Source organism: Pteropus medius, unplaced genomic scaffold (assembly GCF_902729225.1).
Source record: "Pteropus medius unplaced genomic scaffold, Ma_sr-lr_union100, whole genome shotgun sequence".
In the NCBI taxonomy this organism is placed as follows: domain Eukaryota; kingdom Metazoa; phylum Chordata; class Mammalia; order Chiroptera; family Pteropodidae; genus Pteropus; species Pteropus medius.
Window position 1 is genome coordinate 4,817,255 of NW_024349225.1, and position 72,089 is coordinate 4,889,343.

The 72,089-nt window shown below is 36.0% G+C and overlaps 1 protein-coding gene and 1 pseudogene across 2 annotated transcripts; one reads left to right on the forward strand and one right to left on the reverse strand.

Moving 5' to 3' along the window:
* Window positions 1–6,775: 6,775 nt before the first annotated feature.
* EDEM3 (ER degradation enhancing alpha-mannosidase like protein 3) lies at window positions 6,776–57,538 on the forward strand. Of its 2 annotated transcripts, none has more exons than XM_039881248.1 (20): window positions 6,776–7,160; window positions 10,477–10,522; window positions 18,387–18,487; window positions 18,996–19,035; window positions 21,867–21,979; window positions 22,823–22,976; window positions 25,561–25,695; window positions 27,979–28,084; window positions 31,150–31,247; window positions 32,767–32,892; window positions 33,113–33,196; window positions 34,509–34,592; window positions 35,129–35,253; window positions 39,230–39,395; window positions 39,649–39,803; window positions 40,690–40,846; window positions 42,804–42,995; window positions 44,302–44,467; window positions 46,898–47,083; window positions 53,645–57,538. In XM_039881248.1, exons 1-20 carry the CDS (start codon window positions 7,000–7,002, stop codon window positions 54,049–54,051), a joined length of 2,802 nt encoding a protein of 933 aa, XP_039737182.1. In that variant the 5' UTR covers window positions 6,776–6,999; the 3' UTR covers window positions 54,052–57,538. The 2 variants fall into 2 exon arrangements, with proteins under 2 accessions (XP_039737182.1, XP_039737183.1); XM_039881249.1 differs by having other exon boundaries at window positions 6,777–7,160; window positions 40,693–40,846.
* On the reverse strand, window positions 11,792–11,910 carry LOC120617858 (uncharacterized; annotated as a pseudogene).
* Window positions 57,539–72,089: the final 14,551 nt, after the last annotated feature.

A 72,089-nucleotide genomic window follows, 5' to 3' on the forward strand; every position in this document is an offset into this window, starting at 1 on the left:
TAAATCCTGGGTACGGTGGCTTAGACCATCATTGATAAATGCGACTTGTACCTGGCGATGACGTCCACACTGTGAACACGTAGAGAAGGCGAATGCCAACATCCCCAGCAAGAAACTCTAAAACAAGGTGCAGCTTATGTAACTCATCTAAGAAAGTGGATTCAGAGTCTTCATTTAAATGTGGGGAGAGAGGAGGAAGAACTCTGCTCCGCCTGCAGGTCGCCAGACTCATCGCTGCACTCCACTTCCAAGCGAGAAAAGCCATTTCAAGCTTTCTACAGAGCTATTTTATTTTCAACAAATCTGAGTGTACCAACCTGGAAAAGAATTGTTTACAAACAGTTGGCAATCATGTGGGAAGGGCTTAGCCATGGTTTTGAGTTTTTAAAAAATCATAAGATTCAATATAAGTGCATAAGCAAACAATCTGGAAGAAAATTTTGCCGAAGTGGAAACAGTGGTAATTATCGCTTTTGTGTCCTCCCCCCTGCCCCGCCCCCCATGTTCCATAACGAAGATATATTACTGTCAAAATTAGAAAAACATGAACGTTTAAAAATGTTTTAAATTTGAATTTAAGTTTGGCAAAAGGATCCTCTGTCTTTCTAGAATCCCATAAGCCAAAGGACTCTGGGTACACTTACTCCCGTCCTTAGGCCCATTAACAACTATTATTGGGAGTGATTCATAAGCATAAGCGAAAGAGAAAAAGGCCACTAGAAACCTTTGTCAAGGGAAAATTTGTTCCCTAAATAACCACTTGACGAGTAACATTCTGAAGGGGCTCTGCTGCTCTTTTGCAGTTCTGATCTTGACTCAAATCTTCTGCCCCACAATTCCTGTGGTGATGCCCAGACATGTGCCAGGCCACCACGCTGGCACTGTCTTCCTGCCACAGAAAGCCAGACACCTGGGCACAGTAAGGTCTAACAGCCTGCCCAGGGCCGAGTTAGGATCTCCGAGGTTCTATCTGCAGCCATGTATTATGAAAAATCCCCCAAGAGCTCTAATGAAAGACAATTTATTTAAGGCCATTACCACTTGCTTGATATGCCTCAAGAAATTACAAATATGAGAGATCACACTCATTAAAGCACGACATAGCATGCTGTGAAAAACACAACATATGTTTATTTGAAGTCTGAAAAGCCTACTGAGTTTTAAATTTTTCTTCTGAATATCCTCTGATGTATAAGCCTTTTAATTTTTGATTCTTTGAAAAATAGTGGTTTCTAGATCAAAAACAGCGGAAACTTTCTCTGGGTGAGTAAAAGAATCACCTAAAGATAAAGTTGCTAGACTCCATTAAGTGGATAAGATCAAACATATGGACACAAAGCATTTTAAATCTCCATGAACAAGACAATCTCATAATCACTTTAAAATTTAGTAAACCCATAAAAATTGGAGACACTCCTTTACATGAAATATTTTTTCACTCCTAGTTATATAAGTTATCATGGAAGCAGTAACTTTGTTCCACTTAATTAAAACTGGTGACCCTCTATAAATTATACAAAGCTACCATCATCAAGAATCTATTTTGAAAAATATTAGTTTAGAATCAGCAATATTATAGTAAAATCCTCGAGAATAGAGATTATGCATTAAATTTTATGCTAAGACCTCTTGCTAACTAAACTAATGGTAAAATGTAAGTGATGAAGTTAATTGTGAAGTATATGTTTCTTTCTTCTCCTTTATTTGCCTGGACCTTTAGCTCCCACTTCTAGGCCTTTAGCTAGGATTTGTTTCCCGGTACTCTATTCTCTGTAGTATTTTTGATGCACCAATAAAATGTTAGCCACCAAGTTCTAATCTTCCTCTTAGTCAATGTTATTTTGGATACAAGTGACACAACTCACTTAGACAAGAAGAGTTTATTTTATGGTTATCGAAGTATCTCATGGAAACTAAAGAACCCCACATCCATCAGGAGATAAATTCTCCTTTTTTCTCTATATCTTAGGCTACCTGGTCTCGCATTTTTTTCCTTTTCTCTGCACATCTGCTCCATTCTCATCTATCTGCAGTGTAGCTTTCACTGCTTTTCTATTCATAGGGAGAACTGTGACTAACTCATAGCCCCTGAGTTTACTTATCCCTATTTCTAGCAACCAGCAAAGACTGTAATTTCTGAGTCATGATCCCAAATTCCTGAGAGAGAGTTTGGGCCCGGTGTCTATCCCTGGTCCAAATCAGTTATAGCCGGAGTGTGAAGGGACATCAAAAAAGTGCAAAGAAACAGGTGAAATTAGTTCATAACGAATTTTATTTAACCTAATATATCTAAAACATTATCATTAAGCATGTAATCCATTTAAAAAATCATCAGTCTACTTTTTTATAACAAGTTTTTGAAATCCAGTATACATTGACAAACTAACCACATTTCAAGTGCTCAGTAGCCAGATGTGGCTCGTGACTATCACACTGAACAGCACAGTTCTGGAATATACCAATAATGAAACCATGAATCAGATTTCTGGCAGTAAAAAAAAAGCTTCATAAATTCACAAAGATGGTTTCTAAAATCCAGCTTCCCTGGCATACTGGAGGAATGGAAGTGGGGGGTGGGGAAACACTTCTGCTTAACCCATGTGCATCACACGTCCTTGGGTTTCCTCTCATACTTTCTCTGCTTTCTCACCAAACCTAATATTAACTAAAGTAAATAACTTTAAAAACCACTAAGTTTTCTTATCAACTTCTAAAAGACTCCACTTGTCAGAACATGGAATAGTAAATAACAACTCTCTAGTACTTTTATGTTAAGCCTATTACATTTAATCCTTTTATTTTATTTTATTTTTTTATCCCAGGAGCAACTGTAATTACTGAGACTACAGCTTTTACTGTTTACTAGCTGTGTCTCTTATCAACAAGAGATTTAAGTACTGTCAAGGGAAGCTGCCTTGCAGTATCTCCAGTAATGCATTATCTCCATGCATCTCATACAGAAGAAAAAGGAAAAAGGAAAGCTTTAAAGATAAGCTGGGCTACCTCTACAATTATAAAATTTACCCAAGGCTCAGACAAAATAATGATGTTTTTTAACACTTCTCCGAGGAGATCCTATTATTTGTTTATAGTATTTAGGGAGTTGATAGATAAAATACAGTAAGCAAAATTAAAAAATATAATGGGACAGATTTTTCACAGTTAACCTATTTTAGGAATCCAAGAACATAACAAAAACTCATATTTACATCTTTACTCTAAGTAATGTCTTTTTTAATGTTTGCAATATTGGGTTCTCAAGAAGAAAAGTGTTCCGTAAATTCCACACACTGTCAAAGTATAGGAAAAGTGATTTGAAGAATGACAAAATCACCACTCCCAAATTCTGCACCAGAGTTTTAAGAATAATCAGATGTCATGTTAAAGAATTCATATCATTTAGGGGCAACTGCTGCTGTACAGTCAGTGTCACATGGCTGGTTGCAGCCTCCTGGACTTTCTGAATCATATTATTAAAGTGGAGATTCTCCCTTGTGTTTGTGAGTCCGTATGATTCTAACTAGGACGCCTACTCTTCCCTAACTACTGATCCACCCAGGCAAGTAAGTAAAGAGAGAACACTAGGTAAGCAGACATATTTTACATAAGCCACAGGCTGGGCAAACAAACCCTTAACTGGTTAAAGGGCACTTTATAAATGGCTCTTCTTATCGTTTTAATGGGCTTTACATATCTAAAATTTCTTCCGTATTCTTTAAAAGTCTTTACCCTTATTCTCCTTAATGCTTTCCGCCAGTGTTTCTCCCCCACCCTGCACAACACACCAAGGTCTCTCTTGTTTAACATATATATATATATATATATATATATATATATATATATATATATATATATATATATATATGTTTTGGTTTTAAAATAATGTGTATAGATTTTAAAGCAATGAATGTACATTTTCCCCAGTGTCCATAAATTGCCAATTAACTAACGATTTCTAGTATTCCATTAAGGGGTTAAAATGGTCCTCTTTTGAAATGCACTTTGTGAATATATTTTTCTTTCACTGCCAGGGACTCACCTTAGATATGATAAGTTGCAATGTTTTTTAGGCCACACAAGCTTTTTCTACTTATGGTTTTGCAGAGATTAGTGAAACATGGACTCAATCATTGACTAGAAATTGAATTTCAGTAAGGGAGAAAAAGATGCTTCTTATTTTGCACATCAACAAAGAACATATTCTAGGTTCTCATTATACCCTTTTAAAATGCAGTGTTAGCTTGAAAACGAATAAGCCAAGGAAGAAGAAAAAAATGCTAAACATTAAAAGCCAGTACTTCTCTTTCTTGAGAATATTGTTTCTTTATAATAGTTACTCTTCAATTTTGACTTCTCATAAAGGCACGGACAATCAGGAAGATAAAGAAAACAGTTATTGCCAATAATCCACTACAAATAATTGACTTGACTACATTTCAGTATAACCGAAGGTCACTGACTTATTTTTCTATTTTCTTTGTTCTTAGTTTTCAAAAACTAGATGGTTGGCTTTGACCTTTAGCTTGTTATGTTATCTATGCCAGAGCCAAGAACAATTCACGGGTATTATTTATTTAGGTAACTTTATCATCAAAGCTGCCAAAGAGGATCCAGGATGGAACCAATAAAGGGATGCAGGTCCATGAAAAGGATAAAATTCAATATTGTACAGAAATGACCTCATGTGTTTTCATAGCCTCTATGTAAGTAAATAAATTATATTCGTCTCACTTTATAGATAAGGAAACTGAAGGAATAAGGAAACAAGTATATTCCACATTTACTGAGGCTCTGTAACAGGAAAGGCACAGTGCTGAGTTTTTGAACATACATATAAATAAGCTAATGTCAATACCTTCCAACTGGTCACAGTCTAGTGAACACGGCTGACTGTGAAAAATACAATAATAAGACAATATAATACAAAAACAAGGGAAAGGATGACTTCTAATGACTGGAAGGTTCTGGAAGGGTTTTTTAGAGATAGAATCTGAGACTTACTGGGTAGTGAGTGTTCTACAAAGATGGTGGGATAGATGAGAAGATAAGATGGTAAAGGCATGGAAAGGCTATAACATGAGAATCTATTACCTACCGCATAGGATTTGAGGGCAGGGCAGGAGTAGAAGGGGGATGACATGTTCAGAGGGTTTGCAGATGTCCTTGAATGTCAACTCTGATAGCAACGTAGAGAAAAGTACGGTGGCAGGGAAATAATGTAAGAGGCAATTGCAATGGTTCAGGAAAGAAGTAATGGAGGCTGGAACTGAGCAGAAGTACGAGTGGAAGGAAAGGTAATGATCGAAGTACAATCTATATAATTTGGAAACTAACTGGGCATGGACCATGGAGGATGAGTTGATGATGATTCTGATGCATTAATATGAACCAGTGAACATGTAACATTTGAGCTACCCTTGGGCCAGATAGAAGGAAATTTCTACAAGGGAGGTGGAAATGTTTATCTAGAGATGAGGACAGATATCAATTTAGACATCAACCACAGGGATATTGGTTGAATCCATATGAGTGGAAGAAATCACGAAGGAATAGAGTAACGAGAGGAAAAAGGACAAAAAGGAAACCTTAAAATGCAGGGAAGAGAAGGAATAAAGGAAGAGTCACTGGGGTCACCTGAATGGTCTGAGAGAGAAGTGAGTGATGCAAGGTGATAGAAATCAAGGAAGAAAAGTTTCCAGAAAGAGAGCTGAATGCTGCCGAGGGGATGAGTAAGTGATTTCCTGCGGTCATAAGGTCACATCCAAGCTCCTAAACTCCTCACCTACCTACTGAAATATCAAACGAGAAAAACAATGTACTTTTTCAAGAGGAACCTATGCCTCACTTTATCAGTGGCTAACCTGGGACTCAGTCATCAAAATAAACTGAAAGTTGCAATCCCCTTCATTAAACTTTCTCGGCATCTCACAGCACTTACTTCACAGTGAGCATCTTAGATAACTATTTTTAATCAAATAGGAGGCCTCACGTGCTTTCCTTCATCCTCGTGGTACTGTGCAGTGGTTACATGCAAGGGCTTTCCAGTCACAGAGGTTGGCTGGACTCTAATCCAGTAGTGTGACCAGAGCTTTTGTTTCCTAACTTCTCTAGCTTCGGTTTCCTCGTTTGCAAAATGGGGATGGAAATACTTACCTACAAGGGTTACCTACAATACTTACCTACACGAGAGAATGCAAGTAAAACTCTCAGCGCACTGCCGACAAAGGCTCCATTCATTTTTGCAGTTGCTTTGTAATCTCCCTGAGGGCAGAGGATTACTCCAACACTATTCCCTAAGGCGTACGGATCCGACCCGGGGACGTGTCCGCTTCATCCTGCCTGCCTTCAGGGAAACGTCATTCGCGGCAGGAGGGATAAACAGCTGACCCACGGAGGAAGGGCTGGGCGCAGAGAGCCGGGGACAGCTGGATCCCCCAATCACGTGACCCTCGGAGGACTACACGTCCCACGGTGCAGCGCGCCCACCCAGCGTGGAAATTTCGCCCGGCGGACTCGTACCGAGGGACCGCGGGGCAGGAAGCAGTGCACGCTGGGACCGGTAGTCTCCGGGTCGCAAGTTCACGGGTCGGAGGAGGGCCCAAGCAAAAGGCCCCTCCCCAGTCCCGCCTTTTGTCCACGTCTCCCTTCTCCCGGCCAGTGTTCTCTTCCGTCTTCGGAGCCAGCCCCTCTCCGTCCCGGTCCCCATTGGTTTTGAGGCCCGACGTCTCGGGCCCTACCCGGAAGTAGCGTTGGGGGAGGCGGTTTCCTAGACTACGACACCGGAAAGCTGGGGGAGGCGCTCCGGGCAGCTCAGGGCGGCGGCAGCACTGGCGCTGGAAACAGGCTTGGTGGCTTCGGGAAATAGTTCGGCGACGGCGGCCGCTCGCGTTGCTCCGCATCCCGCCCTCGGCACGGCTCGCAGCCCCCTTGCCACCGGCGTCCGGCGATGTGTCCCGTCGGCCGGGCGTAGCAGCTGCGCGTGCGCGGAACCGCGGGGCCATGAGCGAAGCCGGCGGCGGCCGGGGCTCTGGGTCTTCGGTCCCCCAGCGAACGCCATGGAGCCTGGTGGCGGCGACGGCCGCGCTCTGCCTGGTGTCGGCCACGTCCGTGTGGACGGCGGGGGCCGCGCCCATGAGTAGGGAGGAGAAGCAGAAGCTTGGGTAAGGTGCTTGGCATCTTGGGGTGGGTTTCCTCCTGAGGCTGACCGCAGGGGAGATGCCTGTCATTGCGACCCAGGCGTGCAGTCAGTAGTCTCTCTTGTCGCGATGGGACAGCTGTGGCCTCGCGAGGACCCCCTGGCAGAGTGGACGGGGTCCGGGAAGGTGGGAGCCTCCGCCCGCTTTGCGACCTCGGGGACTGTCGGGGTGTCGCCAGGGCGGTCTGTGACATGTGCAGGCTGCCCGAGGCCAGCCGGGGTGTGTCAACGCAGCTACCGTGTCAGTGGCCCGTGACGGAGGCTACAGTCCATGTCGTTGCGCGGGAGAGTCCTGCGGTTGTCTTTCCTCATTGGTATGATTAGATTTCTCACACAAGTCAGCTCCCCACTGGGAAAGTGTGGCTGACCTTAGAGTAGTTAAGGAAGTAATGTTTACACCTGTTACGGAAAAGGGGGGCGTTCATGTGTAAACTTGAACTTTACACATATTACCATTTCCTTGCAGTGTTTTTTTTTTTTTTTGCACTGCGTTTGCATAATAGGACAATATTTGATGGTGTTTTCGAAAGCCCTAATTAAGTATAGCAGGTATTCACTTTTTAGTCAGAGTAGTTTATCAGTCTTGAAAGTGTCGTAAAATTATCAATTATATTTAATTCAGAGTCAGTATTCCTAGTATATGTTAGGTCCCACAAACGATTAAGAAAAAAGCCAATTTACCAGTAGCGAATGGGCAAAGGGCATAAAGAGTTAACTCACACAAGAGGAAATACAAATGGTCAATAAACATGAAAAGTAACTGAACCTTGTAAATGTGAGAGATGCAGATTAAAGCAATGAGATTTTTTTTTTTTTTTTTTTAAACATCAGGTTAGTAAATACAAAACATACGGATAGAGCACTGGCTAGTTGAGATGTGAGAAAAAACCTTGGTGAGCGTTACACTTGCTGCAACTCCTAAAGTTTAAATTGTATTTACCCTTTGATTCATCAGCCTCATCTCCAGGAATCTATCCTGCAGAAATAAAAGTACTGTCATTGTAGAGATAGGTGTACAAGGATGTGCATTTTGAAGGAATGAAACACTTCCTTGGAGCATCCATGTTAAGGAACGATATTCCGACATTAAAGGAGAGATAGATCATTGGAATGCTGTCCAGGATAGATTATTCCCAAGACAAAAATCAAAATTGCAAGTTGTAAAATAATACGTATAGTACCATCCCATTTTTTTTTTTTAATAGAAAAACATGGAAAGACGATTACTTCCTGGGGTTAGGATAGAGGTGATGTGGAACCATCAGATTTTATTTTATGTACTTCCTTATTTAAATGGTCGCAAGAGCCTTGTGTTGGTTTTTAAATAAAATAGTAATAAAAGGTGCTTGAAAGAAGACGACAGAATTACCAATAAATCCTAATAAGTATCTTAAATTTTCTGTTTATGAATTTCATGTGTCATTGATAACTGTTTTACTGAATATTCTGTGCTAGGCACTTTACATATGTCATCTCTGTAATCCTCCCTGTTTCTTAATGAGGTGAGTGTGATCCCCATTTTGCAGATGAGGAAATTGAGACTAATGATTGACTTGTTCAAAGTCACAGAGCTGGTAAATAGTGGAGCCAGTATTCAAACTCAGGTCTGTGTGACCTCAGAGCCCATTCTCTCTCCACTATCCTGCACTTCCATTAAGACCTGAAAAGAGGAGCCTCAAATCAGCTAAGGATAGCAAGTATCTTATTTGACCACCACTCCCCCCTCTTTCTTTTTTATTAAAAAATTTTATTTGAAGAAAAGTCATTGGATAACTCATTTTTGACCAGTTAATTTTTAACTGGAGAAGTCCAACCAGTTCTGATCAGATTTTGAGATCATTTATGAAAGCTAAATTACAATAATTTAGGTTTGTTAATTGCCTTACTCTAGTGTAAGTGTAGAATAAGGGTCTAGAGCTATAAACCACAAATACACAATTACTTGACTGCTTTTGCCTTTGGAAATTTTCAGGAAACTGAACTCTTGATTCATTAGGTTTACCTGTGTGATTTAAAAAAAAAAAAACAACTGATTTATGATAAAAAAGAAAATGCCTCACCGCTTTTCCTAACCCTCCAAACCAAACAATGGTAAAGGCTGGAGTTGTCACAAATAGTAATTGCTTAGTTGCTTGCAATTTATAGTTTATGGAATTATTTACCTGGTCAAATGTTATCTTTCTTGGAATATGTTGTTTTTATTTTTGTGTTTTAAATGTTACAGCAGTCGTTAATGTTATCTTTTCAATTAAAAAAAATGAAGTGTAAAACATTCGAATTTCCATAGCACATTGGCAGGCTATGTAACTTTAGAAAATCCGACTTATAGAAATTATTTTAAAAATGAAGAAAGACACATAATAGTAAGAGTTAACAAAAGATTATTAAACTATTTTTTTCCCTTGCTAGTTACTGAGAGATTTGGCATTTCTAGCCATAGCTTTAATTTTGTAGCTTTTCCTATAGCCCTCAAGCCCCCAACTTGAGAATGTTTAATTGAAAGACTGATTCCTTGCTCCCAACCTTACAGATTTTGACTTAGTAAATATGATTTGGGGATCAGAAAGCTTCATTTTAAACAGTCATCTTGGAGATTTTGAGAAACAAAGTTAGCCAAAACATCAAAACATACAAATCTCATTTTGAGGATTAGTTTTCCTCATTATAGAGATGAATATTATTGATTTGACTTTTGACAGTTTTCTTTAAAGGAGTTGAGTACATCATAAAATCATCAACTGCATCTTTCGAAAATATGACAAGTGTATTAAACTAGACTTTAGTAATTTTATTCAGTTTAAGGGGAAAGGCAGAGGCTTTATAGTGTACTGTTATTTCATATCAATATACATACCCACCCCTCTTTTGATGGACTATGTAGTATAAACAATAAATGGTAACAGTTATTTCTTTGGGCTCTCTAGCAGTAGTCCCCCTTTCAGGACAGATATGTTAAATAATTTTGTTAAGAGGTTATTGTTTTTCAGCATCAGATTTCCTTCTTTCTGCATGGCATGCATCAATCATTCGTTTGGCTTTTTTTTAGGAAAAATTATGAATTTTACATGAGTTGCTAGGTGTAGTAAAAGTGTGGCTCAGTTCTTCGTGGTTCATGAAAGCTTCTCTGCAAACACTGGTGTGTTTCCTGAATCTGTTTATGTCCCTTTGTAACTAAAGTTTTCTTTTGTTTTTTATTGGCATATATTTATGAAGGAGTATTAACTTTTTGAAAGACAAATAGAATATATTTAACTTTTTCCATTTCTGCTCTTTTAAATTAGGAATCAAGTACTGGAAATGTTCGATCATGCCTATGGTAACTATATGGTAAGTAGAAAGCTTATCTTTATATACCACTTATGTCAACTGAGTATTATGTGAGCATGGTCAACTGATTATTTTGAAACCTGAATTAATAGCACATTTTATTTAAAAGAAGTTTTTAAAAAATAATACAAATATGGGCTAACAGAATATTCCTGATAAGGGTTCTTGGAGGACCAATTTATTGAATAGGTAAGAAGAAATTGAATTAGATTATGAATTTTTGTATTTATACAGTTTCCTTTGATGCTACCAATGATGTTTATTGAGTGCTTTACATAGCTAGATATTGTGGATGTCAACATGAATAAGATGTGATCTCTGGCCTTAAGAGAAATGATTTTCTTAAGTAAAAAACCCAACAAAACTATTTACAATAATACTTTGTTAGTGTCTTAGTGCTCACTTGAGATGAAATAGCAGTTTCAGTTTTTCAAGATGAAAAAGTTCTGGAGAATTGTTACAGAACAGTGAATATAACTAATGCTGCTAAACCAAAAAATGGTCAATTTTATGTTACATATTTTTTTTTTTTTTACACCACAATTAATAAGTGAATCCCCTCGTGGGCCAAGGGGAGCCTCTTGGAAGGTGGGGAGAAGAATCTGCTTCCCATAGTGGAGCTCAGGGGCCATGGCTGCCCTCCATCTCTCCCTGCTTCTTAGCTTTCAGTAAAATGATCTTAAACCGCAAAAAGAATTTTTAAAAAAATTTTTAAAAAGATGAACTAGCAAGCAACTTTTAGCATTCAAAGAAAATTTTATGTATAATTTTATAGAATTTGATCAAATTATTCTGATAATCACTTCTCATGACCTTGTTCTTACATTTTTAAAATGTCACCCAGATTTTCTTTTATTATTAAGACCTGTAAAATGTAGTTGGGAAAAGTTGGACAGATAACTAACTTAAGTTGATTCTGCTTTAAATATTTTTTCAGCTGATTCTGTGAATCCATTTTTCATTATACGTTACCCCAACATCATGTATTAACGTTATCTTTTTAACATATAAGTACACATACTTTATGCATCTTTATATTTGATAATCCTTGTTCCCATTTGTATTGTACATTTTTTAAGAGTATGTATTGATTCCTTAATAAATATTTTTAGAATATGATGTGATGCAGTTAGGAGTATTTTTAACCATACTGAAAGCACAGTTTTAAATTCATTCTTTTTTTTTAGGCGAGGCAACCCTTGGTTGACCTTGCAGATTGCAAGGACCTTGTCAGCTTACAATCCCTTATTTTTTATTTTTATTTTTTTATGCCTACAGCACCTGGTCTTCCTAGGTGGTCTCCCATCCAAGTATTAACCAGGCCTGACCCTGCTTAGCTTCCGAGATCAGACGAGATTGGGCTTGTTCAGGGTGGCATGGCCATAGACTTAAATTCATTCTGAAGATCTCAGGCATTATCTTAATATTTCTTTCAAAATCATTTATTCCTGGTTAATTCAGTTTGGGCAAAGTATAATTTAACAAACATAGGCTAATGGTTTTGAGGTGGCCAAGTACATCCATGCTACACCCTCGAACCTTAGCCATCTCATAAATGCATACTTTTGGATCCAAAGTTGAATAAAATGGTGTATAGCTGTATCAATCCAGTGCATCTCACTCTTTGTAAACCACGGTATCTTTAATATCTTGTCCCTTATTAAACAGTAGAAAGTTTTATTGATACACTTTTCCTGTTATAGAGCACACTTAATAAATGGGTTTGCGACAGAGCAGGTATTGAGGGCAGCCCTCAGAGGACTTCCTAGTTCAGTTCCTATTTATTGGATCCTATCTAGGTAACCTTCTATAACAACTGCCTACCTACACAATCTAAAGGAGAGGCATTTCAACTCCAAAGACTGGGACCCCTGGAATAAACACTCCCCTCCATTTTTCTGGTGGAGCCACACCCACCTGCAGTCTGTGCAATGCATATTTTAAAATGTTCAACTGTTTTACAGTATGAGTGACTCTTAAAAGTACTTGTGCTGTGCTCATTTTTTTTTTGAGGTTTGTAATGCAAGATTTAGTCTAGAATTTACACTTCCCCTTTACAAGTTCTCAACTAACATGAAACAGTTCTAAAATATTAAATAGAGACCAGGTGCCCTGTGTTTGTTGTTTTAAGGCAGTTGAAATTTTTTTCTAGTTCTATACTCAGAAGCACTATTAGCTTGCTGTAGAGTCAGAGTTTATGGGTTTGGGGATTTGATGGGTTTGAGTTCAAATCCCATCTCAGCTCTTTAATAGCTTGGCCCCTACACAGGTCATTTAACCCCTCTGAGCACTGTCTTCATGTGTAAAATGGGGATAATGGCAGAGCGTTTTTACGGTATACGATTTTTGAGAACAGGGACGATTTTCTTTAATTTTTAATAAGTTCATCTTTTATATGTCTTGTGCCTGATATATAAACTATTATTAAATTTTTTTTGAAAGAATTGAATTCTCACGAAAGGTATAATCAAGTAGTGCTTACTTTTTTGTATTTGATTATTGTGATGCATCTTTGCCTTTTAAATTCAAAGAAATCATTTAATAAACTTTATTTAAAATATAAGTTTATTGTGAATTTTGGAATATATAACTCTTTATATTTAATTTGCTTTGTTGTAATCAGTAACTTAGTGTGCTAAAATGTGAAATGCCTGGCACATGGTGGGCTTTTAATAAATGTCGAAAGCTTTTCATTTTTTACTAATTCTTTTTAATACTACTCTCTAGTCTAGTCTGCAATTAGATCAGTTCCTTTTAACCTTCTTGGCTTTCTGGAAAACAGTGGTATTTTCCACAGATAGGCAGTAAGTAGAAATGGAGCAGGACACCCTGAAGTGGCTTTGCCACCTGCTAGCTGGGTTACAATGGGCAAGTTACCTAATCTTCCTGAGGCTCTTTCCTCATCTCACTGAAATGGTTTGCTTGCCTCACCATGTTGTCATAAGGATTAAACAAGTTAATATTCATATGTAGAACTAATGTCTGGCAAATAGGAAGCACTGTAAGAGTTTACTACTACTGCTACTAACTGCTACTATCACTCATTATTCATTCTCTTCCTGAGATTGAAATTGCCCTTCTAAAATTCATTTAGGCTTTAACTCACAACTCATAGATAGAAGTTCCTTAAAACATACACATTCTTTCCTATTCTAGGCATATACCTTTTGAGGGTATCTTTTTCCTTTCCTTTTTTGAGTCCTCAGGTTCTGTTAATACTGTTTTGCAGTAACAGTGCTCAGCCAGCTTTAGATAGATTACTGCATCTTTGCCATTCCTTGGTTACATCCAGGAATTTTCTGATTTTATCAGTTATGGTAATAAATATTAACATTATAACAACTCTGACAAATCTCAAGCCCCTGTCAGACTGAAGTTTATTCATAGTGAGTTGCACAGATGACTTTCTCTTTTCCCTAAATAACATGAAATTTAATGGTTTTGACAGTTCTTGTGTGACTTCATTTAACCCCAGACTACAACCACTTTAGGGCTTCTGTTAGCATGTTTTCAGTATTTGTGCTGAGGTCAGTATGCAAATTAATTTAGATGACAAAACGACTTGTATTTAGGCCACCAAATGCAGAACCTTTTTGGATCTGACTCAGATCTGATCCTTATCTTCCAGTGTTTTTCTTGTCTACTCTAGACAGCCTAAACTCTTTTAATAGAGCTCTAAACATTGCAAATAAACTCTAAAAGAGTTGGTAAGCATAGTTTCCTTTAACTAGTAGAATCATACCTAATAACCACTTCTAAGCTTGATTTTGTGAGAGCACAATTCAAAGAAACAGATTAATCTTCGTCATTCAAACCACAGGAACTGTTTTAAAATGTAATTTCATTGTGGATTGCCAGACTTAGGTAAGTTTTCTTAGAATTACTCCCCCCCTCCCCCGCCCAATGTTTCTTTTTTAAAACATTGTTTTATTATGGTAAAATATACATAACATAAAATTTACCATTTTTGCCATTTTTAAGCACACAATTTTGTGGCTTTAAGTACATTCACATTGTCGTACACCTGTCACCATCCATCTCCCGAACTTTTTCGTATTCTTCATTTGAAACTCTCTGCATAATGATTCTTTTTGATAGTTTGTTCATCAGAAAGAATAATTCTGTAAGTAAAGTTTAGAAGTGGTACTAATGTCTGGGAGGACGGAAGATATAAATTTATATGTTTTGTGTGTGTGTGTGTGTAGACAATTGTGGGACTACTTTTTGTTAACCATTGTTCCTATTCGTATACCAATATCAATGTTTTAAGTATGATATTAAGTCCTGAAATAAGGCAGTATAAGTCTTGCAGCTTTGTTCTTTTTCAAAATTGTTTTGGATAATTTAGGTTCTTTGCATTTTTGTGTAAATTTTAGAATCATATCATCAGTTTCTACAAAAAAAAAATAAAGACTGTTACGCTATTGATTGGGATTATGTTGAATCTATAGCTCAATTTAGGGAGACTGACTTAACAATATTGAGTCTTCCAATCCAACACGGGGCCCTGTCCATTTATTTAGAACTTATTTAATGTCAGCAACGTTTCGTAGTTTTCAGTATTTAGGTCTTACATATCTTTTGTTAAATTTAATCATAAATATATCATATTTTTGATGCTGTTGTTACTGGTAGTTTTTCAAATTTTAGTTCCAGTCTATTGATATTATACAGAAATACAAAAACCTTTTTGTCAGCCTTATATCCTGCAGCTTTGCTAAACTCACTTATCATTTCTAAGAGCTGTTTGAGATAAATTCCTTAGGCTTTTCCACGTGGTCAGTTATGTCATCTGCAAACAAAAAGACTTTTCTTTCTTCCTTTTCAATCTATATGCCTTTTATTTATTCTTATTGCAGTGGCTAAGACTTGTAGTATTATGTCGAGAAGACATTATAAGATCCTTGCCTTGGTCCTAATCTTAGGGAAAAAGCATTTGCCTTTCACTATTAAGTATGATGTTAGCTATTGGTTTTCATAGATGCCCTATATTAGGTTAAATTCCTTTCTATTTCTAGCTTGCTGAGAATTTTCATCATTATAGGGTATTAGATTTTGTCAAATGCTTTTTCGGCATCTATTGATATAATCTTCCTTGAAAAATCTATTAATAGTAGGACTTTATTTCATTTATAACATTATTATTTATTCATATGAAATCATGTAAGTTTGATTTATTTTATCATTGCTAAATCCAAATAAATGTAATCCTAAATACCTGAAAAATGGTTTAATAAGTGAATATAAATAGTGAACAAAAGGAAATAGGAAAATTTGACCTGGGATGAAATTCGACTGATAAATTATGCAAATTCAATCATTAATTAGCAGTATGTGATAGTTTATTAAATATCATTTAGTTTTATATTAGGACGGAATATCTTCTCTGCCTCCAGGAGGGAGGGAGGTGCTTAACAATAAAGATCTGGAATAAAACATTTAAAAATGTACACAACTTTATTAGAAATTAATTAGATTTGGTATTCAGCAACTCACTTTTATAAATAGTGCTTTTGTTTTATTATTGTTTGTAGTAGAATAAAGTCTTCCTTTTGCCTAGTTTTTGGGATTGGTTTTATAAAAAGTCAGTTTTTGATGCTGCTTTGATTTGAGTGTTTTCAGACAGTTGTATCACTTCAAAGCTCTAGTAAATTTAGAATCTGATGTTGAGTCTACAATATTTTGTTATATTTTATGTTTTTGCTCTTGCTTTTAGTTAGGTGCGTGTTTATATAATTCATATCAAGCTATCACCTAAGTTTTATTTCTGAGTGATAATTAATGTTTTTTATGGCCCTGATTCATAGCAATATGAATTACTTATCCCTGGTTCTGGCAGTACATTGTGAAGGGAAAGTATTACTGTGCCTCAAGTAGCCAGGGTGTTTGAAGTGGCTGTTAAACAGCCAAAAGATTATGGCTGTTTATTCGCCACGTATGCATTATTCTGGATTTATGCAAACTGACTGTAGTTGGCTTTGTGGTTAACCCGAAGAAAAGGCTGTGGTTTTGTTTTTATCCTTAATCTTGAAACAGGGGAGCATAAAGTATTTTTATACCTAGTTCAAAACTACCTTATTTGATTATTTTGGTTTGCAATTGCTATTAATATTTTTCTTATCTAGATAAGCTTAGGGTTGGAGTTTCATATTTAATTTCAGAAAACAGCATTTGTGTGTGTGTCTGTGTGTGTGTGTTGAAAAACCCTAAAAATAGTAGTTATGAAGCTTTTAAAGCAAGCAGTGGTTTAAATAGCTCTTGATTTAAAGAAACTCTTTAAAATCAAATTAATATTTCCATGATCTCTTACAAAGTATCTTTCAAAATACATCAGCGGGTTTAAAAAACATTTTCCTGAGTTACTTCTAGATGGTTTTTATATGTGTTAAATATGAAACTGTAAAGCAATAAAAATAGTGTGCATTCTGGGAAATCACAGTTCCATTGGAGTTAACACTGAAAAAGTAGGAACTTGACCTGTAAAAGACACATGTAAAAATAATTAGGAATTTATACTAAAAATTATATATAATATTAAAATTGTAAAATACTGAATTCAGAATTTGGTAGCTGCATGTGGATTCCAATTATAGCAAACATTCGTTGCCTGGAATCCTTTCCTTGGGAAATAAATCATCATAGAGCCTGAACTTTTTTTAAATACCTGAAGGGTTGCAGTCTTCAGCGCTTTTTGTACTCTTTAGCCTGCTTCATTATTTTTGGAGAACTGGGGGTGTCCCTTTCTGTTGGCCATGTGTTTAATGTTCCTGGCCTCTATTCTGTTTTTCTGCTGCTAATGTGCTATGAGTTTGGAATCTAGATAGCTGAGTTTAATGAGAGGCAGTAAGATAGAATTGGACATGGAATCGGGAGTATTTTTGCTGGACTTCAAAAATTAAGAATTGTACGGCATGCAAGTATAGGAGGAACAAGGAAGAGAGTAAATTGATGTCTTCAGTTAGATGGTAGCTATCAAAAATTAAATATACCTTTGACCCACTGGATCTATTTCTAGGGATTTAATCAATAGCAATACAAGCATAGGTACAAAAGATGTATGCATATAGATGTTTATTGCAGCATTGTTGATATAGTGAAAAATTGAGTTCAGTCTACGTGTTCATCGATAAATTTAAGGAAGTATGTACTTTGGAATACTGTGAGGAGAAGGAACTATGAAGTGTATAGGCTCTAGATTCAGGTTGTCAGGTTTGAATTCTGGATCCATCATTTCCTGGTTGGATGACATAGGTTTACTTAGCTTCTCTTGGCCTCAGTTTTCTCATTTATAAAATGGACATTAATCAAATCTATTTCGGAGGGCCATCTGATAATGAAATGAAGTAAAGTGTATAGAACACTGCTTAGAACATAAGTACTCAGTAACACTGGCTAATATTAAAGTGTCACTTGCAGTTACTAAAAAGAATAAAATACATCTATAAAATTCTAACATGGAAAAACCCCATCATGGTTTAAGTAAACAAATTTTAGAGCAATGTATGCATACGACACAAGCACCTGTTTGTAAATAAATTTTTTAAATGACATATGTGCATGTATTTTAATGTATGTGGATAAATCTGGAGGGATAAATGCCACTCTTAACAGTAGTTACCTCTGGGCAGTGAATGGATGGAGGGAAAGCAGATTATCGGATTTTTAAAGAAATATGTTCTTACATTTTTTTCAAGCATGTATTACATTTTTAACTAAAAATTTAGAAAAAGATTCCTTAGACTGTAAGGAAAGTAGAACTTTTGACTACCTTTGATTTTTAAATATCTGTGAAAAGGTTGCATTCTCTAAATGATGCATGCTTTCTCTTCTTTTCCTTAGCAACTCACTAAGCTTTTCCTTGCAGGAACATGCTTACCCAGCTGATGAACTCATGCCTTTAACCTGCAGAGGTCGGGTTAGAGGCCAGGAGCCAAGTCGGGGTGATGTTGATGACGCCTTGGGAAAGTAAGTATTAACACACGGAGTGGCATGGCATCTCAAAGTTCCCAAGTCTTAGGTGTCTTGGAGGTAGTATACAGTCGTATTTCGGGGGATTGGTTAAGTATTACGTTAAGTTCCTTTATTACCTTTGTTATCTTTTGTAAAAAATTAATCAGTTTACCTTTTAGATCAGTGAAAAATTGAGTAGTTGTTAAGATAGATGTAACTTTTAAAATGTATATGTCATTGACACGTTATAAGGTTTTGATGCTTTAATATTTTTATCTGCTTTAAAAAGCTGATGAATTTTTCTATTCATTTTGAAGGATGTGTAGGTACCCTGAAAATAAATGTGGTGTTAAGGCTTTTCAGGTTCTTTCCGTGCTTTATAGGTTATATTATACTCTAGATGCGTGGAGAGCTAGTTAATGGAAACTACCTGTCAGTAGGGTATAAATACATTTGCTTATACATTAATGGATAAAATATTCAGAATTCTAATGTTTTGTATGGCATTATACTTGATCCTTAGATTTTCCCTGACACTGATTGATTCCTTGGACACTCTTGTGGTAAGTTTGATTCTTCTTGAATTTATTTTATTATATGCACACCCAAAGATTATGAATATAATCATTACACAGTAAGTCTGAAGTAGAAGCCTTCAGAATTTTAAGATGTTCCGATCTTCTAAATAAATCCTTTCGCACTGTTAATAATATCACATGTTTGCACGTGAAACTATGTAGAATCATGGAGATAAATAATTTATAGGTGTGTCATCTTATGTGATGGCACCTTAATTTAAGAAGGTTGTTTACCTTTAGACAAGGAGATCAAAGCTGTTGGAAGAAAGTAATTCTAGAAAATACCATTGATATTCTTGTTCTAGAATGACATGCCATGATCATCCTGAAATGGTTAAATTAGAATTTTTATATGTCGTGTTTATTAAAAAAAAATTTCTTCCCAGGAGTGATATTTTTAGCATCAGGTGATCACATCTTCACACTCCTTTTCAACCTTTTTTGGGATACAAAATCATTTTATTTAGTTTGATTGGGAACGGTTTGTGAGTAGAGGGGAAAGATTGAATTCCAGATGTCATGATTTCTAAATATAGTATCTTTCTACTTTTTTACTCTCACATCATTATGGTATAAAAGTAGGCATGTTTCTGGATTTTCTTTAAGGCATATTTCTCAACTTTTTCTCAAGTACTGATTAATATTTTTAAAAACAAAACAAAAATCTTTGGGGTGACAGAAGTTCTTCAGAACTAGGTTGTTCTTCCCAATATTGTTTCTACATTCTTCTTTCAGTGAGCATTTCCTTTCTGCCTCCCCCTCCCCTGCTCCCCACCCCTCCCTTTCTCCCTCCTTGGTTCCTTCTTATCCAGAGATTCTCAACTGTACTAGCGCCTTCGGAGGGTTGCCTGTGAAGCTTTAAAAAGTGTCCCCCTTTCCCAAGTTATTCTGATTTAATGGCTCTGGGGTTAGGCTGGGCATTATTATTTATTCTTTTAAAACATCTGTTTGTTTATAAAATGCAGCCATGGTTGAGAAGACCTATTTGTTGAAAAGACCATGGTTGTTTAGGTCTTTTTGGCTGGGTCAGGGTTTCAAAAGTTGGGGCTTCATTTTTCAGAGATTAAAGGAATGTGCAAACTATATTTTAATGATTATGCAAATGGGAGAGAATATCATATGCCTTATTTTTGGCTTAGTGGTCCTAGGTGATCTATAATAGGTGAAGAGAAAAAGATAAATAAAATGGCCTGGGAGGCACAAATTACTCCCCTGAGAGAAACCAGGAGGTGTTATTTATTCGTAACTGTAGGTGAGTTATGCACATCAGGTCTCCCTTGGTATGGGGGTGAGGAGCCCTGGCTGTGTATTAGGAAAGACTATAGGCGGCCTTAAGTTTGTTTCTCATTCTGTCACCTTGACTTTATCCTTCCATGTAGCAGGTTTCCTCTCAGCTCTGTAAGCTCGTAGCTGATCTTTATGAGCGTGGACCTCAGACAGCGTATGTGTTTTTAACAGTGTTACCAGAAATGCAGGAGAAAAGGTGGTTCCCAGCTGTGTAACTTTCCTATATTTAGAAATCTGTCGGTCTCCAATTGAGCAGCCATTAATTATTATAAGGATTATATTCTTCAAGTTATACCAATTCTACACTTTGACATTGGTTGTCAGAATGTGATCTCAGGACCAGCAGCATCAGCATCACCTGACATCTTGTTTGTAATGCAGATTCTAGGACCTCATCCCAGACATACTGAACCAGAAAGTCTGGCAGTGAGGCCTAGCAGCCTGTTTTTTATACTTTTTGAGATGATTCTGATGTGTGTTAAAGTTTGAGAACCACTGTACAGTGATGCAGTGCTTTTAAAACTTCAGTGTACTATAAGTCACCTAAAGATCTTGCTAAAAAAGCAGATTCTGATCCAGTAGACCGAAGGTGGGGCTCCAGAATCTGTGCTTCTAATAAGCCGCCACTTGGAGGTGGTGCTGCTGCCCCTGGGCAGATGTGTGATATAACTGGAGTTCTGGCTCCTTGTGGCAGGGAGTAAAAAGACATCATCACATAATATTGATATGTGGGACCCCTTCATGGAGCTTATTGCAAGAATCCACACACAGGATTCTGGACCCTTGTGGTAATAATGATAATACTAGTAATGAATTAAGCACTTATTGTTCAGGCATTCCACTAAAAGTACTTTACATACATTATTATCTCATTTAAATAACCCTATGAGAGTGGTTATTTCCTTTTTTGTAGACGAAAGAACAGGCTCAGAGGTCGAAGTAGCTTGATTGAGATTAGAAAGGTAGCGAGTGAAGAAACCAAAATTCTGATCAGAGCTTGCTCATGACCACAACATTGTTCTGCCTCTGTAATGAATGGCAGGGCATCCATAGGGTGAAGGTGGCAGGTGGCATGGGGTTTAGCGTCACTCGCAATAATGCCCTGAAGGATGTGCTTTCTGCTGAGAGTAGCAGCTTTCACAATGAAGTTTGGTGAATAGGAGGGTTTTTTGTTGTGTTTTGCCTTGGCAACTACATCCTAGTAGAGCTGACCTCATGTGACTCTAGGTCATGGGTTAAACGTTAAGAAACCAGTTAACAGTTACAATAATGATTAGTTTGAAGTCCTTGCGATATGTTAATGTGTCTAAAAAAGAAGTGCATAAAAGATTCTTTATAATGCAATTAACCACTAAAGTTTTTCAATTTTAGATATTATCACATTTTTATTATATGTGTAAGGAAAATATTTTGTATATGTCACTTTTTAGAATCTTGAGATATTTTAACTTGTTTTTGTAGCTCATTCTGAGGCCATTTCTCTTTGACTTTATAGAAAGAACTTTATTTTCATAATCTTCTTCTCCTAGGTATTAAATAAAACTAAAGAATTTGAAGATGCGGTGAGAAAAGTTTTAAGAGATGTTAATTTAGATAATGATGTAGTTGTATCAGTCTTTGAAACAAACATCAGAGTGCTTGGGTAAGTATGTAAGTACATAAAATAAAAGTTGGGATATTACGAAACACAGGGGCTGTGGGCTGACCTTGCATTTCGTTAGGCACAGACAGCAGCAGGCTTTGGAAATAGTTGCAGAATCAAATCAGAGGTAATCCCTGTATATTGTTAAAAAAGAACTCTAGGTTGAATATTTGCATACTAATTACATCACAGATTTTTCACTAGCAACATAGTTTGCTAACCTTCGTCAGCACCTCTTCAAGTCAAATTAAACTAAATTTATAGGGTTACAATTTGAAATGCTCTTGGATTGTTTAAAAATATAGAATTAAAGGATTTATTCAAGTTTCATTATATTACATTTTTATATTTAATGGCTACTTTTGTGTTATTGTAACTCATTTCCTTTTGTCAAAGTGAGTCTATTCAGTTAAATTTAAGAAATAGTTATGTAGCTCTTCACAGAGTTGATTAATCAGTTACATTTAATACAGAGTGGGATATTGTTATTTTTTAATGTTATACTAAGAGTTACAGATTTCATGATGATATAATTAAATTTAATTTAAATGTTAAAATTAAGTTTTCAAATCTTAAAATAAGTGATTTCTAGGACGTTATTTTAAGAAAATTTAAGGTATTTAATTACAACAGATTGAACATCTGATTTTTTTTTTTAATACCGGCTATGTAATTATAATGGTTGTCGAAAATGAGTAGCCAGAGTTAGATAAAAAATTAAGTTTTTCTGTGACCTTCCTTTATGTGCGCTAAGTTGTCGATAACAAGATACTCACATCTTTTTAAGCGATGACCTTTAAGTATCTGTGAGATGTGGGTAATGTTTCATCTCTGTGATTACAGAGGTCTTTTGGGTGGACACTCATTGGCGATCATGCTGAAAGAAAAAGGGGAGTACATGCAGTGGTACAATGACGAGCTTCTCCAAATGGCAAAGCAATTGGGTTACAAACTTTTACCAGCTTTCAACACTACCAGTGGCCTTCCTTATCCAAGAGTAAGTAGTTCTGAAAAATATGACAGTCTTTATATACTTCCTTTGCCAAAAAAACAAGACAAAACGAAAAAGCACACACAAAAAACAATTCCTCACCTGCTTGAGGCTGGAGAGAAGTGCTTCACAGCTAGATAACAAATTTGTGTAGACATTTCAGTTAATTTGCATTTGAATGGTAGTGATAATTTAGATTCCTTTAAACCTTTTATGTGTCACCACATAACAGATTAGATTATGTTGCAGAAGGAAGAAACATGCCAGACGTGAATTTGGGCAGTTATTTGTGCAGAAGATGTAGTGGAAACTGTGAGGATAGGTGTTAACTTTCCAGAGAGGTTATAGAGAGAACAGAGGACATAGGGGGAATGAGGGGGAAGTAGCAAGTAGCGTGGTGAAAAGGAGTGTTCAGAGATGTAGGAGGAGAACCACAAAGCAGTGGATCGTACTGGAAAATCTTAAGACATTTTCGAAAGGAGATGTTCTAGAGAACATTAGAATTAGGTGCAAAGAGAGCCTTGAAGGATGTACTGTGGTAGAATAAATGAGAAAGACAGGTTAAAAGTTAGCGAAAGTATGCGACCATTCATTTTGAGATTTCTTCTGTGTTGGTAAAGAAAGTTGGCAGCAGTCATTTAAAGAAGTATTGTGTTTTTTCCCCGCCAAGAAAAAAAATGTTATATTTACAGCAGAGGAAAATAAGCCATTGAAGATAGAAAGAGCTCTCTCTCCTGATTTTTTTCATTCATAATTAACACCATTACCCTCCTCTTCTTAGCCCAGTGAGACACCTCAGCCATTACCAAGCTCTGTTTTCTTTTCTTACTGCTGCTGTGCTAGTAGAAACCAAGACAGTTTAATTCCTGGACTATTGTCAATGTATATCTTACTCTTTTCCTTCTAGTTTATCCTTCAGAGACTTAAAAAATTAATCTAACTAAAACATAATTTTTATCAAATTAGTCTGCCCTCAGAAGTTTTACTAACTCTCCCTGTTGTGCTAAGTGCTAAGTGTCTTTTAACTTTCAGAATTCCTTATGGTTTGGCAATAAAACCTCTTTCAAAATAATCTATTAATGTCCCCAAAACACCTAGGGTTTTAGGGTTTTTCATTTTTAAATTCATTTGTTATTTTCATTTCCTTGCTTTTAGGCTTTCCATCTTTATAACCTGGAATAACTTCTCTACCAAATAAGACTTGTTTCCTTCATCAAGAAATCTCTGACTAGAGATACAGCATGGTACAGAGCAGTGCTTTTTAAACTAGACGTCACAACCTATTGATTTACCCATCGAATCAGTAGATTGTGACCAATATTATTTTTTCTGAAACAGACAAATATTAACTCTTATTTAAGTTTCTAGTTTTTTGACATTTTAAATAGCTCTTCTTTATATCTGTATTTTTACTTATTTTTTTTTCTTAATATAAATTACTAGAAGAAGAAATAATAAGTCATAGAAACAGAGAATGCTTTTTAAAACTTTGGATACTTATTGCCCAGTTCTTTTCCGGAAAGTTCCTCAGTGTTGTATAAAAGTACATATGTCATTTACTGTTGCCGATATTGTATTCTTTTGCCAATTTAATAAGAAAAATATAAAATCATCATTTTTTTGCAATAGTGAAGCCAACATAGTGGTCCACTTCCCATGCACTTTTGTTGTTTTTTGTTGTTGTTGAGTGGATATTTTCCCTGTCTCCTCATTTACGTATTTCTAGAGTCTGTCGATTGACACTTAATAGGCATAACCAGCAATTTCTGCAAGTAATTTATTCTTTCTCAATAAATTTATTTGAGCTTCTCTTTATAAGAGTTTGAATAATAACTGACCAGGGAACATACTCATGACGTTACTTGATTTTTTTGTGTGTTGTTATGCCAAATCCTTGGCATATGCTTGCTCTTTGGTTATTTGGACTACAGAAAATTTTCTATTTCTAATCAGTTTCTTGTCAGTTTAATTCCAGTTAATCCAGGTTTATACTGTAGTATTAACAAAAGACAGTTTGGCTCTCTGTGAATTACAGAAAAAAATATTCCTTTGAAAAAAAATTTTTTGCGTTCTTTGTTAGCCTGCCAGTAAGGCAATATACTTTGTATTTCAAAACTTTTAAAACCCGTAAACAGAATTTCCTTTTAAATACATGCCACAATCAGTGTTTTCTCTATGAAGAACTATTTAGTATAGTATTGGTTTTTCATAAATTCTCAGTTAAACCTAATTTCTTCTAGGGCTGGTCTAGTTCCCTATTCTTGAACTAACTAGTTCATACTGTCTTGCGAGTAAAATTGTTATAAAAGTTATTTTCTGTATGTAATTCTTATGATAATGAAGTTCAGTATCATTCAAGGAAAGAACTAAATGAAAACTTACTTACCTCATGAATACATTATGTGTGTAGCATATACTTCCCTAGATGTCATTTGGAAAGTCACAAAGATCATCAGATTGAATTTTGGTGTTTAGTTATTTTGTGAATTATTTTCATGTTTTGAAAAAGAGTCTTGATTAAAAATAGTTTCTTATCCATGAAACATTATCTCTTGATAATTGCTAATGGTAATCTTCTGATTTTATTTAGATTAATTTAAAGTTTGGTATCAGAAAACCGGAAGCTCGGACAGGAACTGAGACTGACACCTGTACAGCGTGTGCAGGTACCTTGATCCTTGAGTTTGCTGCTTTAAGTCGATTCACAGGAGCAACAATATTTGAGGTTTGCTTTTCACAGTCTTCAATCTGGGTATTGGGCATAACTAACTCTATATCTTTTTTCATTGGTCAGTTAGGATTACTGTTATTTTAGTGAACTTTTATCTAAGTTTCATCACAATTTTTGTCAGAAACATAGAAGTCATTATGAGGTAGATGTATTAAATACGATTTTGCATTTTTATCACAAACTATAAATTTTTAGGTTTATTCTTAGAAGACTTTTTAGCCATATTACCTGTATGAATTTGATATCACAAATGTCTTATAGGAAATACTATGTCTCTATGTTTTGTTAGACTTCTAGATGGTCTATTGCATTTCTGAAAACTTCACTAATCTAACACACAGTGAAATTTTTGCACTTAAGTCTTGACTGAGAGTCTTATCTGTAAGTTTGTTTACTCCGAGGGCGATGTTATTCATTTCCAAAACACTTAATGACCCTCAAATAGTTTATTGTGGTCTATGTCTCAAACTTTTTATTTTATCTTATTGTTGAAGCTTGTCACTGCAGTGCAATAGTAACACAAAGCACCCTCTTTTATAAACATAGGAGAATTTTTAAAAATTCATCAAATGGCCCACATAGAGCAAGCAGAAATAGTGGTTATATACTAACATTAGAGACATTGGATCTGGGTATAAAAAAGAAGTCAAATGGTCTTTGTGTTTATGTATGTTCAGAGTGTCTTAAGGACAGATTTATCATGTTTGGTTTAATTTTATTCTATACCATGTTGAGTAATATTTTCCCTTTATTAAAAAGTGTAGTCCTTTTGTATGCTATCTGATTTGAACTACAAACTCTGAGATACTGATGCATCTGCAGGTAAGGAAAGTGAGGCTCAAATAAGATGAGATGCACAGCGAGTGGGTGAATGAGTGGAAGTGGAATTAGAATCCTTGCCTTTCAGCATTCAAAGCCTATGTTCTTCCACTGGGCTATTTTGTATTTATAAGTAAATCTATTGCAAATCATTATTTTTGTTAAAACTTCTTGAATATACAGTAATTTATTATAAAAGAAGCAACCTGATGCAGTTGATAGAGCATCTATCTAATATATAGTTGGCAAACTACAGTCTGGGGGCCAGATCCAGCCTCTGTATGTTTTTGTGAATAAAGTTTTATTGAACACAGCCATGCTCACGTATTTATTTTTGTCTATGGCTGCATTTGTGTTGCATTGACAAAATTGAGTAATCGTGACTGTAACAGTATAACCCATAATGCCTAAAATATTTATTGTCTGGTCTCTGTCAGAAAAAGTTTGCTGACTTTTGGTCTAATATATAAAGAGATCTGAATTCTCATATTAATTGTTCTATAATTCATATACTCATAAACTTTGGTTAAATTTTTTATTTCACTGGGCCTATTTTCTTAGTAGGGAACTATCATTTTTATGAAACTTTCTGGCTCTGAAATTATAGCATGTAATTAAATCTGCTTCATTTTAAAAAGTCAGCATAATTAGTTTGAATCAAGGATTAAAACTATTTTACATTGTATTCTTAAATCTGCAAAGTAACAAATTGGTTTGATAATTTTTTTTTCTTTTATTGAACTTCTGTAATGCTAAATAGATTTATGCTCTGAAATTAATTTTTAATTTAAATACTCTCCTGTTCATGTCCTTTGCTTTTATGTTTTATAACATCTTTTTGTCCAAAAGTCAAGAATTTGATCAGAAGTTATTTTAATTTAGTATCTGATGGATAAAAATAAATGAAAAAAGAAAATGTTATAATAAGGTTAAAAGTTTAACAAATGAATACTAGTTGATTTACTTACTTTTCTCTAAGAAAGTTGCATGCTATTTAAAAAAGTAGGCTCTGAAATGCCTGTTTCAAAGATGGCATACTAACTGAAATTCTCTTCCAATTTTCTAAATAAAACTAAGGAGATTTTCACTTTGCATTTAAATGACAGAAATTTTTTTAACAAGTACATTTAATTATGTCAGCAGTTAATATAGTTTAGTAATACATGTGTGTGAATGTGAACCTGAACTACAAAGCTAGATAAACATGGACAGTTTTAGAGCGAGATCACGGTCACTAGGTAGCATTTTAGAGTCATTCTTTTTAGCTAGACTTGATTGGTTGAAAAAGAGCCAAGATTTGACTTGTAAGGAAATTTAGTATATATTATTAATGGTTGTCTTAGGAATTTTAGTTAACCTTTAAAATATGTTATGGGACTTTGATTTTTGTTTCTTTGTTTCTTGTTTGCCAGAGACATGAAATTCTTCAAGTATGCTTTTCCTTTTTTTTAATTATAGGAATATGCAAGAAAAGCTCTTGATTTTCTCTGGGAAAAAAGACAGCGAAGTAGTAATTTAGTGGGTGTGACTATAAATATTCATACCGGAGATTGGGTACGAAAAGGTATGTAAGTTGGGCTTTTTTTAAATCAAGAATTCATATCCTCAGAATGGTTGGGAAATAAAGGATTTTCATTTGTTAAAGTAATCTTTGGGAAAGTATAAAGCATAGTTTCTCAAAAGATTGCTGGTATTATAACTGATTTAGCCTGATTTTTTTTTCTTTGGTGTTCCAAATAATAGCATGCTTCTTCTAGATGACTTGGTGTTCTATGTCATATACCTAAATGGGCATAGCATTATAGGTAGAAGGCATAGATGAAATATTAGAACTAATTTCTTTGAGGACTAGAGAATCAGAATACCTCAGCCATCTCAAATCAAGGTCTAGTTAAGTGCAACCTGTATTTAACAATGCTGTCACCAAATTTTATTAAAATGAATTGGAATCATGAGACAAAGCACATGACAGTGTATGGGAATCAACAGGTTGGATATAGGATTGTATAAAGAATATGACTTTATAAGCCCTATAAAAGAAGCATAGATGAATGGAAGGAAATATACTAAAATATTCCTGAGATTATCCTGTTTATGTATTTCTCTATTTTCCAAAAGGTTTATTTTAAATAAAATAAAAAATAACTGCCTGTATTTCAATAAATTAAAAAGATAATTATTAATTTGAACATATTAAAAATAAAATTATTGCCTCTATTCAGTATTGTATAAAATTTTTCTAAATTTTATCTGAAGTGTTCCTAAAACTAATCTAAATCCTGGCTTTAGAATTCTGCAATTTCTTTTTTTTTTTTTAACCTGCTTTGGAACTCAGGTGCAATTAATAATTTAAAATAATCTTGGCTTATGACACTCTAATCATTAGTTCATGCATGGCTCATTTTACTTAGACATTTTTGATAATTTAATAAGCCCCATGAATGGACAAAAGCAACTTACTTGACCACCTATTACTTCTGTGTACAGTCGTTGACTCTACCCTACGTCTGCAATATATTTGGACTTATTTATACTATCATAATTATTTCAGTGTGTTCAACCTTTTCTGTTTCTTTCTGATCCTTTCGTGTTTCATTGAACCCTGTGTTTGTGTCCTAGTAAGACATGAACTTTAGCAAGCTCTCCTATCCCTTTGATTCCTTCCACCCCAGACCTCATCCTCCATTATGTTGATATCATATAGATATTTAGTTCTTATTTATTATGAATATGTTTTCTCTTTTTTCTTTTGGTCTTACTCTCTTTCTTTAAAGATAAACTTTATTAAGGTACTTGGTCACTTATCTTGTATACTGCTTGCAACACCTTTTAGATTTGTTTCTCTTTTTGTTATTTATCCCAAACTCTTTTCAGCTGCTTTTAATAGCTTCTGAGGCCTTCTGTCTAATAATTTTATTATGCTTTCATATTTGAGTAACAGTTTGGCTGTGTATACAGTTTTCTGCTTAAAATTCTTTCAAGGTTTTGAAAATACAACTATTGTCTTACATCCTGTTAAAAATCTGATATTTTACTGATTTTTATACCTTTGTATAAAAGGTATACTCTTTCTGGAAGATTAAGAATATCAAAGGCAGAGAGAAATTTATAAAAATATTAAAATTTTAGGTATAGAATCTTATTTATCTCTCATTTTGATATTCTGTATGCCCTATTTAAAATCTTGTTTTTAATTGCTGAAAATTCATCCTTATTTTTTAGTTATTTTATCCTTTTCATTTTTATTCATCTCTCTTTTTGCAGTTCCTGTTATCTAAATAGCTTCTATTTCCGTCCTCCATATATCTTAGCTTTTTTGCCCCTGCCTTTTTTTTTCTTTTAGAAGATTACTACATATGGTCTAGTTTGCTAATCTGTCTCTCAGCTATATCCCTTCTGCTTCATATCTCATCTATTATGTTAGTTTAACTGTTACATTTTTATTTATATATTTCTGTTTGATTAAAAAAAATTATTTTGTTTTGCTAATATCTTCCCTAGCTCTTTTCTATGTTTATTAGGCTAATTTAAATTTTTTGGTTTGCCTGTTCTAATATTTATTCTGATAAACTCTTGTTCCAGTATTTTTTTTTTTTTTAAACTCATGCTGCTTAAGTGTTTTTGGCCTAAAAGTTGATGTTCCCTTGTCACCTATTTTGTGGGACTGTCAGACCCCAATTCCTATCGGCCCAGTGATCTTAGGGGTGAATTATAAGAAGTTTTAAAAAATACAGATTTGGATTTAATTGCCCTAGAGCGTGCTCTGGGTATAGGGGTTTCTAAGAGTGTAATTATAATTTAAATTATAATTCACCAGCCTTAGGAGTTTGGAGGGAAAAGGTAGGGAAGAGAATGTCTAAAATTAGTTCCCACCTCATTTGTTGAGTTCTTAATGCAGGGCTTCTGTGCTGTGCTGATTTTACTCCTGAGGATACCCAGAGCACAGCTCTGAGTTGTAGCAGGTGTGGGAGGAGACGTTTTGTCTTATGGCAGTGGTAGCAGGGAAGCAAGAGCAGAGCGAGAGCCAGCAGTTTCCCTCCTGTTTGATCCTTCCATAGCCATGCCTGCCTGCCTGCCGCTCGGGGCCAAAGCTGCCCCTTCCCTTTCCCTGCCCCCTGCCATCAGGCGTCTTGATTTTCTTCTTGTTATTTTCTTTCCTTGGCCCTCAGTGATGATCTTGGAGGAAGAAGCCAACCGTTAGTGCTAGTTTTAGCAATTAGAACAGGCACCTCCAGACAGTCTTGTTCTCATATTTGTTATAACTTTAAAGACTGATGTCTTACTGATTAAGGGTCTGATCAAAAAAATGCATAGTGGTACCCTCAAGTGCTTCCTCTTTAGAGTTCTTCATTGAGAAAAATAAGCTTTAAAAAAAAAACTAGTATTTCCTGCCTTTAAATAAGGCCCCTGTAACCAATTTTGCAAAGTTAGATTTTTTTTTTTAACATATAAACTATCAGCAAAAGAACTATTCATGTAGTAGGGTTAATATTTCTGTAAATGTGTAATTTGTGCTTAAAAGTTTCATGTTTAGACTAATTTTTCATTCTTAGTGTACTAGTACCTTAAGCTCTGTAAAGAATTTTTGGCTTTTTTAGTATGAACCACATTTATATGTATTTTGCACAGATAGTGGAGTTGGAGCAGGCATTGATTCCTACTATGAATATCTATTGAAAGCCTATGTCTTGCTTGGAGATGACAGTTTTCTGGAACGATTTAATACAGTAAGTTGATCCGATTTTGTATTGACTTTAGAGCCAATTTGAGTGCCAGATTTTGAGAGAAACTCAATTATCTGAGTGACATTCTGAAAAATAACTATTTCTATATGCGTAGTAGTTTTTTTGTCAGTATTCCCTGATGATGTTATGGATAGGGTAAAAGCTACATATATTACAAAAATTAGTTTACAAAGTAGTTTTACTTTCATCTCATCAGTTTTCAAGATCTGCCAGTAAGGAATATAATATGTACATCTGAGTTTTACTAATCTTCATTTTTACAAGGAAGAGAATTATTGGAATAGAGTACTAGTTAGCTTTCTCCTTTGATTTTTTTTTTGAAATCTTGGAAGTTTGTCCTAGTTCATGATCACACCAGGTATGCAGGGCTTTGAAGAAACTTTTGAGTAGTCATTTCAAAAGCAGGCGTGTGAGTCTTAGGTCTGGATCAGAGCCAGAGGCATACTTTCAGGGCAGAAGAAGAGTATTTTTGAACCTGATTAGACTGTATGTGTCTATAATTGAAGGACACTGAAATTAATACAGCAAACTCATTAACTGCATCACTGTATTCTTTTTGAAATAATTTACCATTTCTTTGTCCACCCACGTTACTACGAGACAGTATGTATAGTAGAAGTATGAGAGTTGTCCTGCCTGGGTTTAAATCCTGGTTTTGTGACTTTTGGCAAATAACTTTATACTGTTTGCCTCAATCTCTTATCCACAAAATAGGAGTACTAGTACTATTTATAGAGATCTTGAGAGGATTAAATGAGCTAATGCATATGGGGTGATTAGAACAGTGCCTTAACATCTAGCAGGTACTCAATAATTATTAAATAATCGATGAGTTAGGGGAAAAAACACTACAGTAAGAGCCCTAATAAGTCATCAGTTAGATCATAACAAGATTTCCTTGGAGTGAATGAAGATGGATATTATTTTTGTTGGCTCATTATCATTCAGTGACTCTAACAGGGCAAACTGTCATCAAAGCTGAGAAATAACTAGGAGAAGAAGATAAAAGGAGGAGGAAAATAGTTTTTAAGAGCTTAAAAGGCAGACATAACAGATCATAAGAGTGGCAGCAGTGATTAGATGCATTAGTTTGGGTTGTGGTGAGCACCAGAATATTAACTGAGAAGGGACCAAACGTCCTAGACACGGGAGAAAACGGAACTAATTTTATAATACAAAAGCCTGTAGCTCTATTTCAAGAGGACATAAGAGCACCGTTGGGCCATGAGGGCATCTCCCACAGGATAGCCATGCTCCGACCTACTTCCCTTTGAAGGTCCTGTATTAAGTATAGTCTTTACTATTTAAGTTAAATAACACGGGAGTATATATAGTGTGTTCTGGAAATATTTCTATCTCAAATAATTGAAAAATTAACATAGTTAATAATTCATAAATTTATGTATAAATTTAGGGTTAGTTTCTTCACAGTGCTGTTTAATGACATGGTTCGTTCGGAGTAGTTCATTTCCTTTGCTGAACACGTACTGTGCTCTCTTAGCACTACGAGGCCATAATGCGGTATATCAGCCAGCCCCCTCTCCTGCTCGACGTGCACATCCACAAGCCCATGCTCAACGCTCGGACCTGGATGGATGCGTTGCTTGCCTTTTTTCCGGGTTTGCAGGTAACAAACAAACAAAAACCAAAAACAAAACTCTGCTGTTTTTCCATATTAAAATAAAGCGATTATAATTAAGTGCATTTGCGATCTCTAAAACTGAATTACCAAATCAGAGTCACATTTCAAAACTGTAGTAATCTACATTTTCCTGTCTACGTAATGATTGCAGATAAAAAAAAATCAACTCTTATTAGGTAATTTTGTTGTTGTTTTTGACTTCTAGGTCTTAAAGGGGGATATTAGACCTGCTATTGAAACTCATGAAATGTTATATCAGGTGATTAAAAAACACAATTTTCTACCAGAGGTAAGCAAATAATCTTGGGAATTTTAGTGTACATGTACTGTAAATTGCTGATTTAAAGATACAGATGTCATCTTCAGGGTTGGTTTGTTCTTCGTTATTTACTTTTTCCTAGTTAAATAGTTTAAGTATTTTTAATTTATATGATATATATGTTTTTTCTTTTTGTCATGTGTTCAGAGCAGTCTAGTATAGTGTAATGCTGACATTTTATTAATTTTATGTTTAAAAAAATTCCAAATTAGTATTTCTCAACCTTTTCTAATCCACGACATATTCCATATTGTTTCTTTCTTTTACATACACCCACCAGCTAGGGAGACCTTTTTACTTTTAATTTTCTAAAGCTTATTTTATGAAAATAGTATACACTGAATATACTTCTGCTGACCACACATGCTTCCTGGAAATTTGGGGACTGCCAGCTCTTCTCATGCTGATTGAGAATTATTCTTCCCGGTTTATACATTATATCAGTAATAAATATTCTTGCTAGCTTCATATGGTTAGATTTTAATAGCATCCCTTTTGGCTTTCCAGAAATGTACCATTAAAAGTTTCCAAATTCATGTATGTCCCTGCTTATTCGCTACTTTCTATGAGCTATCTAAACATGCCACCAACTTGAATACTTCCTAAAGTGTTCACTTTAGAAAGTATAGCTTTATTAGCCTTCAGGTGTTTAGAACTGTTCATTGTAGAAAATTCCTATGCATTCAGAATAAACTGAGGTTTCAACTAAGTACATCTTATCATATATGGAGTTTTATTTGGTTCCCATAAAGGTTTTTGTTTTTATTGTTATCTTTTTTTAAAAAAAAAGTTGACTCTGTTATTGAATACATTGCAGGTGAGACTAGTTTTATTTTTAAATACTGTCCTTCCTCATTCCACAGTACTTGAAGCTGTTATTTATTTTATTTTTTTTTAAAGCACTAAAACAATGCTAAAGTAGACATAAGAGACCTCGGGGCTTAATAACTTAGAGAAAAAAGAGATGAGAAAAGAAGAAAACAATTATGTAGAACTATCAGCACCCATGTGGTGGCAATACTCAGTTTCATAGTTTTTCCTAAGCTTCCTAATAGCCAAAATGACAATTTTAAAAATAATTCCCTTTAGTTAGTAAAAATAGCCTTAGCGAAAATGAATTGTGATTTTAAGCAATGAAAATCTTCATTTTATAGGTGAAAACTGTTGATATTTTAATTATTTTTACTTTTTGTGATCTAATTTAAATGCTATATATTCTAGAACTACTTATTAATTTTTTTAAATCACATTTTTATGCCTATTTGAATGTGTTTTTGTCCAGGCATTTACAACAGATTTCAGGGTACATTGGGCTCAACATCCTTTAAGGCCAGAATTTGCAGAAAGTACCTACTTCTTATATAAAGTAAGCTTATTTACCTCTCCTTTTGCCGTTTAGCTCCCATTCTCTGTTGGATATGAGACTCACTGTCTTAAAATAGTAATTAGGTTTTTAAGTCTTTGTTTAATGTTATGACGGTTGTGTATATCACAGTTCTTATTAATCTAGTCCATAAAGTTATTGAAAGATGCCAGAATTGACACTTAAGTTTTATGCCTTTTCAAAGTATTTATGTAAACATTTCTTTAAAGGGAAATTTTATATTCTAGAGCTGCTTTCTAAAGCATGTCTCTTGCCTTCCCTCAATCAGGCAGCCTTTTTAGGCATTAGAAATTTAGTCTAAATGCTAAGTTATACAGTTGAATGGCTTTCTCATTATGTGTTTAAGTAATCCCATAAAGCAGATCCATGGCTTATTTTCAGAGCAGATTCTGTGTAGCTTGTGTTCCAGTGTCTGATACAATGCCTGGCACCTAGTAGGTACTCAATAAATACTTGATAAATGAATGGGTATATGGTAATATATAAGCTATATATACATATATTCTCCTTTTTAATAGGCTACAGGAGACCCTTACTACCTTGAAGTAGGGAAAACACTTATTGAAAATTTAAATAAATATGCTAGAGTGCCTTGCGGATTTGCTGCCATGAAGGATGTTCGTACCGGAAGTCATGAGGACAGGTAACACAATTCCTAATCCCTTTCTTCTGGGTAACTCTGGAACAACACACAATGCGACTATGAGTTAGAATTCAGATACACTTAACGCTTTTACAAAGAGTATTTGAAGATGCAAACTTAGTTCATTGTGTTTATTTTTTAAACTCTCTTGAATAGGCTCATTTAAGATTGTTTGAAAAGTTTATATTTTTATCATAGTGCCTGGCACACAGTAGATGTTCAAATGATTTTTAAATAGATGAATAAATGATGTTAAATATCAGAACTTTGGTTTTAGGAATATTAGGGATGTTGAGGTTATTTTCCTTTGTTAATAGTTTTTGTTATTATGTAAAATGTTAGAAATTGTCACGATAATGATGATCTGGATTACGATTTGTTCAGTCCAGAATTCCTCAGAGACAATGTCGTGAACAATTCTTATTCCGTTGTTAATTTGGAGGGCTGGGGAAGAGCACTAACTATCTGTTTCATTGTGTACGAGATAGACGTAGATGGCGCAAAGTACTGGAAATATGAAAAGCACTCTTAGGTTAATGTGACGTTCACTGACATTCCCGTTATTCTGAGATCACTTATCCCTGGTTATTATAACTGTCCAGAACACAGCAACACATCTCTGAATGAACACTAAAGCTCATTTGTTTATTTGGTTAGTGAATGTTCATTCCACAAATATTTGTCAAGGCATCTTACATGCCAGAGTTATACTAGTTTTTGAGGATTAAAAATGTGAAAACATGTCTTTTCTGTCATTGAATCACTCAGGACAGGTAGATAAACAGTCTTTAAAACATTGTATAAGTGTTTTAAAGGGACAGGAAATACAAATTGGGATGTGAAAGTCCCTGAAAGGTTTCTGGAAGATCCTGTGTCCTGAAGGATGAGCAAGAATTAGAAGAGCTAAAAGCAGTTTCAGGCAGTGGTTAGAGGCCCTCATCTTCTCCAAGTTGTCTCATAGTCCTTCACTCAGAGTATTTAGATAATAGTTTATTAGACTTGGAATTTTCTTCCCTGACCATAGCTGCTGAGAAATGGATAAGTTTCTGAAAGTAAACACACAGATAACAGCGAGTAATGAAAGCAGATAGTTTTTTATCTGTAACATTTATTGACTGCTTCCTATGTTCTAGGCACTCTTCTCATTATGTACTTTTGCTGTTTAACTTATTTAATCTTTACAACAATCCTATGATGTGTAATTTCTATTATAATCTTCATTTTATAGATGGAGAAACCAAGGCACAGAAAGGTTAGGGTACTTGCTCAAGGTGACATGTTAATAAGGTTAAGTCAGAATTTTAATCAAGGCAGATTGGCTTTTGACCACAATACTATACTGGCAGCTCATTCAAGGAACAATAATTAATCACTTACTGTATGCCAGGTACTGTACTTAGGTATAAGGATGCAAAGATAAATTAGAATCTGTAGTCAGTGAAGAAAATAGGTATGTAAAGAAATACTCACAGCCATGTGATATGTGCTGTAGTGGAAAGAGGAGTAGCAAGTTGAGGAATTATAGAGGAAGATGTGATTTATTCTGTTTAGAGAGTTCCAGTTTTTTAAATTTAACAACTTTTCCCACCTACTGAATTTTCCTTATATGACATTGTTTTTGGACCTCTTACCACTGGCTTTGCCCCCTTCTGATTATATTCAGGTGATAGAGTGTCTCTTAAAATATCATGTCCAGAATTAACCACCTCACGACGTGCCTGACACAGCAGCACTGTTACCACCTAGATGCAGGCACCAAGTTGTTAGTTCTCTGTGGGGTTGATGGGCTTACACTCTCTACCCAGTTGATCACCGCTTCATCAGCTCAGTCATGGCCACATTGTGCCTCTCAGCTGCATTTGGTTCAACAAAAGGTTGAGAACTACTAATCATCATACTGTGTTATTAGTTTTTTTAGCAGCTTTGTTATGTTCAACTCATGGTGACCTTATGGTCAGTTGACCTCAGATACTTAACTATGACTAGATGACAAAAGGATGTTCTCCACCGTGCTCTTGAGCAACTGATTTTTTTTTTTTTTAGTGTGAACTTAAAACTTTATCCTTATCCCAGCAAAATTTCATACTTTGTTGTTTTTTTTGTGTGTTTTTAGACAAAAAAGAGCTTGAATCTCATCTCAGTCATCTAATATTTTAGCTGAACTACCTGTTTTTAGTGATCTACGGTTTAGATAAGCATGCCTTAAAAAATTTTCATCTGAATTTTTGGGAAGAATGTTGGAAAGACACGGCATGGCATGGCACCTGGGCGCTTTCGATTACAAGCCCTTTGCATTCGGTGGCCTACTTCCCACAGATCTGCCAGTGCTGTCGTCTGGCTCACCGGTGTCCACACTCACACACAGTTTTCAAAATGGAAATATCTGTTTTTCCCTAATAGATGATCACTGGAAAGAATTTAAATGGCCAAAAGAATATGAAAATCTTCCCTACGACACTTTCCCTACTTGCCCACCCTAAGAGAAGCACTGTTGGCAATTTGACACATTTTTAATGACTGTGTTTGCATTTGTTTATATGTTTATTGTTTTTTAATATAAATTAGATTATATAAGATACCCCACTTGCTAGGTTTACCCAACTCATACTGTAGTGATCTTACCATGTCTCTATTCTTTTCCAAGTGTTTACAAATCATTTGTTTCGTTATCAGTTCTAGAATTTGCTAAAAATCAACATCTTGCTCACGAGTCTGCAGTTCTCAAGCATTTGCTCATGATAACTGTCAGTCCTCCAGAAAAATGTCAAATTATCGAAAGTGTATTGCAGGTTGACAGGGAAGTATTTTATTGTTCTATAAAGATAAACACCCAAAATGTTTAAAAAGTTTTGAAACATTACAGGTGAGTTTTTGTTCCCAAATAAAACATCATTTATGTGTAGGACAAATAATGATAGCCCTATTTTTGAATTCGTATGTATGCCAGGTTCTATGCTATATAATTGGCATACAGGATCTCATTTAGTTTTTACACTAATATTAGGCATGTAATTGTTATGTCCTTTCCAGAAGAATAAACTAAAGCTCACAGTCTTTATAGCTTGTCTCGTAGAGAGTCAGAGGGAGGTCTCTTCTATTTCTAAAGCCCCTGTTTTTTACCACTGTGTTCCACTGCCTCTCCAGTTCATTATTTAGTAATGCATTTTAAACTTGCATTCGATTTAAAAAATTTTTATTGAGGGCCTACTGTGTGCCAGGAATTGTGCTTGGCCACAGCTGTGAAACTATGCAGCCTGTCCAGTAAACAGGTTATTTATTACTGCCCAAAACTAGAATGCTTTGGGAGATAATAATTTAATTAAATTTCAGGTTGCTATAACTCCATCTAAAAGCTGTGCTCTTTTTCTGCCACTTTTAATTTTATTAAAGCTTTTCTTAAAATGTTTATTAAAACATTATCCCCTTATTTCTTCGTATTCCCTTCTTGACAGGTATTTAAAATTTACAAAGTTATATATAGTCCATGTGATTTTGTGTTGTATTTTTTTATGCAATTTTTGTAAACAATTTTCTTTACCTTTAAAGCCTTCTTGTTTATCACTGAAATGGCTGCATAATAAATTCCATCAAATTATATTTTTTCATCTAGTTCAATTAATATTAATTGAAGATTATATGGTTCTCAGCAGTAAAGTTTATCTGCATTACCTCTCTGCTATTGGTTTTCTATAGAAGGAATGGAAAAATCTTCCTCGTTGGAAAGCCAATGGGAAAATCTTGTCTGCAGTATTGACAAGATTTGGTGTACCTATGTGGTAGGCAGCCCCTCTGGTCTTTATTTCCTTGGAAAATACCTGGAGTCAAGGCTGTTACCACCAGGAGATAGAGAGATTCCATAATTCCTTGGACATCTAAATTGGTGTAGATAGGGCTGTTGACCTTGACTCTGTGGCTTTCAGAAAGATGATTTGGATACTTTTATGTTCTTAGATGTATTTGTGACCTTTTATTTTAGAATGGATTCATTCTTCTTGGCTGAAATGTTTAAATATCTTTACCTGTTATTTGCGGATAAAGAAGACATTATTTTTGACATAGAAGATTACATCTTCACCACAGAAGCTCATCTGTTACCTCTTTGGCTCTCTACTACAAATCAAAGCATCTCTAAGAAGAACACAGTAGGTTATGTTTTTGAATCAAATGTCTTATTCTCTTTTTTACTTCTCTGTGTTTGTTTTATTTTTCCAAGCGACAAGTAATCCATGACTAGAATTCAATAAATGTAGGAGGAAAAGTACACGATGTTTTCTTATTTTTCCTTTTTATTGCATCCTATATACACTTACATTTTATTTAATGTTTCCTTTGAACAAACTATAATATTAAGTAAAATAATCATTTTCATTCACATACCATTCTTTTATGTTGTAGACTTCAGAATATACAGAACTGGATGACAGTAATTTTGACTGGACTTGTCCAAATACTCAGATTCTGTTCCCTAATGACCCATTGTATGCTCAGAGCATTCGTGAACCCTTGAAAAATGTGGTGGATAAGAGCTGTCCTAGAGGCATCATCAGAGTGTAAGATGTCTTATTTTATATATGTTTATGTCACAGTTCTTGATAAATGACAGAGAACGTAAGGGACATATAACCAAGAAGACATTCATTTAGATCAAAATGTTGAGGTATGTAGTTATCATTGACTAAAATAAAAATTACTGGTAAAGTTAGATAGCAAAGTTTATTCTGTAATAATGTCTTTTTTATTATGGAAATTTTCTGTCTTTTATTTAATGAACTAAGTAATAATACTGGCAGCAAATAATAGTTTTCAACTTGTGTAGCTCATTTTTATACAGAATATTTTCATCAAATATTTTCATGTCTTGTAAAGTAGAAAATGTTTTTCCTTTTACATGTAGTTTTTATGTAGTGCAAATATAGTCTTTGTTTAGTTTGATTTTATTTTTTGATGAGGTAGTTATTCTTGGATGTTAATACAAGTTTTGCCTTAATGAGTTCATTTTCTTCCAAATAGTTACATTAGAAAGACCATTATTAGGAAATAAAAATAAAATGTTAAAGTGAATATTGGCATTCACTTATATAACTATTGTTTCGCCTTTAAAATACTGGGAGAAAAATCTGTTTTTTTGAGGAAGATGGCAGTAATAACAAATCCCAGAGCCAACCTGTTCTGTACTTTCAAATGGTCATAATTCTGATGAGTAATACTACCTTATAGGTAATATATATGATTTTATAACTGTAAAACATTATATTTGAAAGCTGTGCTACTTATTAATAACCTGTTACATAGGCAAATACCTATTTCCAGTTATTCCATTTTTACTAGTTCTAAAACTAGCAATTTTGCAAATATCTAACATTATTTTTATTTGCTTTATGTTTTTCCCCAGTTTTGATTTGTAGTTTTTTAAGCCTTGCCTATAATTACTTTTAGCAGAGAGGAGAGTTTCAGGAGTGGAGCTAAACCCCCTCTGAGAGCCAGAGATTTCATGGCCACTAACCCTGAGCACTTAGAAATCTTGAAGAAGATGGGGGTGAGTTTGATTCACCTCAAAGACGGGAGAGTCCAGTTGGTTCAACATGCAATCCAAGTAAGACATCGCTGTACTAATCAGATTCCATCTCTGCCCTTTCTGGTCTCATTAGTTTTAATAAGATAATGATATTTGGCTTTTTAAAAAATTTTAATATGTGATTTAAAGTTAGATAATCAGAATTTTAAGACTTGGAAATATTTTGGAAAGCCATATAATTTAACCCCTTCATAGTATAAACCAATTAAATTACAAGTAGTTATGTAATTTGCTTAAATTAATAAAGTCAAATGTAGGACTCAGATCTAAGTTTTCTGTTTCTCAGTCCCTTGTATTTCTACTATTTTTTTAGAGCATAATCTTAAGAGCTAATAGTTTTAATATTTATATCTCTATATTTTATACTATTTTAGTTTCTAAACAGCTGCAGAATCTTAAGTATTTTATTCAGTATAGAAATCAAAATTTGCATTTATTTGTCTAGTCCTAGGAAAGATAACATGCCTTTTTGTGAAATTTTTATTGATTTTTAAAAAGTTTTTGTAACGTGAGATCTTTAAATTATTCACCTTATTAGTATATTAATTCTGAGAAAACTACATAGTTTGCTAAATAATTTCAACCTAGAACCATAATCAGGTATCCCTAAATCTCAAGTTCAGCCTTCACACAACCTTACCTTCCCGTCAGATTCCTGTCTCATCTCTGTTCTTGCCACATCCGTCCTTACTTAAAGAGTATTCTGCCTGCTTCCTCAGTAGTGAGAGTGGCAGTTCTAATAACACTGATTTCATTTAGGTGACATAATTGCCATCCAGTGACTTCTTAATCCTTATGTGATCGAACTTTCCTGTAACTGCTGACTGACCTCTTTTTAAAACAACCCTCTTTTGGGCTCTAGGACATTCCATAGCGTATGTCTTTCCACTTTTCTGTTCATTGCTTTGAAGCTGCCTTTATAGCTCTTCTTCCTTGGCACAACCGCTCAGTGTAGGCACTGCCAAAGAATCTGGATCATGCTCTTTTCTCTCTACTCTTCTTTAACAGTTCCATCTGTTTCTACAAGCTCAGCTGCCATCTTTGTACGCTTGATTTCTTAGATATACATATGTAACCCTGATTCCTAACTTTACTCTTAAACCCAACTTTGATTTACCTGTCATACATTTCTGCATCTCAGTCTCAGTCTGTCCAAACCTGAATTCTCTCTTCCTGCCCTCACCTCTGTTCATCTCTCCTCCTTTTTGTTCTCCTGTGACCCTGTTATCATTCACTTAAGTCACCAAAACTAGAAATCTTAGGATAGGCTTGACCGTCTCTATCTCCTCACTCTTCTCTATCCTCTAACTCCTATCAAGTTGGTCTCATTGTCTTTTTCTGTAAAGTGTCAGGAATTCATCTTTTTCTAGTCAGGTGTTCTTCAGCTTTTCTACATTAAGACTCAACTCAAATGTCTTTCTAAATATTTCCCAGACCCACATTGGCAGAATCGGCCATTCCCTTGTCCACTTTCCCACTTGAAAAATTTTTTCAAAGCTAATTTTACATGTTTCTCTCCTCTAGATACAAACTTCTTAATGTAAAAATCTCCCCAGTGCTTAATCAAGTGCTGGGATATAATATGTGCCTGATAAATATATTTTGAACTTAGTCTGGTTGTTGGTTCATAATTTCAAAGAAGAGAAGTATGGATCAGGTAGGAGGGAAAAGGGGAAAGAGTGGAGAAAGCAAGCAAAGTCAGCCTTTGATCATTGGATGGAAGTGCAATTCTCAGTTTGTATCAGAAGTGCTTTATAGAATAGCGAAAGAGATACTGATAAAAATTACACGTGAAATTTTCAGAAAATATTTCCAGAAGTAATATTTTTTGGGGAAAAATTGGGGCATAAATACTTGGTAGAAACCAAACTGAAAGGAAAACATTTAGAGTAGAAGGCTAGAGTGTAATAATACTTAAGAAATCAAAAAGTTGAACGTTTCCAGAAAGAAATAAAAGTCTCTGTTTCTTTCCTAGGCTGCTAGTTCAATTGATGCTGAAGATGGCTTGAGGTTCATGCAGGAGATGATTGAATTGTCAAGTCAGCAGCAAAAAGAACAGCAGCTACCTCCACGAGCTGTACAAATTATTTCCCACCCATTTTTTGGCAGGGTGGTATTGACTGCTGGACCAGCTCAGTTTGGGCTAGACCTGTCTAAACATAAAGAGGTATGGGCACCTATAATATATGCTTGTGGAAATTGAATGTTAAAATGTTTTTAAGTACTATCTAATTTCTTAGTCTGTTTTCCAATTTGGCATTTCTAATTTATTTTAAAAACATAAATATTCAATGTCCCAGAGTAAAATAAGAGCATATCTTGAAAATTTTGAGCATGATTTATACATACAATGTGTTTATAGGATTTTACTTAACATATTGTTCGGGTACTATCCAATTCTTGTTCTGTTCTCTAATTTAATACCTTAAATTTATCTAAAAATGGTTTTCAGATTTTTTAACAACTATTAGAACCTTTCTTTGAACAAAAATCTGACTCACAGGCTTAATGTAGGGAATAACTAAAAGCAGAGGTCCTCAAGTGGCTGTGGAGAGCAGATGCTGAGGTTCATCTGAGCAAACTTGGAGGACCACTGTGTTCATCCATTCTCTCAGTTTTAATATAGGGAACAAAGACTTACGTGGCCTATCAGTTCACAGGTTCATCTAACTTATTGTAGAGCTGGGACCAGAACCTAAGTATCTTAGTAATCTAAAGGTTGTGTTGTTTGAACTATATTACCCCTAATTTAGACATTTTCTAGTGTGTATTTTAAAGCTATGTAGGTTTATAAATTGATTCATCCATTCAACAACTCTATTGAGCCCCTCCTATATTCTAGGCACTATTTTAGATGTTGGCTGTTTATCAAGTTTACAAAACCAGTGAAGATCTGTGCCCTCGTGAAATTTACATTCTAAAGGAATATTAAAATATCTTTATACCAACATCTTTCAAATCACTTCTCTTGTGGATTTCGTTTGCCTAGGAAGAACTGCTTGCAGATTCATGTAGACAAAATCTATTTTTTTCCTCTTTCAAAAATTTTTCCAGTAACTAGCAATGGTTTTAAAATGGTTGCCTGCTGTTGTAGGCGTGAATGTATAGTAAATCTACCTGCAGGCTCCAACTTTACCACTTACTGTGTCTTTGAGCAAATTCTGTAACCTGAGTCTCAGTTTCCTGCTATGTAAAATGAAAATATTATCTGTATTTTTTCATTCAGGGTTGTTATAAAGATCAGGTTTAGTAATTGCTGTAAAAAATGCTTTATAAACTGCCAAGTACAATAGCAATATTGGTTGTGTGCTGTGATATGCAAAAAGCTCACAACAAAAGTTTATGCTAAATATATATTGGATATGTTATCATTAGAAAAGAAACGAGCTCTAGGTACTGAATTTTATTTAAAGACTAGATAGTGATTTGAGAAGATAAAAGAATATTTAAGGTGTTACTCTTATTTTTGACAGACGAGAGGATTTGTTGCAAGCAGTAAACCATACAACGGTTGTTCAGAGCTTACTAACCCCGAGGCAGTGATGGGGAAAATTGCTTTGATACAAAGAGGACAGTGCATGTTTGCAGAAAAGGCTCGCAACATCCAGAATGCCGGAGCCATTGGTGGCATTGTTATCGGTAAGTCGTCCACCATACCATTCTGTCGACCAAGAGGAGAAAAATTTTAGGAGTTTCCCTTTTATTTTCCAAAATCGTATCAAAGAGTTTGTCATACTCTTTTTACTTCACTAAATGGCATAACGGATAGGTAATCTAATGAGTGTTAACAATTTTTATGTATCTCATATTTTTTTTGAAAGTCTAGATCTAGTTTCTGTACATTAATGCCAGTAAAGTACTTGGGGTCAGGTATGAAGGTGGGATAGTGGTGAGTGGTAAAAACAGCCAACACTACAGATAAGAAAATGTGCCCATGAGATCCACATCCCCCTTAGGGCAAGAATTACATCCTGCCACCTGCCGTGGGAGTCTCTGAAAATATCCATTCCACCACAGAGATGCAGGCTTCGGAGTCAGACACAGGATGGTTCAGTTCCTGGCCCTGCCACAAAATTGTGGTGTAACCTTGGCCCAGCTTTACATTACTTATATTCAGTAGAATATTTTTGAGTTCTGGTGAAATTGATAATAAGTATCTTTTAGGTGGCTATAAGGTTTGAAAATAATATATATAACATTTCTTAGCATAATAGCATAATATCATAGGTATAAGCACTATTTGCTAGCAAATTTTTATCTCTTTGGGTCTTTCCCCACTGAAATTACAGACTTTCAGATAATTCACTCACGTATTTGAACCAGCATGCTTTGCTTTTTTATCTTTCATAGAAAATCACTTATATCATGACAAGCAGGCCATGACTATAAGGGAAAATATAAATATTTCTGTGCTTTAAGTAAATAAGAATTTACATTCAGAAAGAACTGGAAGACCCAAGGGCACATCCTAATTGTGAAGTTAGTTCTTCTGTGTAGCTCCTCTCACAGAGGAAATCCATTTTAATTTTTTCTTTCTAATTAGGATAGATTTCCTTTTTGAATTCAGGGTAAGTAAAAATTAAGACATTTAAAATATTATTATTTCAGTAAAAAATTATTTACTATTCCTTTTGATTATCCCATATGGGCACTCCGATGTTGATTTAATGAATGCATAAATTTAAGTATTAGAAGAAATTCTGCTTAGTAACTTTAATCAGTGGGTAAATAAGAGGCAATGATCCTTATTCTTAGAAATTTTCATTTTTAAAGGGCAACTTGTGACATCTTTCCCCTAAGTATTTTTGTTCCTGATGAGGCATTTTGTTTATTTTTTACTGCTTTTAATTGTATATAAATGAGCAAACTGGGACTTAGTTGTTTTTTATTGCAAACACTAGAAGTACAAATTATCTCAGCAATCATTTGGATGCAAGAGACAATTTAAGCTCGTTTAAGAAGGGAGGTTTGTTTACTATGTGGAAATGAATTATTTTCATGGAATATAAGAGTAAGAAATATAACTGAGCATTCTAAGGAAGTAGAAGTGGGAAGGTAGAATCATTAGGAACCATGCTAGCTCGCATTTTTTGCATCTCTGTCTCTGGTCTTCCCGGAGATACAGACAGCAGAATGCTGCATGTCTCTGCAGTTCTGCTTCATTATCCAGCTTCTCAACAGCCTGCTCCCTCTCCACTCCCCAGTTCCAAAATGTCCATCCCCACTGCTACCTGAAACAGTCTTTCTGCGTGCAGCTTCTAGGTCCCCCAGAAAGACTGAGGTTCAGGTAGCCATCCTTTGTCTACTCAGTTATTGGTTAAGGGGGTGAATCCTGCATAGTGTTCTCCACTTAGCAGGGCCCGTCGGAGCAAACTCCTGAGAAGGACAGGCAGGTTCTCCAGGGAGACTGGCGCGTGAGATTAGGGATGGGCATGACGGCATTGCCAGAAAAACAGTACTTAGCAGCCCTACTACTGTTATTTAACCAGTGTAAAATAGCAGTAGTACGTAATTCAACTTACAGAGGAAAAACCATTCTAGTCATCATTATTATTTGTGAATAGTATATAAAAAACTATCAATTTGTAGTTTTGCAAAAGAAAATAATGCCAGTAGAAGAAATTGTAAAGAACAATGAAATTTTATTCATAGTTCTGTCTTTGTTGTCTACATCTTTAAATTTTTTTATTTCTAGGCTTTTTCATAAGCATATGAAATTTTTATAGTCATAATCATAGAATTTTGTATTCTCCCTTTTTCATGTAATAATACTTTGTTTTTCTGTGTGTGTTCCATCATTATAATTTACTTCTAATAGTTGACAGTTCACAATCATAACTAGCACTCCAGTAAACTTCTGTGGGCATTGGTCATTTTGCTGCTTTTGAATTATTTCCTCAGGATTAATTTCTAGGAGTAGAATTAGCGGGCCCCCAAAGTATGTTTGTTTTTACGGTTTTTGGTGCATAAAATTAATGCCGCCAACAGGTAAAAATCGGTAAAGACTGGTAGATAGACCTTTTTAATGGACTACTGTTTCTGTGTTTTCTGTATCCGTTTTCTGGCTAGATGACAATGAGGGGAGCAGCAGTGATACTGCCCCTCTGTTCCAGATGGCGGGCGATGGCAAAGACACAGATGACATCAAGATCCCCATGCTGTTCTTATTCAGTAAAGAAGGGAGCATCATACTGGATGCTCTCCGGGATTATGACGAGGTGGAAGTGCTCCTTTCTGACAAAGCAAAAGATCGAGGTAAGAATCAAAGTCATTTGGTTTTCATACAGTTTAGCATTAATTTTACCAATTTGATAACAAACGTGAGTCACAGAAAATTATTTTTGATTCACTGGTAAAATAAGTAAAATTTTTAGAAGATGGTTTCAAAATATATTTTTCTTTTGGAAATAAGAGTAGTGAAACATTTATTTGGCTTTGTTTGCCAAGTTAGGATGTTTTTAGAATTATATTTTAATATGTAATATATCATTTTTGCTGTGATTCTGCTCAGTGATAAAAATACAAGAGATTACATCAAGAGAGTCATTTTAACATCCACAGATCTTTACCACTGAATTTCACTAATATTACATCTTAACATTTCTTTTATAAGGTATAAAAAGAGATTGTATAGAATGGTGTTGTATACAATATAATAGTAATTGGGTTTCACCAGGCCACCTATAATCAAATGACCACTGTCATGGTGATGGCAATAGAAATCTAGCAGCTTCTCTCCACTGACATCTATTTATAGATGGCTGAAGAACAAGATAGCACGCCTTGTTAATTCATGAGAGTATATTGTTCTCTGTAGGCCAAAATGTTTGTTAGTAACTTGAAAGCTCTTTAAAACCCAAATTACTGTATAAATGTGAGGTCTTACTAGTATTCTTTTGTAGTTTCACACCCAGCGGTAGGGAGGAATGAGGGAAAGTGAACCATCAGACACAGACTGTGATCCTGCTCATGATGGCAGCCTTTCTTATCCACTGGAGACACATTCAGAGCTATACTCCTCCCATCCTTCTTAAATGGATAAAGTTGTATAGTGTATATAGGATTGTTGAATCCCCTGGGATGTTTGTTTAACAGATGTGTAGGGAACTGATTCAATTCATTATAACCTCCAAATGGAACAGTAAAAAAAAAGTTTAGCAGTAATCTAATACTAGCCAGATCAAGTTTTGTCTTGTCTTCTTGTATTGCCTTATTTGAGGTTCTTTCAAACGTTAACTATTTAAGAGCCGTGGAATGAGTAAGATATTTGTACGTAAGGATGTTATAGATGGAAGCTGAATGGATTAGAAGGGATTTCTAATCTTCTTTAGCCCTCTTATGTACCTGATGTTTTTTCTGAGCCCTTTTTCTAAACTCAGGTCTTCCTTCCTACCTATATGCATTTAGGCACAACAGACACAGGCAAATTATTATTCCATGTAACTCTTTAATGCCTTTGCTTTTTCCCCCCTGTTCTGTGCTACCATTGGAATTTCAGCAGCAATATTAAAAGGTAAAATGATTCCAAGCTACATTATTAATAGTAGTAAGTATCTTGCATTAATAAGCCTTAAATTATATATATATGTATATATGTATATGTGTATGTGTACATACACACATACATAACACGTGAGTGCGCACATGTACATATATATATAATTTTGTTTCAGCGGATACCATGATAATATCTGGTTTAATATAATTAGATTATTTTCATGTCTAGTCAGTGGTCCCATAATACTTTATTGATCCTGTCATAGCAAATCCTATAAATTAAATATCCCATATAATATGAATTCACTAGTCTGTGTCCATGCAAGAGTCACTAACAAAGACGTCGTTTTGGCATGTATTACTTTTGATCACTTTTTGACTACAATGTAGACTATTTAAAATATCAGCTTGTTTTAAAAGCTCCTGTTTGTAGAGGTGCATGGGGTTAGGACTCTGAGATTATGTGAAAGCATGTGTTTCCTGTAGCAGAGATAGGATATATGAAAAGATAAATTCTACTACTACTACCAAAAAAAAAAAAAAATTATCTGAACAGTATTATTCCCTTAAGAACCTTGCAGTAAAGGAGCATTTTTAAACTATATATATTTTAAAGTTTATTGGCTATAAATTTATTGAACTGTGATTTTATTATAAAGTGAGATTTTGATAAAGTTTTTAAAAATTCCCCTTCTTTCAAGAACTGTACAGCTATATTAACTAAATCAGTAACAAATTGTAGTATAATTTTCAATATTTATCAGTGTAACAAAAATCAGTGATAATAGTTTTATTAAATTAACTACTTTATTCACTTAGGAAAATATCCTAAGAAGTTAATGTCTGTAATGGTTATCATTAATTTGTGCTGTGCCATTACTGCATGCATACATGTTTCTCTTCTGCGTCAGAATCAGCTGATGGACTTGTTAAAAGTATAGCTTACTGAATCCAACTACAGAATATTGAATCAGACTCTCTGAACGCGGTGGATCAGAATCTGAAATTTTAAATAAGCATCCCTGGTAATCGTGCTCAGCTACACTTTGAGAAACACTGAACAAGACCAAGGGGGCACCTCTTGTTTATTGCCCAGCTAGCTGTCTGGGCATATTGTACCATCAAGGGTACTAGATAGGATTATGGAAGTACACTAGATAATAGCATCCTTCAGATCTGAACAACAAAATGTCCTCCAGATTGCCCTTTCTAAAAATCTCATCCCACAAATACATATTCCCTTATAAAGTCACATAGTTTTGACTGAGCAATTCTTCCCACATATTAATACAGAAAATAGAAGCCCTAGAATAAGCCCCCACTCCCACCTTTTTATTCTGATGATAAGTCCCAGCCATTAATACAGAAAAGTCTGCAATAGTCCTATCTGCTGGCAGAAGTGTCCAGATACCTTATTACAGTCATCCCCCCTTCTCCGTAGTTTTGCCTTCCATGGTTTCAGTTACCCATAGTCAGCCACAGTCCAAAAATATTAAATGGAAAATTCCAAAAAGAATTCATGTTTTCAGTTGCTTGCCTTTTTGAATGTGAATCATCTAGCGTATCTACTCTGTATACACTCCCCACCCATTAGTCACTTAATAGCCAGATCAGTTATCAGATATTTTGGAAGACCATATTTACATAACTTTTATTACAGTATATTACTATAATTGTTCTGTTTTATTATGAGTTATTGTTAGTCTCTTACTGTGGCTAATGTATAAATTAAACTCTATCATAGGTATTATGTTTGGGGAAAAAATGATACATATGGGGTTTGGTACTATCTGTAGTTTCGAATGTCCACTGCGGGGCTTGGAACGTGTCCCCTCGATAAGGGGGAAAACTGTGCATATTCTTCGTCAGAAGCAAAGAATTAGTAATTTATCAAGTGGAGATGGTGCTTCTCCAAGTCAAACCAGTCACACTTCCAAAGGTTAAGTGAGCCATAGGAGTTTTCATACCACATCTCTCACGTGTCTCATCTTTCCAGAATGTCAGGTTTACAAAGGTGCTGGATGCTAATTCCAACTCTGTGCCCACAGACAAAATCTAAATAGAAACAGTTTATAAGAATCAATTTTTTTCTCTTGTTTCTCAAGGGGAAAAAAAAAAATCAAGCATTTTAAAGTTTCAGGACATTATCATGCTTGCAGGTTGCAGAAGCCGCAGCACCCGCCATGCCTCGAGAGCGGCGGACAGGTTTTCAGGGCCTCTCCTCTATCTGCGTCTGCTATAGAGAGACACAGAAAATGGAGGAAAGAAAAGAAAAGGTCCCCTGGTTTAAACGGGTCAAGATTTAAGCCTGGCAGTGTTAGTCACTTGTCCTAAGATCGTCGCCCACTGAAGTTGATGGGGTAAACGAGTCCCGAAGTTGAACTTTAGAACTTAGATTGCTGTTGAAAGGGATTCAGTTCTGAGGAGAAAAATCGGTATGTATGCACGTGACCTCTTTGGCAGGAAAGGAGCATCCCGGTCATTCTTGGTAGCAGAATCGATTCTTTCCTACCCTCCCTCCTCCAGCCACATGTAGCGTGTTTTCTCACGCATTTTTGCATGGGCGAGATCACACCCCTCCTTTTGGAAATGCCTCTCAGGTCCTGTCTCTGTGCCCATGGCCCTTTGCTTCTTTGAGAACAGTTAGCCAACCTAGCTATCCAGTTTAAATGCCATCATCTTTATGAAATTTTATCTTATCTCGTAGGTAAAATTGAAGGTTGTCTTTTTGATATCGTTCCACTTTGACATTTGTATTACATTTTACTTCTTTACCTGCTTCTCATTTCTGCATTCCTTGTTTTCAGTAAACACTGGTTACAGAGATGAATGAATGATTATAGAACAGCCAGTCTCTAAGTCTTTGCCTAAGATTCCATTGTCCTTTTATTATTAAAACTTAATTTTCTTTTCTTTGTATCTGGAGATTTTCTTCACGCTTTTTTTGCTTCCTCTGTTTCTGGCACATCGTTCCGGAATTTAACTCTGTGGTCAGTTGTTTGCTTATACAACTGCAGAACTCCACCTGGTGACAACAGGCACCTCGGAACGGAGCCCGTGGCAGCGTGGCAGACACTCCTCTCTTTCTGTTGTACTTCTCCAGGCGCCATTTTTACTTTAATGATCGTTGCCTCTTTGCTATATATCAAATATTTATGTATTTTGATCTGTTCTGGACTTGCTCTTTTCCACTAATCTCTTCATTCTGGTGCCAATTATAAAACAGTTTGCTGTTTTGAATACATTTTAATATCTGAGAAGGCAGCTCTTCCCTAATTCTTTTCAGAACTTCTTGATTTCTCTTTGATGTATATTCTTCCACAGGAATCCAGAAATAATTTAAAAATAATTCTTTCTGGTCCCAAAAGTAAAACAAAAAGAAGTAGAAATGAGATTTATTTTGGATCATATAATTGCACACTTTCCATGTAAATGGGAAAATTTTGTTAAATATTGAGACTTTCCATCCAGAAATATACACTTGTAAATTTAGTCGGATCTTGTTTTATGTTTTCATTAAGATTTTGTAGAATTAAGCAATATGGGCCTTGTATCTTTCATAATAAATTTAATTCTGTGTTTTGTTGCCTTTTATTTTCATTATGAAAAGACCAGTTACTGCTGCTATATAGGGGTTATTGGTATTTGCCTATTTATTTGATTTTTACCCTTTTAATCAAATTCTTTGATCTTAATAGTGTTTTTAAAAATTGAATTGCTTCGAGTATAAGTGTGCAACACAATCTGCAAATACAATTTAATCTTTCCTTTTCCTATATCTACACTGACTACTCCATTATCCTATTGTATCAGTTAGATTTCCAAAATAATATTGTATAATATGTAACACTAGGGTAATTTTTTTGCCAAAAGCAGAAGCTATATATCTAGATGAAGTAGCCCTACACCTTTTCCTATGCTTGTAAACTAGATTAATACAATCTAGAAAATTTGAAGGGTTGTTTTGTTTTGGTTCTCCCTTGAATTTAGGACAGCCTAGCATAAATGAACTCGAAGCAGCCAGCTCCCTTGTTTATTTCTTTGGGTGGCACCCTGGTTTTCTTAATTGTCTCATTAAAATGTATCTTTTTCACAGCTTAGAAGAGAGAATGTGTAGGCACTCCTCCCCCTCGCTGTCCCTTTCCTCCAGCACACATACCCTCCGATCTTAAACCTCTCTGGGCAGGTAATCCTGCCTAGTTGGCGTGTACGTACGCACTCACCTGTATCTTCCTGCATGCCTTTATTTTCTTCAGATTTTCTGGTTTTAGAATTGGTCCGTCTTCCCTTTCTTCTCTGACTACTTATTTTGCAAATCTCAGTTCGTGTCATTTTCCGAAGGAAACCCTCCAATCTCCTTATTCTTTCCTAACCCCATAACAAGTGTCACAGAGTTCTATATTTGTTTTGTGTGATTCTTTGTAAATGTCATTTTCCCCAGCTGAGCTGTGAGATCCATAAGGGCAGGTCTGGTGTTTGTTTTAGCCTTTTTCCCCCTCGCACCTTACACAGTGCTGCCCCGTAGTGGACACTCAGGAGACGTTTGCTGACCGACCGCAGAGGCAGCATGTGGGCGTCAGTGCTATTTCAGCATTTTCTTGTAGGAATCCTCCATGAAACACCTCTAGTGCTTTCATTGTGCATTCATTACAAGGGGTTTAACCTAGTATTCAGGCTTCTGGTGGATTTTAGAATGGTTATAAATCATAGATCAACAATAATGAAGTTGAAGTTTGATGAATAATCTCAGTTCTTGGCTTTATGAAAATATGTTACTTAATCACATTAAATCATCCCAAATTTTGTATTATCTGCATTTTCATGGCCTACTGAATGGGAATTTTACTTTCCAAAACAATGTTATCTTAAAATATAGCAATGATATGTGCTGTTTAAAATTTATTCTGTTTAATATGTTCTCATGTACAGGCTTTCCTGAATTTAGACATTTAATAAATATTTGACATACAATGCAAATAAATATGCATTTTAATTGTATTACCGTTCAGTGTATTTCTTAGCATTTACTAAATGTCCACTGAAGGCAGTCTTATCGTTATTAGGTATTCCTTTCAATTTGGAACAGCGTATATTTTCTAATGTCCCATTTGCAAAATGAATATAAAGAAAAATGTGATTGCATTATTTATTATAAGGCAGTCTTTTACTCTTTAGTATTAATGTTCACTGTTCTGCATTAACATGATTTTTCTTTAACTTTTATGTCTTCATTTTATTGCAAAAACCAGTATGCTTTTGAAAGTATGATTAAATTTTTAAGGGAAAAAGTAGCATGAGGTTTATTTCTTTCATATACAGATCCTGAGATGGAAAATGAAGAACAACCATCTTCTGAACATGATCCCCAGAATCAGAGTGCTGAACCGATTACATCGAGTTCTCATGAGGTGGATTTAGCTGATCAAGAGTCTCCTGAGGAAAGCTCTCTAAACTCTCACCCAGAATTATCCCCAGCAGATACAGACAATGCTGCAGGCGTTTCTCCCTCTGAACAGAATTCTGATCCCACGGAAAACCACGAGCCTATGAGCCTTGATGGTGAATGTACAGATTTAGATAACCAACTTCAAGAACAATCAGAAACTGAGGAGGATTCCAATCCCAATGTTAGCTGGGGTAAAAAGGTCCAGCCCATAGACTCCATATTAGCAGACTGGAATGAAGATATAGAAGCCTTTGAAATGATGGAGAAAGATGAACTATGACTCACTAGAGAATCTGGTGGTAGGTATTTAACAAGAAAAGGTAAACTGTGGTTAATAGACACCCTCACGCTAAGCAGGCTCCCCAGTGGGAGGCTTTGAGTCTGGTGATGAGTAGCTGCATTCTGATTGGATAGTTGGTCATCATAGGAATCTGGAGTGTGCTGTGTTAGAATTGACCTTGTTTAAAACTGTCCCATCAAAAATGCAAAGTCACAATTTCCCCCTCAGATGATAGCATTGCACTACCCTGCAGCACCTCAGGCCAGGAGAGCATTATGGGCGTGCAGTCTCTGGGTAGACAGGAAACACTCAGTAGTTGGGTGGGGAATAGGGATTTGTATTGCTTTCTAATTAAAGGAAGCTCAGCCTTCTTGGTCTTGGGGCCGGAGGCCCTTTTGGGAAACACATGAGCATTGTGGGCATTCTGGTCGTGCCGCCTTCACGGAAGCACTCGCGGTGACCTGGTCGTGGTGAACAGTCTGCTCGTCGCTTTCACTTTTTTCATTGTGGAGCAAATGATCAAGGTGACTTGATTCGTTTCCTCTTAACAACGCCATTTTCATTTAAACCAAAGGTGAAACAAACCACTGTACTTTCTCGGTGAGTTCTCGGCGTAAAGACTAATAAGCATTGGGACCAGGTAAAAAAAGGTCACATAACATAGTGTGGAAATTGGTTACTTAATACTTTTGAAAAATGGAGTGAGGGAGAAACTAATGTTGCAATATGAACTTTCCATTGGGCCTCCCATAGGGAGAGCTGTGACTACTCTGAAATGGAACTTAATGTTATGTCCTCGTAGGGTCAATTATAACTGTTGTTCCAGTTCATTTCTCTTAGAGGTGATTACCTCTAGCCATCAGCCTTACTCCATGCCGTGTTTAGTATGCAGTTAGAGACACGAGGCCCATATTGCCAATAGCTGATACATTTTGTTCCACTTTTCTATCTTAGGGAGCCATGATAAAACTGTGGTAGTGATCTAAAAACCCTGGGTAACTACTATTTGTTTTCTCCTTTGGAACTATGGTTCCTAAAGTTGTACCTAAGGAGTCTTTCACATTTTCTGTTGAATCATGGTTTTTAAGTTTGCTTTTTTTTTTTTAACAAATATTCCTTCTGATACAGACTTGAACCTGTGTGAAAAACTTACACAGTAGCAACTAACATATAGCCATATAGCTTAATGATAATTTTTTTCCTTTTTTCCTTTTTTTTTCTTTTTTTGGTGGCAGTCTGGTGCTGGCCACATTTAAGTTTTAAAAACTTTGTTGTTGATATCTGTAGACAGCCCTGTAGTTGAAATCATGGCTTTACTCATTTTATTTATTTTTTAAAACTTACCTGAATCAGTTCTAATGGAGTATTTTGAGACTTAATTTCCTTTCTCTTTACCTGGCATTACATAATAACCTTCTCTTAAAACAGTTCTGAGGTACTGATGAACTTAAACTGTTAAAAGAACAGCAGTGCTGTATTGTAGTTATGTATATTCATGTACAGTGTGTCTTAGATCCCAGGTAAACATATTATTTTATAAGGGGGTAGATAGCTGCTTTCAAAAATTCCAGCTAAACCTAATTGGGTCAGGGAATAATAAATCTAATAGAGAATTCACTTTGTGGGGAGGGGAAGAGTAGTATACAACAACCTTTATTGGCTCTTAATTAAATCTGACACCAAAATGGATATTTGTAGTCACTGCATGTGAAATTTGGTGTAAGAAGATAGAACTATAATACATAGAGTATACGAAAGGGTAGACATAGTGCTTTGTTCACCTTAATTGCAAAGCTGCCAAAATAGCTGAAGCTTAATTACTTGACTTGCCTTGATTTATAGGAATGTGGCTTGGAGAAAGGGAGCAGATGTTCCTCTAAGACTTTGGTTACAGAAGCCTTATATTCAGTGATTTGATTTTGTATTTGTAACTCAGAGCCATTGTTGTCTAAATCTAACTTTTCTAAGTTATCAAAGGAACATAATTTTTTTTCCCAGCAAAGATCTTTTGGCATACAAGGAAGAGCCAGCTTACTGCCGCTCTCCCTTCCTTTGGCCGTTAGGGGGAGCTGTTGCCATTCACTGAGGTCTAGAAGCAAATTGTTGACTTGTTTAGAAAAGTGAATCCTTGAAAGAGAGAGGGAGAGAGACAGAGACAGACAGAGAAAGAGACAGAAGAAAAAATTTAACAAATTATACCTAACACCTGAAGGAATTATACTTGATTTTTCCCCATGTAAGAAAAGAAGGTATAATGTTCAGCTTCAAAACTTCAACATTGCAATTGAGTCTACATTTCTTATTTGACATACTGCCATGAAGTTGTTTTTGAGTTCATTAAAAAATTCCAACAGCATTAGGTTTTTTATGTTTTGTTTTTTAAATACCTTTTATATATGTTTTATTTACTTCCTAAAGATTCGGGGGATTCTGGGAGACCCTGAATTTTAGAAACATCTGGTCTACCTCAGTTAAATGTTGACTGCATAGAAATAGAGCTAAAGTGATCACCACAGCCATAAAATTGTTTGTCTAAGAAGGATTTATACAGTGTTTACAAACCTGGAATCAAGTAAGGACTATCTGAAAGTTAAATGTTAGATATTAGAGCAAGTATTTAATTCAGGTATTTTCAAGTTTTAAAACTTAACTCGTTTACCTACTAAAAATAATTGTAGTTTTTCTGCTTATGAAAGTCCATTGAAATGATAACCCCTAATTTGCAATACTTTTCCCATAAAGTTTTAGGTGTGAAAGAATTGTAATTTACTAGATACATTTGGGACTGGATATTTTGTCGGATAGGTTTTCTTTTTATCCTTTTCTTAATAGGCTTCCAACAAGAAAACAGTTGTTTCAGAACAAGTAATTTTTTGACATTATACTTTTCACTTTTCTTCACAGTGTTAGAGTAAAATGAAAAATTGTGCATGCTCTGATTTTAATTTCTCTCATATAGTTACCTGCTTGAGAATTTTTTTTTTTAATTTAAATTACCATCACACAGCCCTTTTTATAGTAAAACCAGCATTTGTTCTCTCACCCAACCCCACACCAAAAATTCATCATAAAGAAAGCTCAGCATAAATAATTCAAATAGTGCTTACAATTTTAGAGGTTGGGGGGGATTTAGTAAATATTCCAACCGGTCGTTTTATGCACAAGGCTTCAGTCAGAACATAGAAAAAAACATTCTGTGAATGAAATATTGTATGTTCAGATTTTATAAAAGACATTTTTAAAAGCCCAATTTACAGCCGTATATTTTCTTATGATGTAATTTATGAAAAAGATGTCTGTACTAACAGGTGCTGTAACACTACTGTTGGATTTTATTGTTTGGTGATAAATGTATACAATATTTCTAAGGGAAACTACGTACTGTGATATAAAAGTCTGGGCAACATGTATATAATCCTTGTATATAGTTGTGTATTTGATTATAATTACTGATTGTAAAGATTTAATAAAATATGTAAATATTCTGGTCTAGTTTTAATTTGAATTTTTAGCATATCTTTATGCTTTGAGATCCTTTAAATTTTTTTCACCATTTTGTCTTTCCTTTAATATTTATTTTACCCCAGGGGAGTAAATCTGGGGGCCATCATAGGGTTTAAAAACACAAATATACATTCGACAGTTCCACAACTCAGCTAGTGCCAACGACCCAGTTAGAATTAGTGATTCACAGTGTCCATATTAGTAACATGTTTCTCTTTTGAGTTCGTAATTAATAAAGTCAGTTGTCTTTCTGATACCGTCATCAAATGTGACACTAACCTCTCCTACTAATTCCAGTGAGGCCATTTTCTTTTAACAGCCACTTTCCGATGCTGTGATACTATGCGGGTTTCTGAGGTCAGGTATCTTGAAACATCTAATAATAGTCACTATTATTCATTGATCGTTGCTTTCTTTGAGATGAGCAGACTGAGACTTGAACAAGTTCTAAGCATCTTGATCAAAGTCTCACCCTTTGGTGGCTGGTCAGTGGAACGGGGGCCCTGGTCTAGTGCCAGAGTACTTCCAGCGTGCTACCCTCCCCCTACCTCCGTCCTCATCACTCCGCCTCTCACCTCCATTTCAATTTCTGTTCACCTTCTGCTCAACCACCACCCTCCTACCTCGTATGGACTTTTATAGACCGTAGCATCCATGCTCAGGCTCTTTGGGCATCAGTTCCTGTCATCGTGCCTCCATTCCTCTAGGACAATGCACCACTATTTCAGGAGGGGTTAACGGATCCAATGGTATCTCTTGGAAGATTTCAAGAGGGAGGTCCCTTCTCTGAGTAAAGTAGATTTAAGAGGTCTGTCTACTAATACTTTAAGGGTTAATCGAAAATAGTGCATGTCAGCATCTGCCTGTTAGTATGGCTTATACTTCTCAAAGCCTCGCTCTTGATGCACCTTAATAAGCTTGACGGTCTATAGTTTTTATCTACCATCTTTGATGAAGTAGTAAATAGAAGGACACTGATAGACACTTGGAGATTGTCTTAAGCCATAAAAGAATGCACTCGCCATCCCTGATAGTGGGAGAAGCGTTTAAGTTTAAAAATCTATGCTGTGTTACAGAACACATTTCTACCCTTGGTTCAGTCTCACTGATACTAAGAAACAGCAACAGGTAATGATGAAAAAAATACTCCGCATATAATAGTAGGATGGGATCCTTAAAAGACAAAGATTGAAAACCTCAGCCACATGGTTGAGGAAAGAACCGAAGTCCCCCAAATAGATGAGTCAAAGAAAAATTGAATACGAAGGAGAGCTCGCTACTGCCCTCCCGGCCACCGCTGCCAGTACCCTGTTGCTGGGGTTTTGAAACGACATGGCATATATCTTCATAGGAACCACCTTTATCTTTTCTGAACCTCTAAGAAAAGTCATTGGCCTTAAGGCCCAAGAGGGAATCTGACACACTGCAAGCCAGCTTGTTTTATAATCCCTTTCCTCATCTCCCATGCCACTTCCTCCAGTTGTAGAGGAAATCAAGGTCTCACGTCAGTTCAGACAGCTGCTGCCTTTAGAAAGGCTAAACCGTTCATTCAGCCACTCTCCTGCCTCACCTGAGGTACTGAGCTAATAGAATTCTAGCCCCAATTTTCTTATTGTGTTGTTAGAAATATTTTCAAAGGCCTGTGAGCTGTCTCTAATCACTACTTCCCATTCTCTCAGCTCAATCTCCTCCACTCAGATAATTCTTCAGGACCTCCAATCCACCGAACCTTCTAGTTTCTCAGAATGCGTCAGCCTTCTCGTGGCCTCACCTTCCAACTTGCCCACCATTCACCTCCCTTCCTCTGCTGATGTGACTTGGCAAAACTTTAAAATCTTATCAAACCCAAGGACTCACTGGTTATGCCCTTTATCTATTGGAACTGGATGAAATCATTCCCCCCACTGCTGACATGCCTGACTAAGTCGTGACCACAGATCTCAAGTGAGATACAGTACTTCCTCAAATTCCAACCACATTTCTCTAGCTAATTCATTTTCCCACTCAGACAACAGTTTCATACCGCCTTTCTTTTCAAATATCCCATACTCCTCCCCTGTCACTTACTGATGACCTCACCACATATTTCATTGAAAAAGATGCAGATGAGAACCACCTCGGCTTCCACCAAGCTGTCTGCGTGTGAACCCACACGACTTGTGTTTGCACTTACTATGATTGACATTTCCCTGCACATATCCTAGGACGATCCTCTACTTTTTCTTCCTCAATATTGAAGAGATGGAATCCCCAGACTCTAACGAGATGGACTGAAAAATGGAAATATCTGGCTGCTAGACAAAAATCTCTCTTTTCCTCTGACTATTTTGTCCCATATACATATTCTAACCTTGGAGGGAACATCGAATTATCTCCGTCAGTGGGAGTTGTAAAAATAATTACTGGGTACCGTAAATACACAGGGCTGCCTCATCTAAGATCCAGTAATCTAAGTCTTCCCAAACCTACAAGACTTGCTGACTTACACTTCAGAGAAGTTACACCAAAATTCTATGTAAAAAGCTCTTTTTCTATACCTTCAACTTGTGTTTATTTTATTTCTACTATTTGTAGAAGTTTAAGTTGGTAGAATTTGGAAATCGTTTCAGCAGTACACATAAAAATCTTAAAATTAATTATTTTTTTTAACTCAGTTATCTACTATAAGGACTCTAACAAGGATAGATACAGATTCCCGTCCTAATATTTTGGATAAGACTAAAAATTTGAATATATTCTAAATGTCTATGGGGTAACAGTTAAGAAAAGGATGGCACATCAGTAAAAAAATAATGTGCATGCATAAAATGATGTTTGTAAAAATTTTTTAATAAAGAGCATGCTCTTTAATTCAGATTAATTGAGCAAAGATTTACTGACTTTCCTATTTGCCATGCATGAACTAAGCTCTGGAAATACAGTGATGTTCAACACAGTTTCAGATCTTGTTCTCATGGGTTTTATATTCAAATCCAGAAGAAAGACATTGAAAAATCACAACCTGAAAGAGCCAGGATTTATAATCATTGAGAAATGTCAAAGAGATGACATACCAGCTCTAAAGACAATTTTATGAGGATAATCCTAAAAATATTTTTTATCGGAAGTAAACACTGAAGAAAATGCAACTCGTATAGTGGTCTCAGACTTTTAGAGCCAAAAGATTTTTGTGATCATCACATTGCTGATTCTCTTCATTGGACAGAAAAGAAAACAAGCCGGAGGTGGGAAGTGACTCGACCAAGGTCACACGTATCCAGGATCGATTATGCCTTTAGGAAGCATGAAGGTTCCGGTGCATCTGTTTCAAAGTCATTCCCCACGCTTTATAGCCTCAGTACATCGATTCCTTTCAAGTTAACAGTCAGCCAGTGGGATAATAACTAACTTCAGAGCTGCCCCTGAGGTGCCTTTGCAAAACTCCAGGGCTCCATTGAACACAGTTTAAAAACTACTGACTTAGATAATTTATCGTCCGTTATTTAAACTTTTAGTATATTCAAGCAAAAAATGAATACGCTGTGTACTTTTCTTTCTTTTGTGCTGTTATTCATCTGATTTAATGTGCGTGGGCAGAGCTCAACGGTGAGAAGACCAAGATACAGATCCTTTGCTGGGTGGGCCCTCTTGTGGGCCTCAAACCCAAAGGTTCCCAAGCTTTTTTTGTGGCGATGGCAGAAATGGTTCTCTTTAGACTCAAATCATGGAATTTGAAGTTTCTAAATTTGAAATTCTAAGAGAAAGAGCTGCAGTGATAAACAACCTGTTTATTTCTGTATTGGTAAGGCAATGATGGGGAATTCTGGACTAATAAAGCCAGAGACATCTCATTTTAAGATAGTATTTTCTAAATCTCCAAAGTCCTCTCAAGTTTATCATAATGATGATCACTCATTGGATGTTTACCATATGCTTAGAGATTACAAAACCATTTAAGACAGATACCATTATTGTTTCAATTTTACCCATGAGAAAACTAAGGCTTAGTAGTTGTGGTTCTTCTTAACTCCAAAGAACACGATGGGTAAATAAAGCAGGATAGGGGGAAGATACTGGAGAGGGAAAAGGGAAGAGAGGCGGGGAGAGAGTGAGAGAGAGAGAGAGAGAGAGAGAGAGAGAGAGAGAGTGAGGGAGACAGTCTCTTGAAGGGTTCTAGTGCTGGCACCAAGGGGAGCTGGGAGAGGGCATATTTTTTTAATCTTTATAACGTATAATGTGCATATTAAGAGTACAGATTCTGGAGCCGAACCAATGAGATTAAAATCTTGCCTCCGCTCCTTACTCTATGTGACCTTAAACTCAGTCCCTCAGTTTTCTCCTCTCTAAAGTGGGGATAATAATTGAACCTATCTCAAAGGATGGCTTTATTCAAAGCAGCGAGCTCACTGTCACACTCATTATGGGAACTCAACACCATAGCTATCATTAGCTATTGCAATGTAAATGTGCTTGTAAGTCCCTTCCTCGTGTGCTCCCTCCCTACCAGATTGCTGTCCTTAAGCTTCACCTATTAATTCTAACTATATCAATCAGTTTGGGGCATCCCTAGTGGCAGCTTTAGCCAAGCGATATGTCCTTCAACTTCTTATTGGCTCGAGGAGAGACGCAGGGAGAGTATCTCACCAGCAGAAACATTCCTCCTTGCACAAGCTCCAAAACCAGAGAAAGAGCTCAATATTGTCAAAGAACCATATGGGAACAGAGGTGGAAGAGACTATTAAAAAGACAATTATTCTGATAAAGTGCTGGCTTTACCAAAAAAGGCATTTTCCTAGGAATTCTAATCTCACTATTAGGAAAGGACATTGTGTAATTCATCTCCCTAGAAAAAGTAGGAAACAGCATCCCACTGGGGTAGCCTTGGACACACAGAGCCTTGTGGATTCAGACTGGGACATCATTTTCCCTTGTTTCTTGAGGGCTGTTTCTTTGTTGTTGTTGTTGTTGTTGTTGTTGTTTTTCTCCCACAAATTTTCTTTCTCACATATAAGAACCAAAATTCCTTCCTGAAGCCTCTAGTTCCCAGAACTTGCTTAGAAAGTATTTGATCTTATATACGGAGAACCTCTTGCTTGCTATGTGACCTTGGCAAGTTACCTAACTTCTCTGAGACTTGGTTTTTTCCTCTCTAGGATACCAGTTTTGTCTGCCCAACCAGCTTTCCTCCATTTTCTCTCCACCCCACTGACCACAGGATTGCCACTAAAGAAATAAAAGTTATCAGCTACATACAGTCTTGCTTTGATAGCCTCTCTTGCAGCCATGGTGTGAGCGCACAGCTTAAATTCTGTGAGTTGGAGCTTTGAATCCAAGGTAGGATCACCTGGAATCTGTCTGTGTGAGAGTGGTGGCATCTGCTACATTCAGTCTCCAGAGATGCGGTGACAACATCTGGGGCTGGGGATGCTGGGGAAGGTGGTGATACTGAGAAGTCCATGCCCAGAATGCGTGCATGGTGTAGGGGGGAACTCTTGTTCTCTACTTCTCTTGTTTCCGTAGGGAGGGTCTTCCCTAAGGTAACACCCTGGCTTGCCTCTCCACCTGTTAATTACCAGATTGGTGAGTTGGGAGCCAACTGGTCTGTGGGGAACACACTTTCCGGTGTAATTTCTACCATGTAGTGAAAGGAGTCTGAGACTGTGATGGGAAGGAGCATGGAGATGGAGGAAAGCTCAGGTTTCCTGCTCTGCTAGTGCCTGGGTGGGTAAGTGCCTAATTTCAGAATGAGATGTTAGGATTCTCTTATTAATCCCTAAATCCATTTGCTTTTTTAAAACTTCAGTTTATTTCAGAAGGAAACTTTATATGATCATATTTAATGGAAAAAAGATCTCTGTAACTTTAAACACAGATATCTTTAAATACGCAATTAAAAAACAAACATATCTGTCTATGTACCACGTAAGGTCATCTTCACATCAGAGGTAGATGAGTTTTACTTTAGAAAATACTGTATTATGCTATACTGCCTTTTTTTTTTTTTAATGAACATAGGCGATTCTTATCCTGAGATAGGAAATGATCAGCTGCACTGAAAAAGAGCCTTAAACAATACACAGCCATATCAAATTAGTAGGTTCTCATGGCAATTATACAAATTTCATTTTTTATACTATAGCTTCTTAGTAAGTATTGAAATCAGGAAGTGTGCGTCTTCTAATTTTTTTTTTAACAATGGTTTTGGTTATTCTAGATCCTTTGCATTTTCACATAAATTTCAAAATGACTTGTCAATTACTTCAGAAAAGTCTGATGAGATTTTGATTTGGATTGCTTTAAATTTAGAGATCAAATTTGGGGAAAATAGACATTTTTAAAAATACTGAGTCATCCATTTTATGAATATGGTATACCTGCCCATTTAATTAAGTCTTTTTTAATGCTTTTGATGCATCTCTTGAAATGGCCGTGTGATTTTCCTCCTTTATATTGTTAATGGTAAATTACATTGATTGATTTTCAAAATAAACTAACCTTGTGTTCCTGAGATAAAGCCTCATGATGGTGATATATTATCCTTTTTATATTGCTGAATTTGACTCTGAATATAAATTGCTGAATTATATAGCTGAATATTTTGGAAAGAATTTTGTGTCACTATTCATGAAGGATATGTTTTATTCTCTTTTCTTGTAATGTATTTATCAAGCTTTGATATTTGGGTTGTGCTGCCCTCAAAACAAGCCAGGAAATGTCCCTTTTTCTTTTTTTGGGAAGAATTTAAAATTGGTGTCATTTCTTCCTTAAATTTTGATAGAATTTAAGGAATTCTAGTGAAACCATTTGGACTGGAAGAATTTAAAATTGGTGTCATTTCTTCCTTAAATTTTGATAGAATTTAAGGAATTCTAGTGAAACCATTTGGATTTGGCATTCTTTTTGTGTGAAGATTTTGATAACAAATTCAATCTAAAAATAAATAAATGGGTATTCAGATTTTTCCATTTCTTTTTTTTTTTTTTGTTAGTTTTGGGAAGATGTTTTTCAATGAATTTGTGCATTTCATTTAAGTTATTGAATTTATTGACATAAAGTTGTTCACAATAATCCCTTATTTTATTGTCTGTCAAATCTGTAGTGATTTTCGTTTTCAAAATTGGTAAATTGCATTTCACCCATTTTTTTCTTATTAGTCTAGCTAGGGGCTTAACAATTTAATTAATTTCGAGCTTTGTTAAATTGTTTTTACAGCTTGTTTTCTACTTTATTGATGTCTGTTCTTATCTTTACTATCTTCTCCTATCTCTTTTGAGTTTAATTTGCTTATATATTTTTTTCAGTTTCTTAAGGTGCAAACTTAGATTATTGGTTTTAAATATTTCCCTTCCTGTTCCTGCCTGCTTTTGGTTGTTCTCTGATGTCTTTCAAACAGCTGGGTAAATATTTTGTTTATAGTTTATATGTAGTATCTGCAAGATATTCTACTAACGCCATTCCACCATTATTACTGGAACTGGAATTCAGTTTTAAGCTTTATAGTCTTGGGTAAGCATTCTAACCCAAGTGCCAATTTCCTCATCTGTAAATTGGGGATAATATGACAACATACACCTTAGAAGATTGTTTGTCATGAAAAGCAAATGAGATAATGCATGTGAAAACATTTTTGAAAGAATAACATGACATATAAATTATATTTATTATCATTAATGTAACAAAAAGTATTACTCCCATGGCATGCACTTGTATTTTCACTAAAAGTTAAGACACAATTGTAAGTCATTTAATTTCGATAGCTTGGCAGATGAGGAAGATAATCCTTTACCTTCTTTTCAAATACTCTAACCTTATTATATGCAGCTTCATTTAACTGATATTAAATTATGTATATATTAGGTACATTTATGTGCACTATCTTATTCAATTTATTTCTCACATAAAAATAGTGCCTTCCAATTTATCAGTATGTCACAATACCTCAAAAATTTTTTCACGCCTTGATTTCACTCCTAAAAATGTATTCTAAGGAAATCATCAGAGATGACATGTAGATTTATGTGCAAAATGCCTATTGCAGCCTTATTCATAATAACAAAAACTTTGGAACAATCAAAATAAATATGTATAAAGAATTCATCCAATAAATTGTGATGCATACACATATTGTAATACTTACTCAGCTGTTAAAAACGTATTTTCAAAAATTATTTTTTCACATGGGAAAATATACATAATGTAATATTAAGTGTAAAGAATAAGATTACTGTTTAAACATCATGATTATAATTTGATTTGAAAATATGAATTAGAAAAAAATAGCTGGAAGGAAATATACCATAATGTTAATAGCAATTATTTCTAGAGTAAAACAATTAGGGATGACTCTTTCTTCACATACTTTGCGGGGTTCTAAATTGTTCACAATGAATGTATAATTTTTGCTTTCAGTTTTCCCTGTGGACCACAGACACACTCTGAAGTGGATTAATCCTAATCCTCAGTTCAGTAAGTACCTCCCTCATTGGTCCATGCATAGCCATTATTTATTAATTCATTTGTTTATTATAATATAATAAGTACTCATAAAATCAATTCTCATTTTAAAAGCTAGAACTCAAAAATTTACATCTAGGCATAAATCTTCTATCCTATTCGCCACTTTTCTCTACCCAAAATAATCGCCTTCTGAAATCTCATAACTCCCTTGTTTTCCTTTTAATAGTGTTATATCTAATTTTCCATATGGCCCTAAAAAGTGTGTGTATGTATGTACGTGTGAGTGTGTGTGTGTGTGTGTGTGTGTGTATTTACTTTGGTGGCTTTAACTTCTTAAGAGGGCAGCATGCTATATATTATCTTCTAGGACTTTTTTAAATTTAATATTGTATTGCTAAGATTCATTTATACTGATATTGTCCCTGGAGCTCATTTATTTTAATGACTGTATAATATTCCATTGTTTGAGTATATTACCGTTTCTCTGTATTTAGGCTATTTTCAGACTTTTCCTGTTATGGACAGTGAGTGCTACTATGAACATTCTTGTACACGTCTTCCCAGTGCCTCTGTATAATAATTTCTCTTGTATAGTAAGCCTGAGAGTGAAAATGGTATATGAGAGTTTAACTTTAAAAGGTATCATCAAACTGTTTTTTCAGAGTGGAAATATATAGTTTTACCAACAGAGATTCTATGGATCTGTATTCCTGCCAGCATTTGGGATCGTCAGATATATTGCTTTTATATTCAAGAGAAGAATTTTTCTAAAAACCAGTAAGAACCAAAACAAAATGGCCTTACCCTCCCCACTTTTTCCGAATTCCAGGAAAGATTTAGGGGCACGGGAGGTAGTGCAGAAAACTCTCCTTCCACCAACGGCTTTTCAAAACCTAGTTCTAGAAACTTTCTCCTACCATGAAGCAGAAACAGTGTCGGGGAGCGAGAAGGTAGGGGAGATGCTGAATTTTGTGTCATGGGGACTCTTTCCAGCAGATGGTGAAATTAAGCTGCAGATCTGAATTAGAAATCTCTCGCATATTCCCATTCCCTCTTCTCTCTTCTCTCTCCTCTCCTGAAATACAAACACTGGACCAGACACATCCTTTTTATTCTCTGCGATATGTTCCCAAGACTCTCCCTTTGCAAATATCAAAGAACCGAACTGCTTATCTAGTGATTTCTTTTTTTCTGACTGTAGAATAAGGATCTACCAGTTATGCTAAGTGGGGCAAGGGGTTCCCTGCACAAGCACTGCAAAGAATAAGAAACCAGAACCACAGGAATTGAAAAGCCTATTTCAATAGCAGCTCTCTGCTTGTCTCTCCTTTTAAATCCCAGTTTCCATCCCTTTGCAGAAGCCAAGGACGTGATACTGAGCACCAGATGGACATGAGGATGTGTGAATTTGCCCACCGATTCCGAGAAAGATAGGCAGCCCATTTAAAAATACCATACAGAAAAACAACCAGGATAAACTTGAGGGCCAAATGCTTCTCAGCCTGGAATTGTCATTCAGGCTAGAGAACAGACGGCTGACCCCCAGAAGCAGAGCTCCAGGGCAGTTTCGTGAAGTAAATCAGCCTGCGTGGAACAGTGGTTTTCAACTAGGGTTAGCAGAGTACACAGGGCCCTGGAGAAATTAGGAGAGTCAGTGAGGCAGTTAGCACCCCACCTTATTTTAGATAGAAATACAGTGGCTTCAAAGTAGTCTATTTACTATATTTCGTTTCAAGATCAATTTTCTTAAGGAGAAAAAAAAAGTCTTCTTTAAAGAGAGTTTAGGAACCGCTGATACTATTTAGACTTTAACGTCAGGGTAACAGGGGTGTAGACATGAAAGACCCTTTGGAACAGCAGCCGTAAGGTGGGAGGTTAGGTATAGATTCTATGTTGCAGAAGGCAGGTTCACGTTTTTTTTTTTTTTAAACCAACCAAGTAGGAAATGAGGCTTGAATCTTTTGACAAAAATGAAGGCGCCAAACCCAAGACTCTTACACCAATATGAGTAAGAGTAATGACGAGAAGGAAACAGTGACAATTTTGTTCGCCCTTGTACTCTTGTGCCTAGCACAGTGCCTGGTACGTAATAGGAATTAAAAATTATTCGATAAAGGAAGAAAGAAAAATAAAGATGGAGGGAGGCATATTACATGGGCAGGGACAAGAGTATCTTTACCAAATGTTCAAAAACTTTTCTAAAAAATAAACATGCACACACATACACGAAACTCGCAAGTTTTTCTCCAGAGAGCACAATGAAAATAATTCAGAATAATAGTTAGCAAAAGTTTACCTCAGCTACAGAAAAATCTTAGCAGCATACCTGTGACACATCTCATTTTAAACAGCATTGGTTCCTTCGAACTCTCCAGTAAAAACTGGCTGTGAAATAAACATCTAGGAAACTGAATGAGCACCCCTGCTATACAGAGTTATAAAAAGACACATTACACTTTCAAGAATCTATGTCAGAAAGGATTTGGGCTTAGCAGTGATTGATTCTAAGCCACTCTGTCTGAAGATAAGGAGGTAAAAGCTCCACACTTGTGCCTGGCAATTGTGTGACATCACCAGTGTGCAGGACACACTCTTTTCTGTTCTCAGCAGCAGCCAGGGTTGGGTAGGCGGAAATGCAGGCATTGTCTATAAAATCCAAAAGGGGCCTTAAATCAGCATGTATTTTAAACAAAGGGCACAAAACATTGAGCCATTTGGCACCGCTCTTTGACTGAAAAGAAAAGAAAACTGTGTGTTTTCAAGAAACCATACTTAACTGAGTTTGCCTTCGTAGGCGGTATAAAATGCTGGTTCATTATAAGGATCAGTTAATGGGCTTCTATTTTGAGTACAAGTAGCTAAATCCAATAATCAATTTCAAGCCACACAATGGAAAGTTGAGGAAATCTCAATATACAGACTATGGACACTCTTACCGGTGGTTCCTGAAATATTCCCGCACGAAGTGATCAAGAAGATATTGATGCTCCATGGGCCTGGAATCAGGCAGAGTAGCCCTGGAGTTTTCAGGCTGGCCCTTAGCAGGAAGGAAATGACACAGCATTTAGGAAGTGTCTTTAATAAATTGATAGGGTATTAATTCTAAGGGAGTAAACTACATTTATTGTGCTTTTCAGTTAAGTATGGTTCAAGTTGGTAAGTTGCATTGGACCAGTCAGAATAGACCACAAACAGTCCTTCAGGGAAAAAAATCTTTATTAAATGATTAAATTTTTAGAGGTTTTAAAATAAACTAACTCTATGAGAAGACATGCCCCAAATCCAATCACAGAGGAGCTTGTGATTTATGAATTTTAAGACATTTGTGCTGAGGTCAAAGAGCTAAAAAAAGAAAGATGTCAGTCTAGATTTGAGCTTCAGTGTTCACATTCAGCCAGTTCATGCCTGGCTGATTATGTCTCCAACATCATACCTCAGTCATGGTTGTAACTGCCAAACTCTGGGCCTCCCACAAAGATTTGAGTCTTTTGGATGCAGTAATAAGTTCATATAAGATTTGAAGCCAATAAATCTTAAAGTGACCTCTTCCAAATTCTATTCATCCATGGTCTCAGTGGTTGAACCTGTTTTTGTTGCTGTTACTTCCCCTGCTTCAACAAAGCGGGAACATGTGGGTACGATCTGCATCCACCCAAACATGGAACAGATAGAGCCCCCGCTTCACTCCACGCCTGGTTGTAAGTCCCTCGTCTGTGCCGGGCACTATTCCAGGTCCTGGGGAAGCAGCAATGAACAAAGTCAAGTCCAGCTGCGTGGACCCCCCTTTTAGTTTCAGTCAGCAATCCACTAATGAGGACTAGAGAGAGGCAGACATCACTTAAGGAACCAGACGTGGTGTTTGGCAAAAAGTCACCCAGAACGTGAGACATTCTCTTTCTGCATCTTGTTCTTCTTAACCACTTAATCCACTGGTCCAACCATGGGCACAATTAGGTCCCAGGAGAGCTGTAACGAGGGCAAAGAGGAGGGGAATATTATTCGTCTGACCCCAAATCTTCATCTTAAGATGGATAAGTAGAGACGGATTCATTGTAATAGTATACAGATACCAACGGTCATGATAAAATTTCCCCCAGAGAGTCCCCACTTCCAGATTCTGTTTATTAGTAGATTTTCTGTGGTGGAGGGACTTTCACTATAGAGGTTGCAAATAAGCAAGGCGCCTCAAGAACACGGGCCTTACTGGCGAGCAGGTTATGAAAAGCCTGAATCAGAGCAGCAGCCGCCAGAGAAGGAGAAGACAGAATGGCGAGGGGCTGTGTTTCAGAGAAAAGTTACCAGCCAGAGTCACCGGCTAACCATGCAAGGGGAATAGAGGGGTCCGATAAGCTAAAACTTAGAAAGTGTTTTTGTTTTTTTTTTTTTTTTTTTTTTTTGCAGGGTGACGGGGGTGGCTTTGGCTAGTAAAGTTCGTTTATAACACAGGAAAAAATAGTTTCAGCCAAGAGGTGGGGGAAGAGCCTGGATGCCATGGACGGAGGAGGACGTTAGTGATGAGGCGGCCGGGGCGGCGACAGCAGACTCCATGAAGAGCGACCTTATTCACCTCCTAAACGGCTGCCTTGCTCTGCTCCACCCCGCGTACCACTGGCTCCTGGAATCCACACTCTCAGGCTAAAAATTCTTCGAGAGTGCCATTATCACCTGCACAGAAAATGTCGAGCTTCTTAGCACAGATGCCCCATACTAACCTAAATCTGGGCTGCAGTTATTTGCATTCTTTGCCATTGGATTTTTCCTCAGCAGGCACTGTCCCTTCGAGGAATGTAGCCTTTCTTATTTGGCATTTTATGTGACCCCACATCTACCCATTATGAGATGGCACTCAACTCATGCGGTTGAATGAATAGAAAAATAAGTGAGAGATGGAATGAATGAATGAATGAATGAATGAGTGATACCAACACTGACTGTCTTTATAACAATGGATTCCTGAGTCCCAGTATGGAAGTTGAAGACAATCTATAATTTTCCTTTGTGAAATGTCTGTCAAGTTGAAAGAAAGAATCTCTATGTAAATCCAACATCCTGTTGCTGCTTAGTCATTGTCAGAGTGTTTTATTTTGGTAGTTTGAGTTACCTTGATGTTTCCTCATTATAACGAGACAAGTTCAACTGACATGAAGACCTCTGATTGGAATAGGAGCCTCTTGGTGATATGACAAGTGTGACTGGAAGCACTTGTCATAGCTTAGCATGACATTAAGACAACGCGTGCTCAGTTCTATCAGACCCCTGAGTCGTGTGTGTGGAATCAACAGAAGCACCAGGATGTTAATCGACTTTGCTTTGTGATTCCCCGTTTGGCACATTTATTTTAACTCCTGTGGCAGAGCTGAAGATTTGCTCTACTAATTCACTGTGACGTTGTTTTCTAATTAGGTGTCTTGACGCAGCAGGAATTCCAGCCTTGAACATTTCTTTTGTTTCCTTAATGTGCCAGCGAGCTGTCTAACTTTTAACTGCCTGCTCTTCCAAAAATGTTACCCACAATGTAGAATGAGATAACACGTGTAAGGCACCCAGCCCAGTGAGCGGGACCACGGAAGCCTTCGAGAGATATTCATTACATTCTCCTGTTCATATTTGCCTTCTGACCTTCCAGTGCTCTAGTTAACCTCAGAGATATGATATTACCTTCGCAAGGCTGGTAGCTTTTTTTTATCCCAGAAGAGAGTCCAGTAACTCTATAAACAGATTCCGTATGGATTCCGTGAATAACAGAGGCTGAAATGTGTACTGAGTGCTTTCTCTGTGCCAGGCGTCTCAGTATTTCCTTCCCTTTCATCCTCACAGGAACTCTATGAAATGGGGTTTTTACTCTCCCTGCTTTTAAGAGGAAGAAACCCCAACTGAGAAGTCAAATGGCTGAGGTTGCGCAGTGGGTGAGTCCGGAAGGTAGGACAAGAGCCCACCTCTTCATCCTCAGCCACTGCAGCGTCCTGCCCTCCACGAGTGCGTTTCGAGTGGCCGGCTCTGTATGGGGGACCACGCAGGACATGAAGATGGAGAAGCCACAGCCTTGCCCTGAGGCATTCTCCCTGGCTGAACGAAACTGTGTCCACCCCAGGCGTGAG

Coding starts and splice junctions, on each gene's coding strand:
- EDEM3 (XM_039881248.1), top strand. CDS start 7,000: ATGAGCGAAGCCGGCGGCGGCCGGGGCTCTGGGTCTTCGGTCCCCCAG. Junction 22,977..25,560: donor GTGGCCTTCCTTATCCAAGA/GTAAGTAGTTCT, acceptor GATTTTATTTAG/ATTAATTTAAAGTTTGGTAT. Junction 35,254..39,229: donor ACCGGAAGTCATGAGGACAG/GTAACACAATTC, acceptor CTTTTATTTTAG/AATGGATTCATTCTTCTTGG.